Source organism: Lactuca virosa, chromosome 1 (assembly GCF_052849685.1).
Source record: "Lactuca virosa cultivar CGN04683 chromosome 1, Lactuca_virosa_CGN04683_v6, whole genome shotgun sequence".
Classification (NCBI taxonomy): Eukaryota; Viridiplantae; Streptophyta; class Magnoliopsida; order Asterales; family Asteraceae; genus Lactuca; species Lactuca virosa.
Window position 1 is genome coordinate 74551537 of NC_136426.1, and position 72089 is coordinate 74623625.

The 72089-nt window shown below is 35.3% G+C and overlaps 6 protein-coding genes across 8 annotated transcripts; 4 read left to right on the forward strand and 2 right to left on the reverse strand.

Moving 5' to 3' along the window:
* The first annotated feature begins 645 nt into the window (after positions 1–645).
* LOC145146447 (DUF1666 family protein (DUF1666)) lies at positions 646–3005 on the forward strand. 2 transcript variants are annotated; one of them, XM_079075000.1, is made up of 5 exons: positions 646–1232; positions 1312–1798; positions 1876–2274; positions 2364–2569; positions 2649–3005. In XM_079075000.1, the coding sequence occupies exons 2-5, from the start codon at positions 1351–1353 to the stop codon at positions 2898–2900; spliced, it is 1305 nt and encodes a 434-aa protein (XP_078931126.1). In that variant the 5' UTR covers positions 646–1232; positions 1312–1350; the 3' UTR covers positions 2901–3005. The 2 variants fall into 2 exon arrangements, with proteins under 2 accessions (XP_078931126.1, XP_078931127.1); XM_079075001.1 differs by having other exon boundaries at positions 647–994.
* A 4150-nt stretch (positions 3006–7155) lies between these two features.
* On the forward strand, positions 7156–9047 carry LOC145146473 (AAA-type ATPase family protein). The gene has a single exon (XM_079075002.1). It carries the CDS (start codon positions 7243–7245, stop codon positions 8866–8868), a length of 1626 nt encoding a protein of 541 aa, XP_078931128.1. The 5' UTR covers positions 7156–7242; the 3' UTR covers positions 8869–9047.
* A 2154-nt stretch (positions 9048–11201) lies between these two features.
* PDE320 (pigment defective 320) lies at positions 11202–13269 on the forward strand. Its single transcript, XM_079075003.1, has 5 exons — positions 11202–11690; positions 11786–12041; positions 12122–12479; positions 12546–12865; positions 12951–13269. The coding sequence occupies exons 1-5, from the start codon at positions 11404–11406 to the stop codon at positions 13146–13148; spliced, it is 1419 nt and encodes a 472-aa protein (XP_078931129.1). The 5' UTR covers positions 11202–11403; the 3' UTR covers positions 13149–13269.
* A 37-nt stretch (positions 13270–13306) lies between these two features.
* On the reverse strand, positions 13307–14879 carry LOC145146505 (Pseudouridine synthase family protein). The gene is made up of 5 exons (XM_079075004.1): positions 14622–14879; positions 14269–14408; positions 13834–14196; positions 13703–13765; positions 13307–13610 (listed from the first exon to the last, which is right to left on the reverse strand). Exons 1-5 carry the CDS (start codon positions 14755–14757, stop codon positions 13374–13376), a joined length of 939 nt encoding a protein of 312 aa, XP_078931130.1. The 5' UTR covers positions 14758–14879; the 3' UTR covers positions 13307–13373.
* A 46460-nt stretch (positions 14880–61339) lies between these two features.
* Positions 61340–64640, forward strand: LOC145146522 (CBL-interacting serine/threonine-protein kinase 1-like). The gene is made up of 12 exons (XM_079075005.1): positions 61340–61638; positions 61971–62033; positions 62715–62786; positions 62854–62961; positions 63046–63126; positions 63214–63393; positions 63461–63649; positions 63733–63828; positions 63922–64038; positions 64125–64187; positions 64268–64342; positions 64420–64640. Exons 1-12 carry the CDS (start codon positions 61423–61425, stop codon positions 64498–64500), a joined length of 1341 nt encoding a protein of 446 aa, XP_078931131.1. The 5' UTR covers positions 61340–61422; the 3' UTR covers positions 64501–64640.
* A 2776-nt stretch (positions 64641–67416) lies between these two features.
* On the reverse strand, positions 67417–69168 carry LOC145146538 (rRNA-processing protein fcf2-like). 2 transcript variants are annotated; one of them, XM_079075006.1, is made up of 6 exons: positions 69037–69168; positions 68340–68579; positions 68187–68247; positions 68021–68098; positions 67826–67941; positions 67417–67722 (listed from the first exon to the last, which is right to left on the reverse strand). In XM_079075006.1, exons 2-6 carry the CDS (start codon positions 68567–68569, stop codon positions 67614–67616), a joined length of 594 nt encoding a protein of 197 aa, XP_078931132.1. In that variant the 5' UTR covers positions 68570–68579; positions 69037–69168; the 3' UTR covers positions 67417–67613. The 2 variants fall into 2 exon arrangements, with proteins under 2 accessions (XP_078931132.1, XP_078931133.1); XM_079075007.1 differs by having other exon boundaries at positions 68340–68570; positions 69037–69146.
* Between the last annotated feature and the right edge of the window lie 2921 nt (positions 69169–72089).

Below are 72089 nucleotides of genomic sequence, written 5' to 3' on the forward strand. Positions count from 1 at the left end.
CATCAAGTCATCAATACTTAGGCGCCCTGAGATTTCTGCCAAGAAAGAGCCCCCTGTGAACTTTCTGACTGACCAATTGGAAGGAAGATCAACACTTAGACCAACTGATGTTTTAGTATTTGGATGGGCCGGAGGAAAACATGCATGTGTGGATCTAACAGGGTTTCCCCTCTTGTGGGTGAGGAGTGGAGTTTTCACTGTGAGACAAACTGTTATAAAGCTACATCAAACAAAGTGACAAAACGTGAGAAAACATGCATGGAAAATCAACACACGTTTATACCCTTTGCATTTGATATTTTCGGTTTCCTTGCGCCAGAAGCTGTGGAGCTACTCAATAGAGTCCAACGGGTTGCGACACAGCTTGTTGATCGTTTACGCGCAACGTCTATATAAATATTTCTTTGATAATGATTATAATCGATTATTTTCGGTCATCAATAGAGGAATTTTTTGAATACCGTTGTTTTCAAGTTAAAATTTTATTTGTGTACTTTAATAATAACAAAAAGAAAACGTTGACGAAATCAAATATGCTTTTTCTCTACAAAATATAAAGAAAACCTTTCAAAAACAGTCCATGTATTTTCCCGGCTTTGTGTTTCGAGCAGTGTCCTGTCTTCGATAGTAAAGAGGGGTCGTGCCTCTTTCTGACAATATTCTCTGAACGTCTTCTCTCTCTCTCTTTCTCTCTCCTATTTCTTTTGTATTTCTCTGCTTCTCGTTTGTCTGGGTGCTTGTGCCCCTCTCACTAAATCTTATCAAACCTCGGTTGGCTCTAATTAGTAGCAAACACAACAGTTAATTCACCAACAAATCCGAAAAACACATCAAGTGGAAGCAAGCAAGCATCAATGTCAACACTGTTTGCACTTCTCCTACTCCCTTCCCAAACTCACTTCTTTTAGGGTTTCTTTTTCTACCTTCTGGCTACTCGATCGCTACTACACTTTCCTCGCATCGCTTTCGCTGGATTTACCGTTGCTGATTTCTGGTATGTATCGCAGCGAATCTACTTTACCAAACCTTTCTCATTGTTTCATCTCTTGTAAATCGATCTCTATGTTTATTATCACATCTTTCGAGATTCTATATCGTTGCCAATTCCGTTCAAGAAGAAAAAATCCCTCTTTATAACGTGAAGAATCTTGGTGGCCAAAATGGAGTTAGATCTATGGATTCTCAGTCCATTTGATGATTTTTAACCTGATCAGTCTTTTGACAAGTTGTGGGTTCGTCATTGTTTGATATCACCGTTTCCTGTATGCTCTGTATTTCTTTTTTTCTTTATTGAGCTTGCTTTTCTACCAGGATCGTAATACCAGTACATTTGCATCTTTATATCCGAAAATGGAGTTCCTTAAAATGAGAAAGTTCAGAAAAGCCCACAAACCAAACCCAGAAAAGGAATCCGACAACAATCCTGTTCCTGTTCCGGGTCCCGAAGAGCCCAAGAAAGATAACGACGATGACTTGGGGAAATCGGCGACGGCGGATGTCGATAATGCTACAGAAGCCGATGAGGACGACGATGACTTTATCATGAACGAGGTAAAGAGAAGACTGAAAGAACTGAGAAGGAACAGTTTCATGGTGCTGATACCTGAAGAAACATGTCCCGAGGAAGAGGAACCAGAGGAGGAGGAGGAAGACGAAGGTCAAGCCAGCTCCAATGAGTGGCGGGATGTAGAAGCAGAAGGCCGACAATTATGGTCTTGTTTTGGTGCTTTCTACGATAAGTACTGTGAGCGCATGTTGTTCTTCGATCGTCTCACTACACAGCTCTTAAAAGAAATCGGTAATTTTTACCTTCATAACTTCTCTTATCGATTGATTTCTAACGTCTAACTTCTAAGAATCTAAAATGTCACACAGGTTCACTCAATCCTTCGACTCCATCACCAAGGTCTGTGTCCAAGAAGCTTACATCCCCTCTTCGATGTCTTTCTTTGAAAAAATTCGAACCCCCTGAAGATGAAACAGAGCACCTGCAACAACAACCAGAGAATGATCCATATCTGGATCTTGAAACAGCATACGTATCTCAACTTTGCTTGACATGGGAGGCACTTCATTGCCAGTATACTCAACTAAGCCAGATTCAATCTGAAAATTCCAAATGTTACAACCATAGCGCACAACAGTTTCAGCAGTTTCAGGTTTTGCTGCAACGGTTTATTGAAAACGAACCTTTTGAACGTGGTCTTAGGCCTGAAGTTTATGGTCAAACAAGAAATTCGCTTTCTAAACTTCTGCAAGTTCCGAATATATTAGGTGAATATCATTAGGCATCGGGTATTGCTTCTTTTTGAAGAATAAAATGATGGTTTATAAAAATTGTTGTTGGTTATATCTAATTACAGGTCAAGATAGAAAGGAGATGACAGAAGAGGAATCGGAAATGGTGGTGGAAGCTTCAGATCTTCTTAGAATAATTGAGACCTCAATTCTTACTTTTCAACTGTTCATAAAGATGGACAAGAAGAAGTCAAATGGTGTCCGGAATCTATTTGGAGGTCAGAATCAGATGGTTACCCCTGTTCAGCAGTTTCAGGCGTCACTGGAGAAGGTGAGGAAAGGGTTAATTAGTAATTTCACATGCCACCATAAATCTATTTGATTGATGATATATTTGTTGATTAATTCAGAAAAAGGTGAAGTTGAAGGAGCTGTGGAAAAAGAGGAAAGGTGGGAAGAAAAATCAGTGGCCTGGAACACAAGAGGAGGTGGAGTTGTTACTTGGGGTTATAGATGTGAAGGTGATAAACAGGGTGTTGAGGATGGTGAAGATTAGTAAAGATCAATTGTTTTGGAGTGAAGAAAAGATGAAGAAACTGGATTTATCAGCAGCAAGTGGAAAACTTCAAAGGGATCCATCTCCTATTCTTTTCCCTTGTTGATATAATGTTTTTAGTATCTATGAAAAGATGTAGTCCAAGCTTTTTGTTTAAAGACTCATTGTAAAGTCAACCTCAAGGGATTTGTTATTTCATGATCTTGGATAAGGTAGGGTATATACAATGCAAATCTTTCTTTATTATTTTAAATCCATAGTTGCATGCTCATTAGGGATTGAGTAAAGATTATGACTACAAAGCTTGCTTGGGATCAAACCTGTGCAAGCCTCAGCTTTCACAATCCACCTAATAACAAAACAAATCTTTTCTAATGAAAATGTGTTTTGCAACTCGAGAAAGTTGCAAACTACCCTTAGATCCTCCAAGTACACTATGCAAAATAGTTCTTGACAATACATTTTGTCAGTTTTGGAATACAATGAAGTTTGATATTTTGTTAGATTCAAAATTGTGATGCTCATAATCTCTTTTTGGAGTTCCTTTTTTTTTTGGTAAGCATTGTGTCTATCTCTAGTCACTATCTTCAATATCTTGAATACATTCCTATAAATCTTCAAACACCTTTAAAAAAAATTGAAATCATCATGGTAATATTAGAGTACTTCATATCAGAGGGGTGTGTAAGAGAACCAATAATGACGTTATACAATACATAACATTAGAATGGAAGGAGTATGATATTTGCATTTGTATATGTTATTTTGGTTTGGTTCATTTGGTGGCTAGTAAGATGCATTTAACAAAATAATCAGTTCATTTTATATTTCCAACTTCTCGTAATGCATAAGGTTATAGAGCTAGTTGGTGACCGATGTGAGAGATCTCATGAGATTTTTTTCCTCCAAAGATGGCATTTTTGTATGTTGTTGATGGTGTTATCCTGTAGATTTGGTGTTGGAAATTCAATTTTGTTGGGAATCGTTGGGTGGAAATCGGGTGGTTGGAAATGAGTTTGTTGTTGGAAGCAAGCAAGTGGATGATATAGTCATTCTAAAGGTCATGTACAACATACAACCCCTTATGGTGAATCTGATTTTTCTGTACGAAACAAAAGGGATGGTCGGTATGTATCTTTAATATACTAAACACAAACTCTTATAGTGGATCTCAATGTAGGTTACTATGTTGTATATGAGGATCATCCTATATAATTTAATAATAGTAAGCATGTAAGTTAAAATTATCAAAATTATAACAACATTTTAGTTCCTGGTCAAATAATTACATTACATTAATACTAAGGGATTTTGATCTTTTAATTGGAAAGTTAATTTACCTCATTGTTACCAGACCTGATATCTCTTATACCGTCCAGACTTCGAGTCAATTCATACACAACCCTAGAAAGTCTCATATGGATATTGCTTTAAGGTTGTTGAAGTATTTTAAATTTAGTCCTGGTAAAGGTGTTTCAATTCTTAAAAGTAGTTTTGTTGATGTTTCTTTGTTGATGCTGACTAGGCTAAATGCCTGTCAACCAGAAGATTTGTTACTGATTATTGTGTATTTTTTGGAAAGTCACTTTTTTCTTGGAGAAGCAAACTACAAAATACTATTTCAATGAGTTCAACAGAATCTGAGTACAGGGCCTTAGGTTCTATCACATGTGAAATAATTTGGATAATAAAAGTGTTGTTGGATCTTGGTATTAATGTCTCAAAGTTTTGTAATGTATACTGTGATAATGATTCTGCCATTAAATTGACTCTTAATCCTGTCTTTCATGAGAGGACTAAACACTTTGAGATAGATGTGTATTTTATCATAGAAAAGATTTCAAAAAAATATAGGTAACTTTGTTAACATTCAGTCTGGGAAGAACATTGCTGATGTTTTAACCAAGGGGTTAAGTTTAAGTAAGCATGAATTTCTGATTAATTTACTTGGTCTTTATGATCCCATCAAAGTTAATTAGCTTTGTCAACTATTAGTTTAAGGGGGAATGTTGAAATATTCTCATTTATTTGGTCAAACTAATTATTGACTTGTTTTGTTATTATTTGTTTGTTTAGGGTAGATAGTGTTCTTGTTGGTTTCTTTTGTTTGCAGGGTTTGGAGCTCCAGTCGCGTTGAGTATATATTCTCTCCAGGTGAAGGAACCTCATTAGTGTGTGTGAAAATATCTGTGTTTCTCTCTCGTTGTGTATTCTTCTCGGTTCATATTAGGGTTTCATATATTTTTTACTGATTTATATCCCTTTTGTTCTTGTTCAAGTTCTGTATGAGTGTTAATCTTCGAGAGTAGTATAGGAATTTGTAAAGAGGTTTTCCTTTGTAAGTAAATGTCAAACGATTAGGTTTATTAATGAAATAGACTGATCATGTTGGGAAATATTTGGATTGTTATTTTGTATAGAAAATTAGATTATCAATCATGTTACACATAGCCACACACCAACACACATGGTGTGTGTAGTCGTGTGTGTGAGTGAATGGAACATTTTTAACATTATAAACATTATTGTTGTCCGATATAGACAAACTTGTGGATGTTTATTGATGGCTAGATGATTCTTAGGCTTTAAAAATTACTTTTGGAGACAATTTTGTACGTGGGCTATGGGTTCTATGACATTTTCGAAATGAAGTTATTTTTTGTGATAAACCTCCTTTACGTTGAAGTTTTGTTTGATAAGATTGTAGATTGTTCCTTCTTGTGGTTTGTCAATATGAACAATAAGGCTGGAGTTTTTTTTTGGAGTAATTGGCTCCAAAATCCCCCGTTCGCTATTTCTATGTAATCGTCTTTTGGTAGCTTGCTAATAAAATTAAGTCGTTAAAAATGTAAAGATATGAAAAATTCTCAAAGCTATAAAGCACAAAGTGGTGCAGAAGGCAGAGCATGGTGGTTAACATGAGAGGTGGTAAGTGACAATGGAGATGAAATACTAGGGGTTTGTAAGAGAGAGAGAGAGAGAGAAGACCATGACAAGAAAACGACTGAAAGCATGCATTTTTAATCCCATAGTTCTCTGGACTATTTAATGATTTGACCTTAGTAGCAATAAAACAACATTTGATAAATGCTAATGTACAAAATACTTAACCTATATGTATGATAACATTTATGGATCCTTAACCCTTTTCGGAATTTCACCACTCAACCACCCAAAAGATGGTAAAATGTTGGATTTATATTGTAAGTTTGTTTCGAATTTATGATTCTTAAAACTTAAAAGATGATAAAAAGTAGGATTTTATGCTAGAAGATTGTTTGTTTCCAATTTACTATTTACAAATACCCTTTTATGATACATGTAAGACATATTTAAAATATTCTATTTTGAACAAAAAACATCTTTTGACACATCAAACTTTTAACGTTTAGTTTAAACAAAATATTCTAAATCTAAAGACAATCTCCACGGCGTTTAACAAAATGCTACCAACAAACATGTCCATAGTAATTATAAGATAAATATTAAAAAAAAAGTTATTATGTTATAAGAAATTAAAAACCTCCACGGAAATTTTAAGATAAATATATATTTTTTTTGGTTATTTTACTTTTTGATATTTAAATTCATTCTAGAGATGCTATGAATATAACACATGATTAATTTCAACTAGAAAGGTTACCCCCGCTACGCGGGGGCCAGAAGCTTTTAATGTTGTTTCCGAATTGATAAATATGACAGACATAGAAAGTGCAAGGATGAAAAGTCCGGGCTTTGCCCCAGACAAAAAATGTAAAAGTTTTGACTGCAAGGACCAGAAGTGTGAAAATGGCTAAAGAATTAAAGGGGTAAGAATTAGCAACTTTTTAGAAAAGGGATCAAAGTTGTCAAACCGTTAAAGTTTTGTGGCCAAACTTTAAATATTAAAAGGTTCCAAAAAAGTGTAAAAATATTGATTGCAAAGACCAAAAGTGTCAAAATGGGTAAAGAATAATGAGTAAAGTTGTCAAAAAACATCCAAATTTAGTATTCATAACTTCCAACAATAATACAGGACCAATTCTGCCAAAAAAATGGGAAGTTGAATGGAACACAAAGAAAATGACATGAATAAAGTAATTAAAAAAGTACATGGACCGGATATGTAAATCAAGGGACCAAACCTGGACAAAGTATGCCAACTTTACTATTAGAAAGAAAAAAATAGGGTGTTTGGGATAACTTTTAAAGTGACTTTTAACTTTTATTTTTTTCTAAAAGTCAAAAAGATGTTTGATAATCCTGACTTTTCCAACTTTTTCAATAAAGACATCTTTTTGAAAAGTCACGGAATCCTGACTTTTCCGTTTTTAAAAAATGACTTTTTGGCTTTCAAAAGCTAACACAGGCTTTCAAAAGCTAACACACATCCCCTCCTGTTACACAAAAACCAGGAAATAGAGAGATAGAGTTGAGCAGAAGGAGCGAAATCAGGTAGAAGCGGGAAAATGGAAAAGCAGCAACTTCTAGAAATGGGTTTCTCCGACGAGTTAGTTTCTCAAGCTCTCTCCGCCACCGTCGGCAAATCCCTTTCTAGTGCCACCGAATGGATTCTCAGCCAAGAATCGATAACCGACAACAAAAGATCCCCAGTCCTTACCCCATCTCCTTCTCAGCCCAAAATCAATCCCTTCTTTCGTTTAAATTCCGCAAAGAAACCACGACACTCACCCGACAATCACCAGCAACCAGTACCAGCGGCGGAGCCGGAATCATCACCACAGCCAGAACCCAAAAAAAGGAAGCAGCCTCCGCCTCGCAACGAACAACCGTTGGCTGAGCGTATGCGGCCTCACACCATCTCCCAAATCGTAGGACAAGACCACCTCCTCGCCGATAAATCCTCTATTCTTCGGTCCGCCATCGACCGTGATCGCTTGCCCTCGTTGATCCTCTGGGGCCCGCCTGGTACCGGTAAGACCTCCATTGGTCGAGCCATTGTTAATTCCTGTTCATCATCTTCCTCTTATCGATTTGTTACTTTATCTGCTGTAACTGCTGGCGTAAAAGATGTTAGGGATGTAGTAGACGAAGCTAGAAAACGCAAAAAGAATACCATCAATGGCACCATTACGAGAACAGTATTATTCGTAGATGAAGTTCATAGGTTCAACAAGTCACAATTGGACTCTTTCTTACCTGTAATCGAGGACGGTAGTATCATCTTCATCGGCGCTACCACCGAAAACCCTTCCTTTCATCTGATAACACCATTGTTATCTCGTTGTAGAGTCCTCACCCTTAATCCCCTTCAACCCCATCATGTTTCCACTATCCTTAAGCGAGCTGCAGAGGATTCCGACATCGGTTTAGCCCAGAGTGTAGGGAGAGCAATCAATGTAAATGATGAAGTCATTGAATTTTTATCACAGCACTGCGATGGAGATGCAAGGGTCGCATTGAATGCCCTTGAAATTTCCGCCATTACTGCTGCTTCCCGCTTAGGTAGTACTACATCAGACAATTCTGATTCTGCAGCGCTTTTGGGTGTCACTATTGAAGATGCAAAAGAGGCGTTACAAAGCAAGCATCTTTCATATGACAAAAATGGTGAACAACACTACAATTTAATCAGTGCACTTCATAAATCCATGAGAGGAAGTGATGCAAATGCATCAATATATTGGTTGGCTAGAATGTTGGAAGGTGGTGAACAGCCTCTTTACATTGCACGTAGACTCATACAGTTTGCCAGCGAAGATGTTGGGTTGGCTGACACGTCAGCTCTTACTCAGGCTGTTTCTTGCTATCAGGCTTGTCATTTTATTGGTATGCCAGAGTGTCGCGTCAACCTGGCACAGTGTGTTGCTTACCTGGCACTTGCTCCTAAATCCATAGCTGTATATAGAGCACTAGAGGCTGCCACGAAGGCTGTTAAAGATTCAATTGGGCAAAATGAAGGAGTGCCTTTGCATCTGAGAAATGCACCTACTAAGTTGATGAAAGAACTTGGATATGGAAAAGATTACATTTATACCCCTGATAATCCTTCATTGCCCCAGTCCTTTCTTCCGGTTTCCCTTCAAGGTTCTAAGTTTCTTGATTGGCCAGACAGTTTTGGTGCTGATAAATAATAATATGAATCAAGCATCAAAAGGTTAGATTTTTGTGTTTTTGGAAGCTCTTAGATGGCCTTTTCCTTATTATATGCTTTTGTTTCATCTTTTACGCATATGATGTTTTGTCCCAAAAATTTGAAACTTGCATATAAAGGAGCAGTTGATGAAAGTTAAAGTAATCTGTTTTATTGTGAGCTTTGACTATTCTTGATTCTTTCTTTTGGTTAAAGATATTGAGATGTTTAAATTTGTTCTCAACTTTGTGGATTTTTTGTATTTTTCAATTGGCTAAGGATGTGAATTGTGAAATCAAATTAATGAATGTGTCTGTAAATATTAACTTCCAGATTCTGGGCATTCTGTTGTCATTGATGCATAAGACATTATCTTGGTATTTTGCGCATAAATCTTCATCTCAAAGTGATATTTATTTTGCTGTGAAACAAGGATTGTAATTGTGGTCAAATGCATTTAAATTTTAATCAACATTTAAAATTAAGATCATTTTTTTTAATGTTCTACTCTTGTAAAAGAATAACCATGTATGGAGGCCTTGAATGCAATCATGACATGTGAATCAAGTCACAAGGCAAATCTATTTTTCTGCTATGTTGGGTATTTCTTTTTGGTAATTGTACCTTTTTTGGTGAATAAACCACATTAGCATTATGAAAGTTTAGAGTTGATGGGTTTGATTCGATTTTGAAGCGTATCTCTCTTTTTGTGAAGAACATGATATTGAAATGTAAACTGAAGGCAAGTTCATTAGAAGTGTATCTCTCTTTTTGTTGATCTAATAAACTGAAGGCAAAAACACTAATATCACCAATTGACATTATTATGAGTTCAATTGTTTGAACACAGTTGTGAATATGCAAATTCAATAGTTTGGTGATCGTTTTTGAGAGGTAAATTTTTGTGATTTTCAGTTCTATCCAAATGATTTTAGTTGAATGGGTAGGATGACTCTGCAACATCGACTTCATCTCCACATCTCTCATATGGAGCAATTTAGTAGTTAAATTGAATGGTATACCCGACATGGTTCAGCAATTATATCTTACTTTTGAATCCCTAATTTTGAAATATGATTTTCAATGTCCCATAAATTACCCTCCCCTTAAGAAATTTGCAAACATAATTTTGGTCATTTCAAGTTTCAACATAGATCAACTAAGTTGCAAAATAAGAAACAATGAATATCATAAATGGCGATGAATTATTTTTATTTTCATAAAATGATAAAATACAATTGTTTAAAAGAAGAGCATTGTCAAAATGTTAACAACTAAATAGTTTTTTTTTTTTTTTTTTTTTTTTTTTTTTTTTTTTTTTTTTAATAAAAAAAACAACCGTGTTCTGTAAAATACCACCTCTAATAATATTTCTTTGAACAATTGTGTTATGTAACAAAACAAAGAGAAATTTTATAAAAGTCTCCATATTTTAAGTTTATTAATAATAAAATATTGCATTTATACTTTATGTTCTTAAAAGGACAGGCAAAAAAAAACAATAGATATTTACATATTAGGACAAGAATCCAACAATCCTTTACATATTTGAGATTTTAGCCGATAATTTTAAAAAAAGATCCTATATTATTATGACACTCATTAACGATATATTTTTTATTAACAAACAATAACAAAGAGTATTGATTTGTTATAATCTTATTGTTTTTTTTTCAATCATGGAATATTTTTTTATTGAAATGTTATTGTATTATCTTTGTCACACAAAAAGTATTTTTGGTTATTGTAATCTTATAATATTATTTCTTTTCTAACATGAGGTATTGTCTGTACTCTCGAGTTTTTTTTTTTTTTTGGCTAAAAAAACTTCATCTTTTTTTTTTTTGTAAAATTTTTTCCAATAGTATTTTTTTTCTTAAATTTTGAAAATAACATATTTGTAACGTTCTGATCTAGGTTTTAATCTTACTGTAAGATAAGACCGAATGTAAGACAAAATGATTCAAAAGATAATATACTATATTATAATGAAAGAGTACATTAAAATCGTAGTAAAATAGAATTATATGTTCTATTAAAATACATCATGATTTTATCGTTAATGAGTCTAAAATATAAAGTTTTTTGAAGTTTATCAACTAAGATCTAAGATTACTATAAATTTTTAAAAGTGTAAACAACTACAAATTTCTTGTTCGATTTATTGTTATTTTCTGTAAACAATTTTCAATTTTTTGTAAAATTCTTTAAAAAAAAAAAAGAAAGGAAAAAAAAAAAGAAAAAAAGAAAAAGAAAAGACATAAGTATGTCTTTTAACGAGTCATTTCCCAAAAACAAAAAGTTAGTTGCCTAAAATGCTATGTTTCGAGGGGGAAGGGGGTAACGTGGAAAAAGAGCAATAGTAGGACTGTAAAAGGATTTAGTTTCAGCAGAAGTTCCGGCGGAGTATCCATTCATTCGTACCTGCATACTGGAAACAAGGATTAAGAAAAAAGGATTAGGGAAAAGGAAGAGCAGAGCGTCTTACAAAATTGATTCCGATTAGGCTAAATTAGGAAAAAGTTGAAGAGTTGTAATGAGGAAGTTGAGATGGGTGAAGGACGACGATGGATTCTGGGACTTAGACGTCTCCACTCCGGCCACCCTCAACGGCATAGCCCGACCCGCACCCGGTGACCCAATCCCATCCGTCCTCGGATTGTCCAGAGGAATCCGTCTTTCAAGACCCAAACAGCTCGACTTCTTCCAGAGATTCATGTTCATGCCCTTTATCCCTTCCTACTCCAATGCTAGTCCTCATGCTCATGGAAACGGCTTCTCGCTTCAACGCGTTCTCTCCTTACCTTTCGCCCTTGATCGCTGGTACTGGTTTCTCCCCTTTTCTTAATTTTCTCCTAAATTTACTCAAATTGTTTACTAATTCATAATCATGAATAACAATTGGCATCTTTGTTTAGGTTTGGAACTGTGCTTGGTCAGTTGAATGTACAAAAATTGGCATCAAGTATCAAGAGAAATGGGTTCAGGCAACCTAATGATGAATCTCCATGGTTCAAAAACATTGCGAGACATCTCAGCGATAAGTCTTTGTACGCGATTGATTTCTGCTCAGAATTCTTCCTTACACCTGATGATTCTCTTCAATTCAGCTTAGAATCTTATGGCGATGATGACTACAAGACCCCTCGAAAGAAAGCAGTTTTTCATCACAAGGCAAGCATATAATGATCCAAACTTTGTTCCCGATTAGGGCTTTAACATAATCATCACCTATCATTGTATGCTTCTTGCAGTTCCCACATCATAATCTAACTTTAGAAGCAGCTTCTCCTGGACTTTTTGTTGACAAAAATGGTAGTTTCTGGGATATTCCTTTGAACATGGCAATCGATCTTGCATCTGTAGCTTCTGACATTGGCCCAAGTTACCATATATGTGTCAACCATAATGCTGGTTCACCGAAAAGCTTTGGAACCCATAAAAATGATGCAATTCCTCCTGCCTCTATACAGCCAGGTTTATCTGCCACAACTGCTTTTTCTTTGAAAAACAGTATCGACATATGGAGAAGTGAAGCACCAAAGCTGAAAAAAGTTCAACCATATGATGCATTCCTCTCAAACCCTCATATCTCAGCTTCAGGAATCATTGGTAAGAATTTCTCATTCTACCATATCTTGTTTTCAATCTTGTTTCTGATAATAAACAAACGTATAGGAGGTGTGATGAGTGCATGCTTTGGAGATAACTCAGTAAGAGCAACAACAGGAGATGGTTTTGGTGTTGGTGTGAGGAGGGGCAATTGTGCCATTTTAGCTGATTCATTTGCAACAGTCTCACTCTCTGCACAGCTTGGAACTTTCCAGAAGATGTTCTTTGATCTAACTCGTTTTCAGGCCCTTCTTGATTTCCCATCTGGTTCAACTTTTCTTACAGGCGCCACTCATTTGGCAAAAGATTTATACAATTCCCAAACACCAAATCTTGAAACATTTCAACAAATTTCTCCAATTACCACCCTTTCATTCCAGCAGCAGGTAATCAATCTTTCTCACATTTCTTGTTTTATGATTATAGGATGGTAGTAATTGAATGATGATGATGATTTTGAACTTGGTGTAGCTTGTAGGCCCTTTTAGCTTCAGGGTGGATTCAGGGGTAAAATGGGGAATGGAAAATGGTGAGAGCTTTGTGGAAGTGAAGGATCCTGTATTTGCAGTTGAATATGCATTACAAGTTCTTGCTTCTGCAAAAGCTGTAGCATGGTATTCACCAAGGCAGCAAGAGTTCATGATTGAGCTTCGTTTTTTTGAGTCATGAATTATCATATTCATTAATTCATATATGTTAATTATTGTCCTCATTTGAGTTCTTTAACTTAAGGGCTGTATGGGTATTGTTAAGAAATATTTATGAGCTGTCATTATGGAAAGTATCATATTGCTACTAGAATCTAGATGTTATTTCTAAATGCACAATTAAGCCTCAAACAAACATACATAAGCTGCAAAATCCTAAATATCCTCTTAAAAGTTAAAACCTTGTTCAATAATATTGAAGTTTACATTTGCTAATACTATGATGCCTACCAAAACTAGTTGAAGGCCCATCTTCAGGAAGCCCGAGGTGTTCTTCATTATACTTAACTTCCACTAGAAACAGACCATGAGGTGGAGCCACAAGTGCCACCTTTGCAAGTTCCTTCCGATCACATGTTTCCAAGATCTTTGGAACAATGTCTGGCGGCAGTGCTTCCCTCCCAATTTGTATCAACAAAGCAACCTATCAAAATAAAATTCGAATGAACAACAATGTGCTTAAACATAAAAACTAAAAACCCAAATCATTTTAAGGTTGTTGTATGTACTATGTACCATGTTTCTGACTTGCCTATACAGAAACCCAGACCCTTCCACTTCAACCTGCAAAATGGGTCCCTGAAAACAAGAAAAAAAATTGTATAGTCAACATGACACCCGATCAAAAAAGTCAAAACACTTTATACCTTTTCGATTATATCCACTCGAGAGATATTCTTGACTGGGTTGACTATGCGATCATTGCGTTGCTTATTGGCGAAAGAAGAAAAATCGTGTTTCCCTACAAAATACTTGGCTGCTTCTTTCATGACAGATACATTGAGTTTGGAAAGATTATGATAAGCATAGAGACGATGGAATGGGTCCAAGACAGTGTCGTTATAAATCTTGTAATGGTAGATCTTTCCGGTGACTGAAAAACGAGCATGGAAGTCGGGGAGTGCAGGGCCGATTTCTCGAATTCGAACATCAGGAGGAAGAAGACCATTCAGTGCTGCGTGCATGTCTTGCAGATCCTTGTAATTGAATGGTGTAACAAACTGTGCCACCTGAAAAAAACTAAAATCACGTTTCAAGCTTTTAATCTAACCTCATCAACGAACGTATGATGGAAGGCAGACCTGGCCGAGGGCATGAACTCCGGCGTCGGTTCTACTTGCACCGACTACACACAGATCCTTACGTTCTAGCTTTGTAACTCGAGTTAGGGCTTGTTCCAAGAGGCACTGTAGGGTTGGCGTTGATGGTTGATACTGCCAACCTGATAGAACAAACCAATTACAACCATAATCAAAGATATCGAAGATTGACAGAAAGAGATGCAGAAGATAATAGATATATAGAGTAATTGGGAAATTCAATCAGTTTAGGGCAGAAATTAGGGTATAAAGAAACGAAGAATGAAATTGGTTTCACACAGGAGATATCATAACAGAGAAAGTAATCAGGGAATTCAAGCAAGGTGGATGGAAACCGGAGAATCGAGTGCCGTCGTAAGATAAAACCAAACGCCATTTGTAAGTGTTAGCCGGAGGAGTTTGTTGATTATACAGGTCGTCGAGATGAGCAGCGGCCAACGGCAGTCCAACTCCAAGTGCGGCGTAACCCATTATTCTTCCACAGTCCACACCATTCGTATACCAGTCCAACGATGGTTTCCAGTCCACTGACCACCACTTTGAATTTTATCCAACCCATTATTGTTTTATTCGGCCTTGGGGGTACTTTTGCAGAAAAATTATTTATTTTAGCGTTTAAATTCATATGTGTCAATCATGTTTCCATGAGCTCAAAGGCTGGTGGGTTTGGGAAGAAAGAATGGCTCGGCAAGAGTGAGGTGGAGGGTGACCTGGAGTTCGGCAACTTGGGAACACCGCCCCCTCACCTCGGCATGCCGAGGTTTTCGGTGGAACTCGGCGACTCTTCACCGAGTTTCTCTCTTTGGCAACTGAAGAGATGACATGGAAAGGGGTGGTGGTCTCGACACTGCACCCACGAGCCTAAGAAGATATCTAAGAATGAGAATACCTTAAAAAAATATGCAATCAAATCTAATGTCAAGATGTCTCAAAATGGCAAGGCTCTCAAACTCAAAATATGAAACAATCGATCGTATGTGCTAGAATTTATTACTATTTATTTTGGAAACATTTAATCATTTTAAAAATGTTGCCTAATTAGGTTCCAAAACTCAAGTTAAACAATCCATTCAAATATAAGACTAATAGATACGTGCAACATACTGTAACATCAAAAAGATATCACTTTATATCACATCATCTATGGTGTTATACCACATTTATAAGAAATGGCCACCATGTCATAACACCAAGTAATTTCAATGTCATCATTTGTTTTTTATTTTTTATTATTTTTTTATTTTTTAAATAATTATAAAAACAAATATAATTTAATAAAACATGCTATTTAAACAAATCATAATTTTTAAATTAAACACATCATTAAAAAAAACATTACAAGAAAAAAAATACGATAAATTTAAAAACATAAATAATAATCCTAATTGTCAAAATAAGAGGCCTGAATCTTCTCCATCGCTCGTAGCACTTCTGCATCTCGGGGCGACAAACCTTCCTCGCTAGACCTAAGAATTGTCAACTGGTTCGTCATATCTTATCGCTCGCATCACTCCTTCTCCTCCTGTGTTTGCCTACGAAGGAAATCAAAGTGCTTGCGCTGTAAATCAGTTCTTTCTTTTGCTAGTAAATCGTGTGCGTCGAACTTCGCTTTGATTTCCGCTAAATGTTGCCTTTTTTTTCAACTTCATCCGCAAGTCTTTGAGAGCGCTTCACTTTGTCACATCCTACCAGTCGTCGTGGATGCGATATCTTTTCGATGTCATCCGGGATCTCACTGGTGTCGACGTTGAGGTCGATGTGAGTCTGTGCGTCGGAAACGTTGACCGAACTCGAATTTCGAGACCTCTTCGATTGAACCTCCGATGATGTTGGATTTTTAGTCCATTTGGATCTACTCTCAACATCTCCCATGATTTATCAGACTTGAACACATGACCCATTTTGACGCAATATTGCTCTTTTGCGTCATTAAATAAATTAAAGTCGTTGGCACCGCTTTGCTTTTCCGAATGAAGTTTGTTGTAGATCTCACTGAATTTGGTGCACCTCCTAATTTGAGTCAATTTACTACTAAGCATATCCGAATTGCTGTATGTTTTTTCTTCAAAAAAGCATGAAATTTTGCAAGCACCAATTCCCAATAAGCAACTTTCCTCATACCATTTCCGTGACATTCATTTTTTGAAGTCCCACACCACGCTACTGCTAAAGCGTACTCCTCCTCCGGTGTCCGCTACTTTGAAATTTTTTCATTTTTCGTGACATCTTTCCCTTTCCCTTTCCCTCTTACTCTCCTGCTACCTCTCGCTTGCATTTAGGCAATTTTTTATACCGATTGTTGTGTGGGTGGTCGTTGTATGCTTGTTTGTTGATGCGCCTCCAGGTTCACCTTCCATTGTCTGTGAGAGTTATTGACTTCTTCACGATTAAGTTAACTTGGAGACAACAAACAACTCGTAAGCTGATTGGCGGGGAGGGGATCCCGGACCAACGCTCCGATGATAAAGTCAGAGAAGACTCTAAGAGTATGTCGAAAATCGAGTGAAGTTTAATAGAATAGTGTATTCGTTTGTGCACCTTGTTTCATGACTTTCGTCACTTATTTATAGTCGGTTTTTAGGAGGTTGCAGCCTTTTCTTGTACTAAACAGGTTTGCCATCTTATCACATTAATGTCCATATGCCCGAAGGTTAGGGGTGGGAATCGGTTCGGTTTATGAGTTCTTCGATTTTCTCGAATCGGTTTCCTTGGTTTGAATTTTTTTTGTCCAATTTGAAAACCAAACCAAATTGAATTCAAATTCTCTAGACCAAACCAAAAACCGAATTCTAATTCGGTTTGGTTCGGTTTGAAAACTAAGGAAACCAAATATTAACTAAAAAAATAGTGTTGCAATTTTGCAAACATAAATTACAATGTTTTAACGTAGAAACCTAAAGTTGCAAACATAAAAGTTTCATACAAAAAGATCCAAATTTTCATACATAAAATGATACAATGGTACTAGTACTAGCTAGAAACATAAAGTTTAAGTTCCAAGTTTCAAGTTCCAAACAAAGGTATAAAACATTAAGTTCAAAAGTTGTTTCTAGTGGCTTGCCAGTATTTGATCTCATTTATATAACAAGGACAACTGATTTCGTCGTCGATTGGTGCAAGTCTACAATAAAACATTTTAAAATCAATACATAACATACCAAATGGGCTAAAAATGATTTTTACTTTATAATTAATACTTTTATTTAATATATACAATATATAATAAAATTTTTATTTAATTTATTTATGAAATTCGATTTTTCGGTTCGGTTTGGTTTAAACTTCATGAGACCAAAACTCGAACTAAAAACCAAATTCATAATTCAGTTTGATCTCGGACCAAACCAAAAACCGAATTTGAATATCGTTTGGTCTGAAATCGGTTTTGGTTCGATTTGGTTTTCGAGTTTTACGGTTCCGGACCAAATAATTCCCACCCTTACCGCAGGTACACTTATATGTACTTGATATCCATTTAATAGTTGTTCTCGTTGGTCAAAGGATCAATCAATCACGTATCATAATACATGATGTTTTCTTTGAGTCCGAATGTACTACAACACTCTGGTGACGTCAATTCGTATCTTAGTCGTTATTCTCTATGGTTCGGTACTCGTACATAGTTCAATATGCATATAGTTCGGTATGTACCTGGTTCAGTATATACCTGGTTCGGTATAGTGAGGGTATATTCGTAGCTTCGAGCTAGGCTATACCCTATTAAGTCCCCCCCAGTTTGGATCGTTACTCTTCTGTCAGAAGTAACGATTCAAATTTAAAAAGTATTTTAAAGTAACTGTTATGACCGGATAGGGACAGACACCTGAATTAAATTTTGACGTGACGGTTCGACGGTTTCTAGTGTTCATCATTGCCTATAACCGTCTCCTCATTACTTTTCAATTTAAAGCGACTATAATGTGTAACCGCTACATTGCCTGTCTCATAAATATAACTCAGCTTGGTCCCCTATAAATACTTCCCCTGGTTTATTACTTTTCTTCAATGCTTGTGTAACACCTTTAAATTCACAATCTGAAAATTTCATTTTTAAGTTTAACAATCATACAACAACCATTCCATTTTTCCCAAAAACCATAAAAACATAAAATAGTTTGGTTGTGCAATTCATGATACATATCAAATAATCATCAGAGTCATAATCCCAAAATCACTAGTGCGGAAAATCCATGGTGTGATGCGATACGATAAAGTCGGCCCTTTCCCCTTCGAGCTAGAAGTACCCTGAAACAAAATCTGAAAACTGTAGCACGAAGCTTAGTGAGTTCCCCCATCTTACCACACAACATACAATAACATACTGTCAGGCATATATGGGTGCCCGACCTACCCTACTGAGCATACCTGGGTGCTCAACCTACCCATTTCAGACATACCGGGGTGTCCGACCTACCCCTGTCAGGCATAACTGGGTGCACGATCTACCCATGTCAGGCATATCTGGGTGTCCGACCTACCCTCCGGTTTATTTCACCCAGTTACGGGGACTATTTCACCCCTACCACTACCACATAATAACATAACATAATCATACTGCCAGGCATATCTATGTGCCCGACCTACCCTCCGGTTTAGCTCGACCGGTTACAGGGTCTAATCCACCCCTCCTACCATAGCATACTAGTACATAAAGCATAACAGATAGTGACATACCAGACAATTATCACAAAGACAATCATCTCTACTATAATCAGCTACTAGTGGGCCGGTATTGGTGCCTTCGACCCACTTTTACAGGAAGGTAACTCACCTCGTAAGGCTGAATACAATATCTCACGGCAAGAATCTCTAGCAGCTGCTCCGACGACTCCCTGATCTATCATTACCACAATAACACTTAGTCAAAAACTAGCAATCCTTCTTAGGGTAAAATGACCATTTTACCCCTGATCTAAATTGGCCAATACCTAAGGCCCAACACCATAACATGAAAGGCCCAAATCTAAATGGTCTTCCTAAGCCCATTAGTGGCCCACCAATAGCCCAATTTTCCAAATTGGGACCAACTCTTCAAATGGGCCTTAACCTAAACCCAACATACTCTTAGCTCAAAATAGATAATTTCCAATGGCCCATTATGGCCCAAAAGGCCCAATACCATAAATCTCAATTCTAGGCCGAAAGGCCTTATTCCACAGTGGGCCACATCAATCCAGGCCCAAACTTCTAGGGCCCAAAAGCCCACATTCGCCAATCTGTATGCGTACGCGTGACGTACCTGGCACGTACGCCCAGCATGCGCTGGCCTTGACCAGAAGCAGGAAGTTGACCCAATACGCGCAACGTACCAGGGTGTACGTATATAATCCCTTATCTAAAGGACACACGTATCTGATAAGATCAGAGTTGACAGCGGCTTTTGAAAGCTACGATTGCTGATCAGGTTCTGAAGTTATGCAAAATAGTTATTAGACTTATCCAAGTGGGATACTGTTGGATTAGTGTCTAAGTCCATAACTATTTTGGTATGTATTTGACCCGATTGTGAGCATGGTCCTTTTGGGTTGCCTTCACACGGGTGACTAGACAGGATGACAGTTGAGGAGAGAGGTTGATTAGAGCATAAATATGATTTATTTATTATATTATATGATTAATATAATAATTTGGAACTATATTATTAATTATTATTTAATCAGAAATTAATTTAGAATTAATTTTTGGATTAAAGGAACTGATTAGAAGTATAGGGGTTGTTTTGTAATTATTCAATAGTTGAGGCTTTGGGCCATTGGATCACCTTTATTAAGGCTTGGCCGAAAATCCTAGAAGGATCTAGGAGTTTTCGTCCAAGGGCTTAAGGAAAGGAGTCCATGGATTTGCTTGGGCCCTAAGCTAAGGGATTAGGGTTTCCACCTTGAAACCCTAGCTAGCCTCCAGTATAAATAGCACCCTAAGGCACTAGAATTCGTCCAAGCCTTGGGAAACCCTAAAAGGGACGAATTATAGAGCAAGATACCCTTCTCTCCTCTCTCCCATATTCATCCTTTCACCTAGTGTGTTTGTGAGCCATTAGAGGTACTACACTTGTGGTACTTGCTTTCAAGAGCTAAGGAAATTCAAGGAACTAGTTGTTATTGCTATATAACATTAAAAGGTATGTATTCTATTCTCTTTTGTGTATTTCGAAAAATTATAGGAGCATTCCAGGTTTCTTTTTGTGTTCATAAAGTTGTATGTCTAATAGTGAAAAACATAGATCCAATTAGGGTTGCATGCACACATAGGATTGTTTGTATAAAACCTATCAGTGGTATCAGAGCCTTAGGTTTTTGTTTTCAATTAGATTTGATACAAATGTATGAATATGACAATTAGGGTTTATGGCTAATAAACCCTGGAGGCTTGATTTTCGAAATTAGGGTTTCTAAACCCTAGATTTCGAAATTTTGGTAGGGTTTCCTAAACCCTTTTTCCTTTGGCCCCAAGATTTCGATTTTAGGGTTGTCTAACCCTAGAATTTCGAAATTTGCCTTGTCCCCTTGATAAGATTCCCAAATTTTAGGGATTTGGATAATGTCATATCTTGTAATTATCCTTGATTCCTTAAATAGATAATTAAGGATCTTATGAATTATCCCATTCCATAAATTTTCAAATCTTAGGGGATATGAGATTAGATTAAATAAATTGTTTAATTTAATAGATAATCCTACACGATTTAATAATTTTAAATTAATTGTTTAATTTTGGATAATTATTAAATCAATATTTTAATATTTAAGAGTTTAATATTAAAAAGTTTTAATTTTTCGAAAAAAGTTAAATATGATTAAAACCTTAGTACTTTGAAAAGTTCAAATTACACCCTTATGGGTTTATTAATTAATTAAAGTGTATAATTAAAAGAGAGTTAATAATTCCATAAAGTTTTGGTTTAAATTTAATTAAATTAAAAGTATAATTTATTAAATTAGACCACCTAGTATTTTAAAAGTATAAAATACACCCTATACTATATATAACACTAAAAGTCTAATATTATATATATGTATGAGTAAACAGTCAGTCTTACCGTTAGTAGGCCTCATTCACGAAGCTGGTCTATAAGGGGTGTTTAAGGAAATTGCTTATAAAATGGCGATTGAATGGGTATCCACTCTTACCTACCGCACTCTTGACTAGTGGAGGGTCGTTAGCCGAACGGGTAGGATAGGACGAAACCTTCCATTATAAGTATAATGAAGTACAAAGTAACTACATGCTTTTACAAATTCCCAAATTCTAGTTATTTTAGGAAAAATATGAAATTGTATGCTAATCCATGGAATTACACTTCGTACCCTTGTCAACCGTTAGTGGAGCGTGTGTGGTTAACCGGCACACTAATTTGGGATTGACATTGGTGGCGAAGGGTGGCTCGATATTTATCATAGATCAATGGAGCGTGTGTGGCTAACCGGCACATTGATTAGGTGATAGTAGCATTGAGTGCACCACGTAGATTCGTATGGTTATTCACACCTTATTTGTGATCCTCGGCATCCCAGTCACAAATGAAGGGCATAATCGAGATTAAACATGCCATTGAAAGGTTCAATGAATCTCAAAAAGATCTAGGAGTTTTAATTCATTTAAAACTTAAACTTCATTGTTCGTTTTTCATGGTGGAAATTGGTAAATCGTCATTTACCTACCTTCAAATATTCTGCAACTAGATTACGACATCCCTCTTCTAGGTTGTAGAGTATTGTGTTGGATCCTAGCCTTAATATCTCATTTGGGTGTTTTATTAAGGACTCAATCAACTTAACTTGAATTTTCTCCCGTTTTGTAGATGTCAAATGACAATGGTCTTCCTAAATCCCTTGGAACAAGCCTTCCAAACGAAGATGATATTCCACGATATGATCGAGGAACAAGAGATCATGCTTCACTTCCTCCACCTCCTCCAATTATTCTCCCTAACCCACAAGTTCGAAGGCTTGAAAAATTCAAGCTCACTCAAGCCCTATTGGCAAGTAAACACGAAGATGGGAAACCTGTGTGTGCACACGTCTTGGAGATAAAGTCACACATTGACATGTTAAGGATGTTGGGTGTCGAGATTTCAGGTGAGTTGGCTGTTGACTGGGTTCTTCAGTCGCTTCCTGAATCATATAGTGAGTTCGTTAGAGAGTACTATATGATGGACCATGACGTGACCTTCATTGATTTGACCTATTTTCTTATAACTCCTGAATCAGCAATGATTTGGCGTGCTGATCAAGCAAATTTATCTGGTGAATCAAACTCTCAAACTTCAATGGACATTGAAAATGGTGACATTGGAAATCCAGAAAAGGTAAATTCTGAGATAGTTCCTTGTGTCATTCCAAAAGAGTCCAGTTGCTTCTATTGCCAAGAGAAGGGGCATTGGAGACGAAGCTGCCCTGTTTACCTGAGAGATCTAAGAGATGGGAGAGTCAAAACGTATGGCTCTACTTCAGGTAAAATCCATTAACTAACTCTATATGTTCCTATTCTTTAATTCTTAATATGTGATGTGATAAGATTACATTTTGAAGTTTTGCAGGATCGAAGAAAAGAGAGGAAGCTTAAGGAAGAAGCGTGTTGAATCTGATCATGAAGAAATGGATTTCGATCGCATGGATTCGAAGATCAAATTTTTGAGCTGCTATTCTAGAGTTAGGATAGATTGATAAGAAATAGCATAGTTTTTCAGTTGAATTGCATTGTAAGGACAAATTTTTTCCGCAATAATATAAATTTCGATTTTGTCTTATTTATTTTCCTTGCAGTGGCATGTATGAAAAATTGATGTTTGAATGTTTCTACTATTAGCAATAATGGATTTGATTCTTAATTATGTTATTTGCGGAAATGTCGAGAATTTGCCAAATAAAGGAAGATTCTCATCGCCCAAGTTTTAATTTGACAGAAACTTGGAATCATACAACTTGGTTGCGTGATGAATGAGAAACTTCATATTTGGAAATTAGACTAATTCTTTGTCAAAGTGTCAAGAGAAGGACTAGGAGATCGAGTACACTAGGTTGTGCGTTGATCAAGTCCACCATAAGAGTGATAAAGATATTCGTCATGATTTACTAAAGTTTAGTAAATATGATTATACTCATAAGATTAAGTGTAATTCTGAGTTGATTGAAAAGGTTTCAATAAATGGCAGAACGAATAAGAAGAATCAAGAAGGCAGAAAGATAAAAGTTTCTCTATTCTAAGAAGAAGGGAGAGTACCTTTTATTGTGTTTTATGATAAGTCTTAATGATTAAGAACCATATCTCAATAGATCCTCCAAGTGAGTCTTAGTGCATTTGTATGTCAAAGAAGAGGAATCGAGAATTGTAGAAATGGTTAAAATCAAGAAGTCAATCATACTTCGTTCCAATATCAAGTCTTAGAGTTATATTCCAAGATTGTGAATTGAGTGACAAGTCTTAAGTAGGTTTATAACACTCACCAAATGTGGAGTTTGGAAAAGGTTTTCTTATTCTTGCACATTTGAAATTGGTAAGTTGTGTTGTCTTGGATAAGACAAAGACCAACTAGGACCAATTATGTGAAGTGTTTTGTCTTGATAAGAACTACACTAACTCTTGAATATTTGTTTTGTCTAGGAAAGGTTCCTGACAAGAGAATCATATATGTCAACAAGTCAGTGGGAGTCTCAATTGTCTTGAAAAGTTTCAAGAACAAATCAAGAATAAACTGATAGTTAATCACTAGCACACGACTTGAGGTTGGCGACCTATCATGTTGACATAATTTTGTTTCTGCGCCATTCCAGATGAAGTCAACTATGCAATATGAGTTCTATGAATTGATTGCATAAAGGCAAGGCACCCTAATCATTGGAAAGTACATTGATAGGAAGGGGTGAACTGCTCAACGACCTGGAAGCAATGGTGAGCATTCGTGCTACCATGAGGCAGAAAATCGAGATTGAACAAGTTCAGTCCATATGAGTTGGATTTGTCACGAACATTGTCTTACGATTATTGTTATGACAAATTCAAATGGATAGGAACACATACACTTTAAAATCTAAGTGTCATAAGGTCTCCCTCCTTCATGAAAATGATTGTGAGGAAATGCTTTCACTAAGAGAGATTTTAAGAAGATAGCAATTGTGATAATTGTATTCTCAAATTCGATTATGATTACGGCATCCCTCTTCGTAGTTCGAATTGTGAGATTTGGCAATTAGTCTGAACATCTGGGACTTAGTAACATATATTCTGAATTGTTTAGACACACATGTGAGCTATCTAAGAAAAGGTGTATGAGCTTAAAAAGCTTAGATAAAGGCTTATCAAAGCATTAGGTATTAGAAATATGAACTTAAGGAATTCAATAAGCATTGTTTTCTAGAAGTTCAAGTGTTTTCTGAATACATGTCAAAGCTAGTGGGAGCATAAGTGTTATGCTTGTATGGAAATAATCATTGTGTTAGTGGGAGCATGATTATTATTTCAAGTATTGCGAGTTAGCAATATTAATTATAGAAAACAAAGATTAACTTTGCAAAGTTGTAGGGGTTGAAAAGTTGTTTTGCTATAATTAAGGGAGAGAATATTATACTTTGTTTCAAAATCTAAAAGCTTAGATCAAGAAATGTTAATAAAATTTAGTCAAGGATACATAGCACGTTCTCAAAATTCGATTATGATTACGACATCCCTCTTCATAGTTCGAATTGTGAGAACATGGCTAACAAAATATTATGGCAAAAGACTGATAAAGTATCATGTCTTTATGTGAGACATTATGCATCGTGTCCCATACGCTTCGGGTATAGGATCAATTGCATATGCTATAATATTTGACCGTTCTAAAATTTTCCAAATGCCTAGGGCATTAAGAGGGAAAAAGGGACTAGAATCGGTTTTGACTAAAATAATTAAACAACTATCAAAGGACGATCTGAGGTTCACTGAGGATTTGTCGCTTGTGAGTAGTTGGAAGTATAGTATTGGATGGACCATATCGACATTATTATGAATAGATAAGATTCTATTTAGAATGAGTTGTCACATGGCAAATATGGAAATGTTTCCGTTAATGGGAGTTGGATATTAAGAAATAAGTCTAGATTGGAAACTTTTATGCAAGAAGGATGTTCAAAGGAATGTACTTTGAATGTGAGACTTCACGTCCATGGAATTGTCTTGTGACAATTTCCGATAGAATACCTTGTAATTTCATTAGCCGGGTCTTGGTGACTTTTGTGCTATGACATTACGAAAGAATCATTGCATAAAATGTTAGAATCTGACATATTCTAAAAGTGGCAAGAATTTGGTATTCTTATACTAATAATCAGGATTGGGGATTGTGAAATGAGTTTCATTGGAAAAGTTTTTCAATTGATCTATTTCACAGAGGATGGACCATAGGAAACCAAAGTGTGCATGCTTGGAGCATGGGGCAATTGTGGTTATAATTCGAGTAATAAAGTTGATTTTCCGAAACATTAAACAATGAATAATGAGTAATCAATATGGTGACTAAATAAAAGACGTTTTATTTATACTCAAGAGTTTGGGGTCATATAGGATTGAGTATTATCATTGTGTTTCACTTTGCATGTTTTTGACTTCCAAAATAACTGGGTTATTCGAACCTCCACAGTCGGTCATACGTTGGAAGTAGGTATGAAGGAAGACTGTCATGAATCTGTCTGTAGATTGTCTAAAGTGTTTAGACATAGCACAAGTTTGCTGCAGAGTTCATGAGTGCTTTAATAAGATTAAAGTATTGGATTAAACCCACGCTCACTTGAATCACTTCATGATTTTTATCACGAGTGATTGTGAGACGATAATATTGTATATTCTCGAAACCAAGACGTGTGAGTTGTTACTTGCTTATCGGTTGTACATTGATAATAAGTAAACGCACCAGTAACTTGGTGTTGTAAAACTTATTGTTGTGTGTGATTCGATGAGTGAGTGCAAGCGAGCATTTAAGTCAAAGTTTATCCATTCCTTTTACCCAAAGTGGGATAAAAGCGATATCTGTGGGCCCCTCGATGATTTAGTGATGACACCCTAAGCGCTTGGCCAAGCCGGGACTAAGTTGATGTGTTCAATTGTAGTCTATTGTCAGTCATCATAAATGGGAAGTCGGGAAACAATATAGAGAGAATGATTAAAATTCATGTCTTGTGTCTATACGATATTTTGAGAATGGAGGAATATATAATCCCTTATCTAAAGGACACACGTATCTGATAAGATCAGAGTTGACAGCGGCTTTTGAAAGCTATGATTGCTGATCAGGTTCTGAAGTTATGCAAAATAGTTATTAGACTTATCCAAGTGGGAGACTGTTGGATTAGTGTCTAAGCCCATAACTATTTTGGTATGTACTTGACCCGATTGTGAGCATGGTCCTTTTGGGTTGCCTTCACACGGGTGACTAGACAGGATGACAGTTGAGGAGAGAGGTTGATTAGAGCATAAATATGATTTATTTATTATATTATATGATTAATATAATAATTTGGAATCATATTATTAATTATTATTTAATCAGAAATTAATTTAGAATTAATTTTGGGATTAAAGGAACTGATTAGAAGTATAGGGGTTGTTTTGTAATTATTCAATAGTTGAGGCTTTGGGCCATTGGATCACTTTTATTAAGGCTTGGCCGAAAATCCTAGAAGGATCTAGGAGTTTTCGTCCAAGGGCTTAAGGAAAGGAGTCCATGGATTTGCTTGGGCCCTAAGCTAAGGGATTAGGGTTTCCACCTTGAAACCCTAGCTAGCCTCCAGTATAAATAGCACCCTAAGGCACTAGAATTCGTCCAAGCCTTGGGAAACCCTAAAAGGGACGAATTATAGAGCAAGATACCCTTTTCTCCTCTCTCCCATATTCATCTTTTCACCTAGTGTGTTTGTGAGCCATTAGAGGTACTACACTTGTGGTACTTGCTTTCAAGAGCTAAGGAAATTCAAGGAACTAGTTGTTATTGCTATATAACATTAAAAGGTATGTATTCTATTCTCTTTTGTGGATTTCGAAAATTATAGGAGCATTCTAGGTTTCTTTTTGTGTTCATAAAGTTGTATGTCTAATAGTGAAAAACATAGATCCAATTAGGGTTGCATGCACACATAGGATTGTTTGTATAAAACCTATCAGTACGCCCATCGTACTGGCTAGCTTTCTTAAGTCTCCTTTTGTGGCTTAATCCATTAAGTCCTAACGTCCAAAACATAGATCTAGGTCCTTTAAGACATCTTAACCCATAAAGTCACAAACTTTATGTCTTTGCATGCATAGATGGGGGTTAAAACATGAATTAAGTCCTTAAACCAACTTTGTGACCATTAAACACTTGCATGGTTGTAGCTTAACCATCAAGGTATGATTTTTATGACTCTAAATGCTTCCAAGAGCTCAAAAGAACAACTCTTATGGTCTGGAACTACCAAGACACAAGAAACCTCAACAATGGAGTCCGAAAATGACATAAAACACCCCAAAATCAAATCTAAGCATGCATTAGCCAAGTAGAAAGCTTTATACCTCCAATGGGACAGAAATCATGCAAAACTTCTGGATATACAAGCCCTTTCCAAGCTCTTGCTCTTTCTTCAAACTCCTTCTTCTTCAAAATCACCAAACTTACACCAAAAACTCAAAGTAAGCTCCAAAATACAAACAAGAGGGTTAGGGTTCGAATTGGGCACTGAGACGGCAAGGGAGGCTGATAGGATTAGGGTTTTGAAGATGATAAGTTGTTTAAATAGGGTACAAACCCTAAAAATTAGGGTTTGCATCTGGCCACCCTACGCCCAGCGTACGCATGGGAGCCCCCCGATCCGCGCCTCATATGCGTACGTTGCGCGTACACCTTGTACGCCCAGCGTACGCTTTGCCCCAAAAATTCCAACACTTCACTAATTAAACTTGAATAAAAGCAGTACAATACCTGATAAATCCTGGACGTTACAGCTTGTAATTTGAAAATTACTCTTCTTTCTCCCTTATTCTCTTTCGTTTTCTTCGTTTTATTCCCTATGGCCAACAAGAAAATTTCTAGCATTCATACCATGAGATCCAAACTTACCCCAAGATCCTTTCTAGTATCATGAAAAAATGGAAAGAATCCACCTGCTGAACAAAGTTTCTTGTCATACTAGTAAGTGGGCTAGCGTCATAGCTAGGAAGCAACTGAAGTTTGAGGAGGCTTTACAGACATTGAAAGGGATGTGCATTCTTCAAGAGCAACTGGAGGTAGAGGCAAAGGATCTTCGTGAAGAGGTACTAATGAAAATTTGGTGGATCATGGTGACCGAACCATAAGATATAAGGACTTATGGTTCAAACTCAATGAAAATAGGGTCGAGCCATGATTTGGTGGATAATGGTGACCGAACCATAAGCTATAAAGACCTATGGTTCATACTTCATGAAAATTGGGTTAAAATTTATCAATCAAAAGCTAAAGATTGCATTCACGGTGAAAATCAAACGACATATAAAAGGTGATTGTTGTGTAATGCTATTAATGCATTTCTTGATCGACTACAGGTTGATTCGTGACCACTGCCGCCCTAGAAATGGAATTTGCGAAGGTTTCGCATTGTAACGTCCCAAAAATACTAAGTAAATTTGTTTGTTTTCAAATCAACCAAAACCATCAACCATTCATTTCAAAAGCATCAAGGTATGTCAATGTAGAAAATAGTTATTATACTACAATCCAATTTCATAAAATGTAGAACACTGGTGGATGTTGTGCGATCATGTCGGGCCCTTCCCCTTTGAACCATAAGTATCGAAAAAACATTTTAAACATAAATCGTAAGCATAAAGCTTAGTGAATTCCCAAAAATACCACACAACATACATACATTGTCATGGGCTACCCCCATGGTCTTGCATAAAAGTGTCATGGGCTACCCCATGGTCTTTTCCCTAGAATGTCATGGGCTACCCCCAGGGTCCTACAACTAAGTGTCATGGGCTACCCCATGGTCTTTCTTTGAAATTCTATGGGCTACCCCCATGGTTTAACATCCAAGTGTCATGGGCTACCCCCATGGTCTTTCATGTAACTGTCATGGGCTACCCCCATGGTCTTTCATACAAATGCCACAGGCTACCCCCAGGGTCTTCCATGCAAGTATCATAAATACAACTAGCATCGTACATAGTATAGTGAGAAGACTCTGTTGGGTTATGAGCATTCTAACACTCCTAAGTGTACATGCAACCCTAAATACCTTGGATCTATGTTTTCTCTATTATACATACAATTATGAACATCCAAGGTATTATCCTAATCTAGCATACAAAATAATAAATATAACAAGATAGAATACATACCTCTTTGATGTAGAATGTCTTCATGAAGCTTGAGTGCCTAGTGCCCCAAGTGTGACACCTCAAATGGTTCACACAACACCAAATACACTTGGAATAACTTGAGAGAAACTTGAACACTCCTTAAAATCGTCTAGCCCTCACACTCACACATTAGTGCACGATTTCTTGAGCCATGGGATTCTTTTATATGGTGGCTATTAGGGTTACACCATGTAACTCATAACTTTACCCATTCCTTATGCTCCATGGATTTTAACCTCCATGGAGTATCCATGGGTCACCCCATGGACTTAGTCCAACATAAGGAATCTTGGATCACAAGCCCACATATATAAGAATGAATGATTTACACAATCAACCCATATATTTAATTAGTCTCCTTTTGATCACTTAATTAATTCCAAATTAATTCTTGATCAATACTAATTAAATAACCTTATTAATATATTAGAACTTATAATATATTAACCAACCTTAAGTGTTATTTCTCTCATTATAGTCTATCCAAATGCATGATGCCATGCAACCCAAATGGACCATGCCGGGTCGGGTCAAGTCTTACCAATTATAGTTATGGACTTAGACATTAATCCAACAGTCTCCCACTTGGATAAGTCTAAAACTATTATTGCGTATGACTTCAGGAACCGATCAACAATCGTAGCTCTCAAAAGCTTCTGTCGAACTCTGACCTTGTCGATGAACTCTGACCTTTGTCAATGACTTGTCCATTAGATAAGGGATCATATATTCCTCCATTCTAGATATCATATGGACTGAGACATGGATTATCAATCATTCTCTCTGTCCATTTGTTGTTTCCTGATTTCCGATTCATGATGACTGACTGATTGAATAAATCAAATCAGTCCTGGCTTGGCCAAGAACTCACATGTATCATCTTTAAATCATCGAGGGGCCCACAGATATCGCTTTTATCCCGAAGGTAAAAGGAATGGATAAACTTCGACTCATATGGCTTGTTCTACTACTTGTTGAATCATACACAAAGGCACGTTTTATAACATCGAGTTACCAATGCGTTTTCGTGCAATCAATGTATAACCAACTCATAGTAACAACTCATATCTCTAGGTTTGAAGAATATAAGATATTATCGTCTCATGATCACTCGTGATAAAATCCATGAAGTGATTCAAATGAGCGCGGGTTGAATCCAATACTCAGAGCTTATGAGCACTCATGAGTGTTGTAGCACCACTTTGTCCACCAACTTGGACCTCTACAAACCAACACATGACAGTCTTGATTCATATCTACTTCCAACATATGACCGACTGTGGATGGTTTGAATAACTTAATCATTCAGGAAGAGCGACTTAGTTATTCTGGAAGTCAAAACATGCAAAGTGAAACACAAGAATAAATGAATCAAATATGGTATCAAACCCTATGAATATAAATAAACACTTTTATTTATCACCATACTGATTACTCATTATTCATTGTTACGGTTTTATCAACTTTATACTTGAATTTAAAACAATAGTTGTCCCATGCTCCAAGCATGTACACTATGTTTTCTAAACACTAGTCATGCCATACACCAAGTATGCATACTATGTTTGTCTATGATCTTTACTTTGTAAAATAGATCAATTGAACATCACTCCAATGATCCTCTTTTCACAGTCCCAAATCCTTACTGCAAATGCAAGAATTCCAAATTTATGTCATTTACTGAAATCTGTTAGATTCTAAACTTATATGCATTGATCCTCTTAATGATTATGCACGAAGTCAGAAAGACTTGGCAACAATCATTACAGAGCATTCCAAAGGAGATCAGCTCCTTGGAAACATCCTTCTTTCATTAAGTTTCCTAATCTTACACAGATTGAATAATTTCTAACTTTGAAACATTTCCATATTCCATTTTGACTATCACTTCTGAACAAGAGTTGCCTCCTTACAGATTATGTCAATATGGTCCTTCCAGAATTAACATTATACTTCCAACTGTCCTTGAGCAACCAATCTTTGGTAAACCTTAGATTGTCCTCGACAATTGCTTAATCATTTTAGTCATATCCAATTCTAGAGCTTTTCCCTTCATAATGCCCCAGGCATTTGGAAAATTTTAGAAAGGATGAATATAGCACATGTAATCGATCCTATATCCGAAGCATATGGGACACGATTCATGATGTCTCACATAAAGACTAAACCAGTCTTTTGCTATAATATTTCCATTTCAATTTGCCAAGTTCTCAAAATTCAGATTATGAAAAGGGATGCCGTAATCATAATCGAATTTTAGAACGCAAATAATGGACCCATATATAGAATTTCCTTATGTTGAGCCATTCCAACATGAAATTCATATATATATCCTTGATTAAATACGATTAAAATCTCAATCTAAGCTTTTAGAATTGAAATGAAGTATAATTTCCTCTCCCTTAATTATAGCAAAACAACTTTTTCAACCCCTGCAACCTCACGAATTGAAACTTTTGTTTTCTATAATTAACATTGCTAACTTGCAACCTTTGTCATAATTATCATGCTCCCACTAACATGATGATTATTAGCATAACACTTATGCTCCCACTAGCTTTGACATGTACTCAGAAATCAGCTGACTTTCTTACCAAAGTTCAGATTTCTGATACTAGATTGTTTTGATAAAACTTTATCAAAATCATACACCTCTCTTAGATAGCTCACATGTGTGTCTAAACAATTTTAGAACTATGAAAAGGGATGTCGTAATCATAGTCTCAATTGTTTAGACCTTTGCCACTTCTCACAAGTCCATGTTAGTGTGCCGGTAAACCACACACGCTCCACTAACGACTTTGAGAATGCAAATATCACAATTGCTATCTAGCTAAAATCTACTTAGTGAAAGTGTTTCCTCACCATCATTTTCATGAATCGGAGAGAAACCTTATGACACTTAGATTTAATAGTGTATGTGTTCTTATCCATGTGAATTTGTCAAAACCATAATCACAAGACAAGGTTAGTGACAAATCCAAACTCATATTGATTAAACTTGTGCAATCTTAAATTCTTGCCATTTGGCAGCTCAGGTGCCTGCCATTGCTTCCAAGTAGTTGTGCAACCAATTGAGAAATCTCAGAACTCCTATGCAAAGCCAACTTGAATAGGCACAAAAATTTCAACACGATAGGTTATAAACCTCAAGTCGTGTGCTAGTGAAGGACTTTAGGTTTTATTCTTGATTAAGTCTTGAAACTTTCAAGAGCTTTAAGACTCCCACTGTCCTCTTGACATATAAGACTCCCTTGTCAAATATTCAAGAGATAGTGCGGATTCTTTATCAAGACTAACACTTTACACAATTGGCCTAAGTTGGTCTCTGTTTTATCCAAAACATCACAACTTACCAATTTCAAATGTACAAGAGTAGATAACCTTTTACTCTTACATTTGACTAGTGTTAACAAACCCTCTTTAAGATATGTCACTCAAGTTACAATCTTGGAGTATGACTCTAAGAATTGTTTTGGAACGAAGTATGACTCATCTTTTTGATTTAACCATTTCAACAATTCATGACTCCTCTTCTTAGTCATAAGAATGCACTAAGATGACTTTAGAGGACCAATTGTGATATGGTATCTTAATCATTAAGATGATCATAAACATGATACTAAAGTACTCTCCCATTTTTTCAGATTTGAGAAACTTTTATCTTTCTGCCATACTTTGATTCTTCTTATTCGTTCTGTCTCACATTGAAACTTCTCCAATGCTACAGACTTATACTTAAACTTATAAGTATAACCATATTTACTGAACTTAAGTAAATCATGACGAATAGTCTTCTTGATCTTTTGTGGTGGACTTGACCAGTGCACAAGAATGTGTACTCGATCCCTTAGTCCTTTCCTTATTCACATAAGGAATCAGTCTTAATTTTCCAAGCTGAAAGTTTTCATTCATCATACTATACGACTTGCATGATTCCAAGTTTCGGTCCAATTGAACCTTGGGTGATGAGAATCTTTCCTTATTTGGTAATATTAGACACTACCACAACCGAAAGAATCAAATCCATTTTTCCAATATTGCTATCAATGGAATCTTATAAGCAACAACTTTTCACAAATGCCATTGTAAGGATACTTAAAATAAATAAAATCAAAACCTTTTTCTTTTATTTTAAAACTTTGCGGAAAAACTTATCCTTACAATCCATATGAAAACCTTGTTGTTATCTATTCCTAAGCAATATAAATATCATAACTCTTAAGTAATAGCCCAAAATTCTGATCACCGAACCATGCGATTGAAATCCATCTTCGCGATCAGAATCAGCATGTACTTAATAGAGTTAGACAATGGACTTTACCTGAAGTAGAGCCAAACTTATTGACTTTAACATCCTTAGGTAAATTTGGCAGCTTCGTAACCAATTCCCCTTCCTTTGGCAATAGTTACCTATGGACCCTTGATAATGGGACTATCTCAGACTTCGCCTCTCTCTTTACCATTGGGTCAACCGAGTTGACTATGGCCGATCCCTTTCCATTGGGAAGAGAGAGCTTTACTGGATATCCAATGTCATCATTGTCAATGTCCATAGCGTTTTAGGAAGTTGATCTTAGCAAATAGATAAGATCATTAAGGGTCTTGTCTTAGTCTGTTTCATAGGATTCCCAAAAGAACTCACTATGTGACTTAGAAAGTAGTTGAGCCACCAACTTTCTCAAGACTTTGACACCCAACTCTCCCGGCTTGTCAATATGTGACTACATCTCCAAGATGTGATCACACCTAGACCTTGCCTTGCCAATAGGGCTTGAGTGACCTTAAACTTTTTAGGAACTTGTGGGTTAGGGAGAATAATTGGAGGAGGTGAAAGAAGTATGATATCCATGGGACATCATCTTCATTTAGGAAAGCTTGTTTCAAGAGATTTGGGAAGATCATAAATGTCTAGACTAGACATCTTTTTGGGAGATATTCAAGATAGTTGATTTAAAGTCCTTAATATGACACCCAATATGAAATATTAAGGCTAGGACCCAACAAACTATTTTATAACTTAGAAGAGGGATGCCGTAATCCAAGCTATAAAATATTTGAAGGTAGGTGAATGACGATTCACCAATTTCCACCATGAAAAACGAAATAATTTATTAGGTTTTAATTGGATTTGAAAGTCCTAGATCTTTGAGATTCATTGAACTGTTCAAAGGCATGTTTCAATCTCGAGTGTGCCTTCAGGTTTTGTGACTGGGATGCCGAGGATCACAAAACAAGGTGTGAATAACCATGCAAATATACTTGGTACCCTTAATATTTACCCCTTAATCAGTGTGCCGGTTAACCACACACGCTCCACCGATACTATGATAAATATTAAGTTACCCTTTGCCTACCTTGTTAAGTCCAGGTTAGTGTGCCGGTTAACCACACACGCTCCACTAACGACTTAAGCAAAGTGCAAAGTGTAATTTCATGGGTTAGCACCAAATTCACATTTTCCTAAGTAACTAAGATTGGGTATTAATAAGAGTTTAGTTACTTAGTATTTATCATTAATACTTTTAATGAAAGGAGAATTATAGTCCTTGTCCTACCCGTTCGGCTAACGACCCTCCACCAGTCAAGGAAGCGGTGGGTGAGAGTGGACACCCATTAAACTGCCATTTTATAGGCAGTAACCTTATACCCCCCTTATAGACCGGCTTCGTGAATGAGGCCTACTAACGGTAAGACTGACTTTACTCTTATACATATATATAAATATTATTAACTTATAATATTATAAAGTATAAGGGTTGAATTTTAACTTTTAAAATTCTAAGGGCTAACTTGGAATTAAAGTATTCATAAGTGAAAACTTTTCAAATTCCAAAACTTGAGGGCAAGTTTTGAAACTATTCAAGACTAATTAATTCCATAACTTATGAGTTTAAAGTAGTTTTAATTAAAAAAAAAAACTCTTCAAGTTCCATAACTTGAGGACAAGTTATGGAAGACTTTAAACTAATTAATAAAAAAAATAACTTTTTTTTATTGTAACTTATGGAACTAATTAAGGTTACACTTTTTTTTTTAATTTAATGAAGAGACTCTTGAAGCTCCATAACTTGAGGACAAGTTATGGAGTCATAAAACCATTTAATTAGAACTAGACTCTTCATTTTGTAACCTTTGCCAACTTTTATGAGTTTTATGATTCTTAAATGTGACTTTTCATATAACTTGAGGACAAGTTACAAAAACACACTTTGGAATCAACTCTTAGATTAAAATGGATTGAAAACAACTATTTCACACAACTTTTCTATTAATCTAAGAACCTCATAAGAACAAGATAATTCAAATCATCAATCTTCAAGAAATTAGCATGAACATACAAACTAATACAAATCTTGAAATTATGACAATTATCTTAGAAATTGGATTAGCATGAACATTACCACATCAAAAACAAGTTTATAAGTCCAAAAACATCTTAGGGTAATGTTCCTAGTCCAATTCCAGCCAAAACAATCGAATATATGCATCCAACTCGATTTTTCAGCTACTTTTGCAAGTATAACAAGAAAACAAGCCTAGGCTCTGATACCACTGTTGGGTTATGAGCATTCTAACACTCCTAAGTGTACATGCAACCCTAAATACCCTGGATCTATGTTTTCTCTATTATACATACAATTATGAACATCCAAGGTATTATCCTAATCTAGCATACAAAATAATAAATATAACAAGATAGAATACATACCTCTTTGATGTAGAATGTCTTCATGAAGCTTGAGTGCCTAGTGCCCCAAGTGTGACACCTCAAATGGTTCACACAACACCAAATACACTTGGAATAACTTGAGAGAAACTTGAACACTCCTTAAAATCGTCTAGCCCTCACACTCACACATTAGTGCACGATTTCTTGAGCCATGGGATTCTTTTATATGGTGGCTATTAGGGTTACACCATGTAACTCATAACTTTACCCATTCCTTATGCTCCATGGATTTTAACCTCCATGGAGTATCCATGGGTCACCCCATGGACTTAGTCCAACATAAGGAATCTTGGATCACAAGCCCACATATATAAGAATGAATGATTTACACAATCAACCCATATATTTAATTAGTCTCCTTTTGATCACTTAATTAATTCCAAATTAATTCTTGATCAATACTAATTAAATAACCTTATTAATATATTAGAACTTATAATATATTAACCAACCTTAAGTGTTATTTCTCTCATTATAGTCTATCCAAATGCATGATGTCATGCAACCCAAATGGACCATGCCGGGTCGGGTCAAGTCTTACCAATTATAGTTATGGACTTAGACATTAATCCAACAGACTCACCTTAATCTGATGATAAAGAAATCATACACTCGAGTTGCTGCTACAAAGGTTCCTCACACCGGACATGTCCAAAACCAACCCTACGTCATCAACTTTAAGCTTTTTCATGGCTTAATATAGCCCACGACCAAACCTAGGTCCATAACACTCTTTAATAACCTCAAACTCTTGCATGGGTTAGAAATGGCAACAAACACAAGATCCTAAAAAACAACATAAAGTGACAAACTTGAGCTTTGGAGTAGCTTTTACGCACAAGAACCACATCATGAGACCAAAAGCATGCAAATCTCAAAGTTATTCTAGATCTAAGCAATAGAACCATAAAGTTAAGAGCTTTATATCTCCAAAATCTTGCAAATGTGATGAGAGTTTTGGATCTTCAAGCTCCAAGCCCACCAATCCTCAATGATGAACTTCTTATTCTTTCACAAGGCACCAAGAACACTCTAAAGGTCCAAAATAAGCTCTCAAGGATTAGGGTTTCGAAATGGCCATTTGGGGATAGTGGAGGCTAGATATGAAGAGACCTCAAGGGACTTAAGGTGTTTAAATAGGGGCTCAATCCTAAAAAAAAATTGGGTTTGGGTTCAGCTTGAGTACACCCCGTGTACTCAACGAAGTCCGCGTCCATATTTAATGATGTACGCCCTGCGTACACATCAAGTACATCATGTGTAGGGACTGATTTTGCAAAGAAATTAATATATCAATCAAAAAATAAAAATACCTAGGAACACGGGTGTTACACGTATATTCTATGTTCTTGGCAATCGAATTCCTTCCATATTCTCCAGGATATATGAACAATTTCCTCTGGCTTCTATCACCCGGTATGGTTCTTCCCAATTTGGACTTAACTTTCCGATATGTTCTTTCTTAATTACTTCGTTTCTGTGAAGAACCAAATCTCCCACCTTGCATGTTGTACCTTTTACTCTTGTATTGTAATATATTTATGTCATTGCCTTGTAGGCTGCTTATCGTATAGCTGCATCATTTCGTCTTTCTTCCATAAGATCCAGGTTTGCTTGCAGGTCGATGTTGTTCGTGGTTTCCTGAGGATTCCTATTTTGAGTGCTTCACATTGTTACTTCTATAAGTATAACTGCTTCTATCCCATATACAAAGCTAAATGGTGTTTCTTTAGTCGACGTGCGTGCCTTTGTTCGGTAAGACAATAGTATGCTTTGTAATTCATCGACCAAATTTCCATTAGCTTGTCCCAATCTTTTCTTGACCCCCTTCAGCAGAGTTCTGTTGGTAACCTCTACCTGCCCATTCGCTTAAGGGTGTGCCACCAAAGTGAAGTTATGTTTGATTCCTTTCTCCTAGCACCATGTTTTGAAAAGATTCTCTACGAATTGCTTTCCATTATTTTCGATGATCGTGTGTGGGAGGCCGAAGCGACAAACCATCTGTTTCCAAATGAACTTTGCCATATTTCTTCCTGAGATTACTGTTAATGCTTCATCCTCAACCCATTTTGTGAAATAATCTACATCTACTATCAGAAACTTCAACCTTCCTGGTGCTTCAGGAAAAGGTCCCATGATGTCAATCCCCCATTGAAAGAAAGGTCATGGGCTGGTGATGCTTGTTAACTCTATAGTCGGGAGGGTAGGAACGTTTGAGTGTATCTGGAAATCGTGGCATTTTTTGATGTAAGTGTCCGTGTCGTTAGTCATCGATGGCCAGAAATACCCTGTTCGGAGTATTTTCTGAGAGATTGCTCTCGAACCTGCGTGTGCACCACATACTCCTAAATGTATTTCGTTGATGACAAGCTCTATCTCCCTTTTTGTGATACACTTTAACCAAGGAGTGGAATACCCCTTCTGACACAACCGGTCTTCATACATAGTATAGCGTGATGCATTAACCCAGATCTTCTGGGCTTCTTTCACGTACGTAGGTAATATTCCTTTTTTAAGGAAGAGGATGTACAGTGTCATCCATGATTCCTCTTCTTCTATTATCTCCAAAGTTTCTATGATGGGCTCTTCGATGCTCCTCCTTGGTAGTTTTTCTACTAACACTTTCTTTGAGAGATGATTTAACACAATCGATGCCAACTTACTTAAGGTATCTACCTCTTTGTTCTTCAACCGAGGTATTTGGGTGATTTCACACTCTTGAAACTTTTTTACCCATTCTTTCGCTTGGGTTAAGTATTTTAGTATGTGTGCCTCCCTCGCCTCATAATATCCTTTAATTTGGTTGACAACTAACATGGAGTCCAGAATACCTTTATCTTTGAGATATTCACGCTTCGTGCTAGGCGTAGACCGGCGAGCAACGCTTCATATTCTGCTTCATTGTTTGAACATGAGAATTTAAATCTCAACACATAAGTCGACTTGTGTCCCTGTAGATTTACAAGAATGATCCCAACTCCTGAACTATCTTTGCTAGAGGATCCATCAGTATGTAGGCCCCACTCATCAATATTATGGTTCGGTGTTGGTAGTTTATTAGGAGTGTCCTCAGTACGTACCGTCAACTGTACTTGGTCATTAGGCATTTCTCTCAGGAAATCTATCAAGGCTTGGCCTTTGATGTTGACCCTTGGTTTGTAATTGATATCGTGCTCCCCCAATTCAATTGCCCATTTGGTCATTCGCCCCAACCTCTCCGATTGTGTCAGAATTTGCTTGATTGGTTGGTTCATCCATACCAATATGGGGTGAAACTATAAATACCAACGTAATCGTCTTACTGCGTACACCAAAGACAAAACTAATTTCTCGACGATCGAATAATCTTGTTCAGCTCCTTGCAGTACTCTGCTAACAACATACACCGTCATCTGATTCTTGTCTCTTTCTGCTACTAGTACTACACTAATCGCTTCTTGACTTGCTGACATATACATCTTTAATGGTTCACTTGTGATTTGGCTTGCTATTGTTGGTAGATATTAGAGATGTTGATTTAAATTTCGGAAAGCCTACTTGGCCTTACTCGACCATGTGATGTTGTTTTTCCATGTGTGTGTCTTCAATGCCTGGAAGAAAGGCAAGGTTTGTTCGATTGAATTTGCCAAGAATCTTCCTAGCGCTGATAGCTTTCGTTCAATATTTGGATGTCTTTTATTGTCTTGGGTGTTTTTACTCTTAACAATGCCTCCACTTTCTCTAGATTCGCTTCTATTCCCATCATGGTTATGACATGACCGAAGAACTTTCCTTTTTGTGCCCCAAATACATACTTCTTGGGATTGAGTTTCATAGTAGTTCGTCTCATATGCTTCAAGGTTTCTTCTATGTCTTCCAAGAAAGTAACGTCGTACTTAATTTTGATCACCATGTCATCAACATAGACTTCTATATTTCTTCCTATTTGTTGCTTGAACACTTTGTCTACCAATCTCTAGTATGTGGCTCCTACCTTCCTCAAGCAAAATGACATCTTTGTGTAACAAAACGTTCCTTTTTCTGTATGGAAAGATGTTTTATCTTCATCCAATATTGCCATTTTCACCTAATGGTACCCCTTGTAAGTGTCTAGAAAGGACTTCCATTTGGATCCTCCAAACGATTCAATCTTTTGTTCTATTTCCGGAAGAGGGTAGCTGTATTTAGGGCATGCCTTGTTAAGGTTAGTGAAGTCAATGCACATTCGTATAGCATCGTCTCCTTTCTTTACCAAAACTAGGTTTACTATCCATTTTGGAAATTGAGTAACTCTCATAACCCCTGCCGCTACTAGGTCTTTCACTTCCTGTAACACCCAGAATCTAGAGGAACAATTGTTGGGAATAAATCCCCTTTTGAGGATTGGACACGGCGTGTTGGAGGAACCAACACGGCGTGTCTAGATAAGAAAAAGCGCGGCTTTCATTAAGGTCAACACGACGTGTTGCCTCTTGGAACACGACGTGTTGACGGCTAGAATGAAAACCCTAATCTTTCGGGGTTTTGCTCCCTATTTAAAGGAATAAGGAGGCTAGGGTTTGTTCATCCTCAACCCCTCAAGCCTTGAAAGAAACCCTAATCATCTTTCTCCATTTTTAGAGCTAGTTTGGTGCCTTTTTGAAGTTAAGAAGGAAGAAGGAGGAGGAAGGAAGCAAAGATCAAGCAAGCAAGTCCCCATTCTCCACCTTGGCACTCTTCTGGACGTTTGTAAGTGTACAAGACTCGATTTTTTTATCATTCCAAGTTGTTAGATCTTGAGTTTTGTTCCTGTAGCTTCTTATTCTTGAATGATGGAATGGTTAGACCTCATAAAGTTGGCAACTTTATAAATATCCAGGTCAATAGGAGTTAGTAGTGTTTTGGATCTGGATTATAATCGAGTTTTAATGTCATGTATTGAGATTAGGTCATAAATCCCCATTTTAACCTAATACGGATTCAAGACATGCATTGGGCATGTATTTCGATAAAGCACCAACCTTTGGGATTGTTTTTGTGTTTGAATCACTTTTAGAAAAGGATGGACTTCGGACTTTGAGGATTAAGTGTTTGTTGGTTAAGCCATTGTATTATTAAGCTTTATGGATTGAGTTTTAAACCTTTTGGGTAGTCCCAATGGATAAAGTTGGAAACTTTATCCTTCTAGACCACATTATGGACTAGATCTGAGCTTTGGAGCTCTTGGAATCGAAGGAAACAACTTAACGTATTAAGCTGTTGGAACTTCAGCAAACACGACATGTTTGTAAGTCAACACGACGTGTTGGCTGGGGTTTTCTCGACTGTTTGGATGCTGTGGGAACACGGCGTGGCCAAGGAGCAACACAGCGTGTTTGGTCAACATGGACTGTTGACTTAGACTTTGACCATAATTTTGATCAGGGTTGACCATGGGATATTTTGGGCCATGTTTTGGCCTTTTCGATTATATGTTTGGGCTTTAGTATTGGACCGAACTAGGTAAGGGATAAAATGGTCTTTTTACCCTAATTATGGACTCATGAATATGGGTTGGAATCCAATTTTAATTGGATGTTATTTGATATTGATAGTTCGGGGGATTGTCGGACCAGCAGCCAGGGAATATCAGTGCGATTCTGCAGTGCGGGGTGAGTCTCCTCACTATACTATGGGTCGAAGGCACCAATGTCGGCCCTATTGGTTTATGTATTATAGGAAGACCAGGGGGCGGCCATTGGCATTTGTATGAAAGACCAGGAGGTGGCTCTTGGAAAATCTCTATGCAAGACCAGAGTTTGGACTCTGGCTATTAAGTAGATAAGTAGTGGTAGATTGTATGCTAGTTGTCTTTGTGATGCTTGCATGGAAGACCGGGAGGTGGCTCCTAGCACTTGTTTGTAAGACCCAGGGTTTTGGTCCCCGGCCTGGCAAGGAAGACCATGATACGACTCGTGACATAAAGGCAAGACTATGGGTGGCACATAGCACCTTCTATTGAATGTTGGATATGTATGATATGTTTGGCTCGTGTGTTATGTATGGTATGTGGTATTTGGGGAACTCACTAAGCTTTGTTCTTACAGTTGTTTATGGTTTCAGGTACTTCCGGTTCGAAAGAGAAGGGCCCGACTTGATCGCAACGCATACACCCATATTTTCCGCAACCTTGAGATTTTGGGATTGTACTCTGATAACTATTTTTATTATAATATACCTTCAAGTGTCTTAGTAAATGATAAATAGGTGTTTTGGTTGTTTTAAAATGAAATTTTACCTTCACATTTTGGAGTGTTACAAGTTGGTATCAGAGCCTTGGTTGGAGGGATTCAGGCATACTCTCGGGTATGCCTGAACTCAAACTGAGGGTTTGGTTAAAATTTTAATAAAATAAATGTTTTATTAAAGAGGTTTCAAATCAAAGAAAGGGGTGTGATGCGTGTAATCGGCCGAGCTCAAGTAAGTGGTTCCCAGAATACCTATACATGTTTATTATGACATATGATATGATTATGAGAATTGCATGCTAGATTAGGGCTAAGGATCTACTCAGGATTTTATGATAGGAGATATGCCTTTATTGGCCTGATTGTATGAGCTATATAATTGCATGCTGGTATGGTTTTCAGATAAGTGGATAGAATGGCTTGATTAGTGTATGGTGGTTAGATTTTTCGTTACCTGAATGCTGCTTGCTTTGTGTTTTGTGGGACTCTTTGTTGGATTAGGTGTCTAAGCCCATAACTATAATTGGTATGTACTTGAATTGATAGCAGCACAGTCCTTTTGGGTTGCCCTCAACCTAGCAACTGGACAAGGAAATTATGAAAGGAGAGATATTAATTTATAAGATTAATAAATTAATATATATATAAATGATTTATTAATATGTTATTGGATTAATATATTAATTAGAAATCATTATGTTTAATTAATTGTTAGCCAGAAATTAATCAGAATTGATTTTGGGGTTAAAAGAATTAATTATAAGGTGCAGGGACTAGTTTGCAATTATCTAATAGTTGAGTGGAAGGCTCTAGAACCCCCTTGGAAGAGGGTGGACGAAATCTTTAGGGGAAACCCTAATAATTTCGTCCATAGGGGCTTGGATAAGGCCCTTGGGTTTGCTTAGGCCCTAAGCAAAGGATAACTAGGGTTTCCCTTAAACCCTAGATCCCTCAGCTATATAAGGAGCCTCCTGGTTCATGTTTTTGGACACTCTTTCTTTTGAAGAAACCCTAAGGCCGAGATTTTGCATACTCCCTCTCCTCTCTCTCTCTTCTACTTTCCTTCTTGCTAGTTTGGGTGTGATTCCATTAGAGGCATTACACTTGTGGTGCTAAAGCTTCCAAGAAGATCAAGATCAAGATCAAGGGATTATCAATTGTTTGCTATAACAATTGAAAGGTATGTAAACCCTAAACCCTAGTTTGTTAATTTCGAAATTAGCCTCTCTCCTCTAGGGTTCTTGTTTTGCAATTCAAAGTTGTATGTTCAATAGTTAAAACATAGATCCAAAGTAGGTTGCATGTGAACTTAGGAATTGTTTTCTAGTTTATTTGTTGTACCTAAAACCCATCAGTGGTATCAGAGCCATTGTTGTTTTAAATTGAATTGCTACAATTGTTGAATTGCAAATTAGGGTTTATAGCTATTAAACCCTAAAGGCCAAATTTTCGATTTCTAGGGTTTTGGATCAAAGGGTTTTTTCGAAAACCCTAGCCTCCAAAGAACCCTAATCGAAATTAGGGTTAGGGTTTTGAAAACCCTAGCCTCCTCCCTTGTAAATTTCGAAATATGCTAGAGGATAACTAGGGTTTCTTGTTTTTGGATAATTGTTACTTAATTAGATTAATTGGATAATTATCCTTACCCTATTTTTCGAAATTAGAGGGATAAGGATTAGGATTAAATTAATTGATTAATTTAATTAGATAATCCTTATAAGATTTAATAATTTGATTAATAGTTAATTAATAGATAAATATTAAATCTAGTTAATTGGTTTATTTAAATTTGAATTTAACAGCTTAAATTTTGAAATTTATATAAACCCTTGAAGTTTTAAAAAGTTTTAAAACACACCTTATATATATATATTATAATTAAAGGTTTAATATTATATGTATAAGAATATGGTCAGTCAAATCGCTAGTATGCCTCATTCACGAAGCTAATCTATAAGGGGGGTATAAGGAAACTGCCTATAAAATGGTAGTTGAATGGGTGTCCACTCTCACCCACCGCTTCCTTGATTAGTGGAGGGTCGTTAGCAGAACGGATTTGATAGGACAACTACTTCTCATTAAAAGTATAATGATATTAAAGAAAGTACTAGAACATTATTTTCAAAATCCCAACTCTAGTTACTTTAGGAAAAATGTGAAAAGTATGCTAATCCATGAAATTGCACATTATGCTTTATTGGTCGTTAGTGGAGCGTGTGTGGTTAACCAACACACTAAAAGGCACTAATAAAGAGTAGCAATGGGTATCTCATAATTGTCATTTTGATGGAGCGTGTGTGGTTTACCAGCACATCAATAGTTAATGATAAAGACAATGAGGTTACCAAGCACATTTGCATGGTTATTCACATCTTGTTTGTGATCCTCGGCATCCCAGTCACAAATAGAAGAGCATAATCTGAGAATAAAACATGCCATTGAATAGTTTCAATGAATCTCAAAAGAATTAGGAATTTCACTTCGTTTGTTTCGTCTAATGGTGGAATTGGTGAATCGTCATTCACCTACCTTTATGAAATTTGCACTTGGATCTCGGCATCCCATTTCTAAGTTGTGAATCTTCATAGTTGGATCCTAACCTTGATATTATATCTTTGGGTTATTCTATTAAGGTATCTTGAAATCTAACTAAAACTTTCTTTCTTTTCAGATGTCTACTCCTGGAAACACTTCTGCTTCGTCCTCCTCCAACCAAAACTTCTCTTTGCTCAATATATGCTCCAAAGTCGTTATGGATGGCTCAAACTATAACGATTGGATGCGCAACATCAAGATGGCTCTTCGTTTCGAGAACAAAGAATATGTTCTTGAAAAGGAGCTCAAAGAGCTTGATGAGAATGAAGCTACTCCTGAAGATCTTGCTGCCTACAAGAAACATTACGATGATGCTACCAAAGTGGCATGCATCATGGTGGCAACTATGTCCCCAGAACTGCAGAGGTACTATGAGGACTACTGGCCTTTCGAGATGAACAAGGACCTTATGGAAAAGTACCATAAGCGAGCTCGTCAAGAAAAGTTCGAAGTAGTCAAGTCACTCATGGCTTGCAAGATGAAAGATGGGGAGTCAGTTGTGTCACATGTGCAAAGAATGCAACGCTACATAGAGCGTTTGGTCAAGCTCAATATTCACTTTGATGAGGAATTGGCCATTGACATGGTCTTGAACTCACTTCCTGAATGTTATGGTCAGTTTATTCTAACTTACCATTTGAACAATACTGAGCAGACCTTGGCCCAATTGCACAACTTGTTGCAGACAGCTGAGGCAGGGATGAAGGGTAAAAGTATACCCCCCACACCTGCTAGTGCCCCTGTTTTGGCTATTGGACAGGGAAAGGGGAAAAAGAGGAAAGGTCCTCCCAAGCAAAACTGGAAGAGCAAGGCTCAAGCTGGGTCATCTAGTAATGGCCCAAAGGCTAAGCCCAATGGTTCCACTCCCCATGTTTCTGATCCAAAAGAGGCAGTTTGCTTTTACTGCAACCAAAAGGGGCATTGGAAGAGATCTTGCCCACAATATCTGCAAGATATCAAGGATGGCAAAGTGAAGCCATCTTCGGCAGGTATTTACACTATTTCTGCTAATAACTCATTATCTTCTCGTTCATGGGTCCTTGATACAGGATGTGGTTTTCATATCTGTTCTGATTTGCAGGGTCTAAAGGAAAGTGAGGAGATAGAGCGAGGAAGGATAAACCTGATCATGGGAAACAGAAAGTCTTCACCAGTAACCAAGATCGGAGTTTATCAGCTTCTGCTTAGTAATGATGTTAGATTAGATTTAATAAATTGTTGCTATTCGTCTGAGATGACGAGAAACATTATTTCATTTCATGCATTGTTCAGACAAGGTTTTACATATTCTTTTAATGATTTGAATGGTTCAATTTCTGTTTATAAGAATGGTGTTTTTATGTTTGAAGCTTTGCCTTGTAATGGTGTGTATGAAACAGTGACTTGTGTTGATAGCCTAGGAAATAGTGTACTTAATATTGACTTGTCTAATAGTGTAGACAAGGCATGCTTGTGGCATTGTCGTCTTGGACACATTAACAAGAAACGCATAGCCCAACTCCAAAAGGATGGAGTGTTGGAATCATTTGACCTAAAGTCAGATGATATGTGTGAATCTTGTCTTTTGGGAAAGATGACAAAATCACCATTCACAGGGTCTTGTGAAAGAGGTGAAGGTCTGTTGGATCTCATACACACGGATGTGTGTGGGCCCTTCAGATCAACTACAAGAGATGCTAATCGATTCTATGTGACTTTCACTGACGATTATAGCAGATATGGATATATCTACTTGATCAAGCATAAGTCAGAAACTTTTGAAAAGTTCAAAGAGTTTAAGCATGAAGTCGAAAATCAATTGGGTAGAAAGATAAAGATACTTAGATCCGATAGAGGCGGGGAGTATCTTAGTATCGAGTTTAACGACTATCTGAAAGAATGTGGGATAGTCTCACAATTGACTCCTCCTAGGACACCACAGTTAAATGGTGTAGCTGAGAGGCGCAATCGAACCTTGTTAGACATGGTTCGTTCTATGATGAGTCGGGCTTCGCTTCCTATTCACTTCTGGGGGTATGCCTTAGAGACAGCCGCCCACATCCTCAATCTTGTCCCTACAAAGAAGGTTGCCAAAACACCTCACGAAATGTGGACAGGGAAAGTTCCCTCGTTAACACATATTAAAGTCTGGGGTTGTGAAGCTTTCGTAAGACGAGAGACTCACGACAAGCTAGCAGCTAGAAGTGAGAAATGTGCTTTCATTGGTTACCCAAAGCAGTCTTTTGGATATTTGTTCTACAGGCCTAGTGAGAACGTGGTCTTTGTAGCACGAAGAGGAGTCTTTCTTGAAAGAGAGCTCATATTCAAAGAGGACAGTGGGAGCACTATTGACCTTGAAGAAATTCAAGAGTCAGCCAATGAAGGAACCTTAGATGACACTAGCACTCAACCAGAGGAAACAGTTCCTGTTGAACCAATTGATAACTCATTACCTCTTAGAAGATCCACTAGGGTGAGTGTGCCACCTGAGTTGTATGGTTTTCATATTACTTCAGATGGTGACACATTCATAAGTGACAGAACACTGGTAAACTTAGATGAACCAGTCACTTATAAGGAAGCAATGGCAGGCCCAGAGGCTTCCAAGTGGAAAGAGGCAATGGACAGCGAGATTAAGTCCATGTATGACAACCAAGTTTGGAATTTGGTTGATAGTGCACCAGGTCGCAAGACAGTTGGGTGCAAATGGATCTTCAAGAAGAAGACAGACATGGATGGGAATGTACATACATTCAAGGCTCGACTGGTTGCAAAAGGTTTTACTCAAACCCCAGGGGTTGACTATGATGAGACTTTTTCGCCAGTGGCTAAGATTAAATCTATTAGGATATTGCTCGCCATAACTGCCTTTCATGATTATGAAATCTGGCAGATGGATGTCAAAACTGCTTTCCTTAATGGGAAGTTGGCTGAAGATGTTTACATGAGTCAGCCAGAGGGTTTTGTTGATGCAAAGTTTCCCAATAGAGTGTGCAAGCTTGAGAAATCCATTTATGGATTGAAACAAGCATCTCGCAGTTGGAATCTTTGCTTCCATGAGAAAGTCAAAGAGTTTGGTTTCTCTAGAAGTGAAGATGAGTTTTGTGTGTATATCAAGGCTAGTGGGAGTATAGTAACTTTTCTGGTGTTATATGTCGATGACATATTACTCATTGGTAACGACGTTCCAACCTTGAAAGAGGTTAAGTCTTGGCTTGGAAAGTGTTTTGCAATGAAAGACCTTGGAGAAGCTGCCTATATTCTTGGGATTAGAATATTGAGAGATAGAAAGAAGAGACTAATTGGACTTAGTCAGAGCACATACTTGGATAAGGTACTAAAGAGGTTTAGTATGGAAAATTCCAAGAAGGGAGAGCTACCTATCCAGAGCAATACCAAATTGAGTAAGACTCAATGCCCGAGTACAGATGTTGAAATAGATGACATGAGTCGTGTACCTTATGCTTCCGCTGTCGGATCGATCATGTACGCTATGACATGTACTCGACCTGATGTGGCATTTGCTTTGAGCATGGTCAGTCGCTATCAGGGAAACCCAGGTAGAGCTCATTGGATAGCAGTTAAGAATATACTCAAGTATTTGCGAAAGACAAAGGACTGGGTTCTTGTGCTTGGTGGCAGTGATACTTTGAGAGTAGATGGTTACAGTGATGCCAGCTTTCAGACGGATAGAGATAACTTCCGTTCTCAGTCGGGCTGGGTATTTTTACTGAATGGAGGAGCAGTTACTTGGAAGAGTTCCAAGCAAAATACGGTGGCTGATTCTACTTGTGAATCAGAGTACATTGCAGCAAGTGAAGCGTCGAAAGAAGCAGCTTGGTTGAGGAACTTCATCGGGGATCTCGGAGTTGTTCCAACCATCCAGGAGCCTATGGAACTCTTCTGCAATAATGAAGGAGCGGTTGCCTTGACAAAGGAACCGAGAGATCATGGTAAGACCAGACATATCGACAGAAAGTACCATTTCATTAGACATAGAGTTGAAGAAGGCCATCTTATAGTAAAGAGGGTGTCATCTGAAGATAACCCAGCAGATCCCCTCACAAAGGGTCTGAGTAGGGCTAAGCATATTCAGCATGCTCGGAGCATAGGACTGAAAGATGATATTAGTTTTAGTAGTTAGATTAGTTTTTGAAACTTGTAACAAAGTAAATGTAATTGACTTTTGGTGATTAAATAATAAAGTATTATTTATAAGTTTGGCTACTACCTTTTGTCAATTGTTTATTATTGTGTTTCATTTTTGCATGTTTTACTTCCTGAATAATGAGATTATTCAAACTCCACAGTCGCTCGTACTCTTGGAAGTAAGTAGTGAATTAAGACTGTCATGAATTGGATTGCAGATTGTCTAAGGATAGACATGGCAATAGAATTGCTGCAATGTTCATGAGTACTCAGAAATTGAGATTTGAGTATTGGATAAACCCACGCTCAGAGTATTACTTCATGGAATTCATCACGAGTAATACTGAGACGATAATATCTTATAATCTTGAAACGAAGATATATGAGTTGTAATTTACAAGTCGGTTGTGCATTGGTGATACGAAAACGCATCAGTAACTTGGTGTTATAAAACGTATTGTCATGCATAATTTGATGAGTAAAAGATACAAGCATATGAGTCAACGTTTATTCGTTCCTTTTGCCCTAACAGGAAAAGCGATATCTGTGGGCCCCTCGATGATTTGGTGTTGACTTATGTGCTGGGCCCAGCCAGGACTAAATTGATGTGTTCGATTAGAAGTCCTACATCATCACAAATCAGGAATCGGGAAACATAGATTCTGGACAAACAGATTGATTACATTCCATGTCTTTTGTCTGGGGATATCAAGCAGAACGAAGGGTTATATGATCACTTATCTTAGGACACGTAACTGACTGGGTCAGAGTTCGGCAGCAGCTTTTGGAAGCTACAATTTGCTGGTCAAATTTAGAAGGCATACTAGCAATTATAGTTACAGACTTATCCAAGTGGGAGACTGTTGGATTAGGTGTCTAAGCCCATAACTATAATTGGTATGTACTTGAATTGATAGCAGCACAGTCCTTTTGGGTTGCCCTCAACCTAGCAACTGGACAAGGAAATTATGAAAGGAGAGATATTAATTTATAAGATTAATAAATTAATATATATATAAATGATTTATTAATATGTTATTGGATTAATATATTAATTAGAAATCATTATGTTTAATTAATTGTTAGCCAGAAATTAATCAGAATTGATTTTGGGGTTAAAAGAATTAATTATAAGGTGCAGGGACTAGTTTGCAATTATCTAATAGTTGAGTGGAAGGCTCTAGAACCCCCTTGGAAGAGGGTGGACGAAATCTTTAGGGGAAACCCTAATAATTTCGTCCATAGGGGCTTGGATAAGGCCCTTGGGTTTGCTTAGGCCCTAAGCAAAGGATAACTAGGGTTTCCCTTAAACCCTAGATCCCTCAGCTATATAAGGAGCCTCCTGGTTCATGTTTTTGGACACTCTTTCTTTTGAAGAAACCCTAAGGCCGAGATTTTGCATACTCCCTCTCCTCTCTCTCTCTTCTACTTTCCTTCTTGCTAGTTTGGGTGTGATTCCATTAGAGGCATTACACTTGTGGTGCTAAAGCTTCCAAGAAGATCAAGATCAAGATCAAGGGATTATCAATTGTTTGCTATAACAATTGAAAGGTATGTAAACCCTAAACCCTAGTTTGTTAATTTCGAAATTAGCCTCTCTCCTCTAGGGTTCTTGTTTTGCAATTCAAAGTTGTATGTTCAATAGTTAAAACATAGATCCAAAGTAGGTTGCATGTGAACTTAGGAATTGTTTTCTAGTTTATTTGTTGTACCTAAAACCCTTCACTCTTAGCGATGTGAATCAACTAATAAATGAATATACTGAGTCACATGTGGCACAGGTTAAATAATCTCAGAGTGATGGATCTGACCCTATTGCACAGATCTTGTATGAGTCCAACCGCTCTAGGGTTGAATCTTACTTGAAGGATTATCTGATCTCTATTGCGTGTGACTGTATTCATGAGATAGTTAGTTGACATTGGTGGGAGCCTTTCAACAGCTGAGGGCAGGGTGAGGTCGAGAACCTAAGAGAGCCTAGGAAATGCTTCGGTGGGTTTAGTTACGTTGTTTAACGATCAAATGGTGCATCAGTTTGAGAAGGCGACTTAGAGGATTCAGGATGATTCCTGAGGAAAGTATGGATAGGTGTAATAGGTAGTATTGGGCCCGTACTACTAAAAGCACATGATCCATACTCGAATCGGGGAGAGTCTTGGAGAATCTAGGAAACTGGTGGGATGAGGATTCTTGGGTATGTTCTAATCTTTTGCTAGTTGTATTTCAGTTTGGTGATGAGCACTCAGGGAGGAGGTTCAGGTTCTGGTTTCGGCTCAGGTGCGGGTATTGAGCCGATTAGCAAGCAGATGCGGGAGTTCATCTCGTCGGAGATTACCCGTTGTATTTTGGAGCAGAATCTTGTGATATTTGGTACGGTCAAGGAGGGGATTCTGGAGATTTTGGATGAGCGCTTGGGCGCATTCCGTGCTGAAGTTATGGCTATCGTTGGAGCTCACACTCTTTCTTTCCGTGAGTTTTGTGCGTGTGGAGCTCCCGCGTTCCACGGGGAGAAGGACCCCATTGCCAGTAGGAGGAGGTTATGAATCCAGATATCAAATGCCTAATCTTGGGAATACAGATCCATTTATGAATCCAAGTTATCATCTGCATGTCATTGTGTACTAACTGTTAACAAATCGTTCTATATATATATATATATATATATATATATATATATATATATATATATATATATATATCATATATGATATTATGATAATGTAGACATATACTTAATGTTAAGATTTTTGTGTGGATTAATTTGTTTTATTAATTTCAAGATGTGTGTTTTCATCAAAGTGACACAAGTAGATTTTATGTTCCCTCTGTTTCTATTACAACAATATGCTTTTAAAAAAACTATCCATTTATAGCATTGTACTTACATTATGAATCAAAGTACGAAGCTATAAATGGACATGTTTTTGAAATCTCAACAAATTAACTGATGTAAGTATCAACTACTCATTTTGTTACGTTTTTTAACGATTCGTTGATCGTTTTTCTGAAACTTGTGGTTCAATATTTCAAACAGAAGTACAATATTCATCTCTGATTTCCATTTCTTCTAGCAATCCAAGCTAAAAACTACATATTTACCAATGATGGTATGCTTATTTATTTATTATATTTATTTGGAATGAATGGTCAAATGAACTAATGCATTAGCAACCCTTTAGGTATTCTCACAATTACAGATCCCGGGTTCTCAAATTTCTTCAAAATGAATGAACTTTTTATTTATCGGTAACTATTGTTTATTGTTGCAGATCATATGTATAAAGCCATCGATGCATTCCCTATATCAACTCATGCAGTGACTAAATTTACAACTGGTGTCACGGCTTTATAGCAAGGTACTTATATTTAGCTAGCAATAACGACAATGTACATTATTTAAAGAAATACAAGTACACTACTATTATGAGAAAAGTATTGCAAGGATGTTGCAATTATGTGTATAGAAATGTAAGTACATTGTTGCTATGGGTAAAAAAATGAAATTTTTTTTGACCCATATAACGCATGGACCATTTTACTAGTTTATTATTGATCTCATTAGAAGAAATTGCTTAATAAAACATGTGGTCCCATCACCCCACACCCTTTATTATCACTGCCATCAACCATCACCACCACCACCATTGTCATCGACCACCTCCATCATCACTTCCACTGATCACCACCATCGCCATCGGCCCGCCACGACTACCATCGAACAAAACCTAAAACTAAAATCCAAACCTGAAACTAAAATTGAATCCTAACCTCAAATTTGCCTTTAGGCTAAGGATAGATTGTCTGATAGATAAATTTGTCGATCGCCAATGCTCTAATAAGATGTCACTTTCCCAAGGTTTCTCCGCTAACAACCAGTCCAACAACCTAATCGGTAACCTAATTATATATATATATATATATATATATATATATATATATATATATATATATATATATATATATATATATATAAACGATAGATGCTCAAACCAAATCCAAAAATCAAAACCTTAAACTGACCAAAAACTGAAATATGAAACCTAAAATTTAAATCATATCCTAACATCAAATTAAAATCAAATCATAAAAGTGAAAACCTAACTTGAGATCAAACCTAACGGCGTCATCTGTTGTCATTCTGTTTCACCAGACAAAAATCGTTCCTTTTGTTGTAGGCCAGGAAAGCCAAAGAAATCAAACACAAAGATTTGTTTCTCTTTCCTCTTTTCGAGATGCACAAGCGAGGTCATCGATGAGGTACATGTCGTCAAGGTCGCCGACTCTTGTTGCAGCTCCAACGAAGGAGAGGAAGAGGAAAGAAAAATGTTTGAGGGATTGTTTTGTTTAAACAGGGATGGGGGATGGAGTGGGACCAAAATTGTAAATACAAAAAATGTGGTGGCTAAATTTTGAAATCTAAAAATTTTAGGGACCAAAACTGCAAATAAAAAAAACTATTAGGCCCAAAATTTAAAACTCACAGATTATATTGTCCATTTGTTATTTAAAATTAAATATATATAATAATGATATTTTTTTAAATGTTCATTATTTGAAATTAAATATACATAGTAATGATACTTTTTAAAATGTTTTCATATGATTTTTCTGGAAACTTTTTGATATGACTTTTCTCAAAAGAAAAAAGCACCTTTTCAGATAAGATGGTTGGATATGTAGTAGCTTTTTTCACATTTTTTGTATGATAAACGAAACTTTCTGAGATGAAGTCCAAACTTTTATATTTTTACCTTCATTGATAATTTGCTTCTATTTCAATAGTTTGTCTGTCATATTTTCAATTACCTTTTAACATCATTTATCTCTGTAATCTTTTATGAAAACACTTTATTCAAACCTTTAATTTACTTGCTAAAATCAGTTGAATGCAAATTGCTTTATGTTATACAAAATAAGCATCATATGATTTGTCAACGAAATACTAAACGTTACTCAACCCCTTTGGGCTTTGGGTAAAGACACGCTACATAATTGGACTAAGTAAGAGCTAAGGAATAAATAATTACAAATATCATTAATTTTAATTTTCACGACAAAAAGCCACAAAAAGATGAGTAATGAGTTACACGTTTGAGTAAGAAATACATATACTCAATGTTTTAAAACCGGTTTTTTGGTTGAACGAACATGGTAACTGGTTTTCGGTTCAACATATTTAACCGGTTCGACTGTCGGTTAAACCGGTTTTTTTTTTTTAGTTTTCATATATTTTCCTATTTTCCTACACATATAGACATCCGTAAGTTTAAACACTAAAAATACACATAAATACAAGTTGTAGATCAATCCAAATAAATTTAAAAACACATAATCATAAGTTTTACATTAATTTACGTACATTAAAATGAAAATAAAGTATAATACGAAAACAAATATACTTTTAAATGAATACAAACGCATTAAAAAACTTTATAAAATTTACCATATATTTTTTATTCAAAGAAATCTAAATAGATGTAAAAAAAAATCAAAGTTTGTTATGTAAAATGATTCATTTCTATGTGTTTTTATTTAATTTAACCGGTTTAATTAACTGGTTCAACCGGGTTTTTGTAAAAACCGACCAATTCATCCCGGTTAAAAAATTGACATAAAACCGGTGCTAGTTGAACCACTCACTTCTCTGGTTCCCGGTCCAACCGTTTCGACTAGTCGATTCAAACCAGTTTTTAAAACAATATTTATTTATTAGTATTTTAAATGTATAATTATATTTTAACGGGTTGAAAGATGTCATATAATAACTCTAACTATGTGACACGCAACTTTGAGGTTATATTTTGACCGGTTTTGGTATGTATGGTTTTCAAAATCATTTTATTTCAAAAAGTAAATAGATTATTATTTCTATAACAAAGTGTGATTGACTATATTTTTCATACTAATTAAAAATTAAAAAAAAATCAAATATAGATGTTTTAAGAAAACCTGATTCAACTTTTTTTTGATCTAACTCCCTCATTTTGTCACCTTAATCCTATCAATGTTCCCTCCCATCGACTATCTCGATGTTCCTTTCTCGTTGCCATATTCGCCCTTTCTCAATTATATATATATATATATATATATATATATATATATATATATATATATATATATATATATATATATATATATATATATATATATATATAGGAGGGTTCAATTGAGAAAAAAAAAGGTTAAGAATGAGGAATCATTCTCAGCCAATCATTTAATTAGCATCTTAACATAAAATACACGGTGACAAACTTGTAAATATGATATGATATCCTTCAATCACAGATACGTAACTGTGGATAATTTGATAACAATTCAAATTCATTATTACTCGATCGTTCATCATCCAAATTTCTTCTCCAACGTTCAATGATCATCCAGATTTCTTCAATTAAATCATCGATCAACATCAACCAGTGTTAATCAATCATCCATCTTCGTCAAAAACACGTTCATCAACATCATTCAACAGTAGACAAAAAAAATTCGTGTTTGGTTCTTTCAATCCAACCTTCAATTATGCTTGAATACGAGAATATCTTCAACATCTACGATTAATTATACTCCCAGTGTCATTAGATCAACATCATCGATAATCAACAACAGTTTCACTTCATATCATTCATTCAACATCGATCATCAAACAAAACTTCGAAATTAAGGTTAGAAAAACATCAAATCATTTTTTTTTAAAAATTTCATATAATTCTCTATCAATATACTATTTTGTAAGTTTTAAATAGTCAAAGTATCATGTTTTTAGCATTTTAAAAAAAAGCTTACTTGTATGCACTCCAACTGTTTGATGAAATGCATAAACTAAATTACCACGTTATATTCACATATGAATATGTTTTCGCACCTTAATCAATATATGATTATTAAAACACAAAACAAATATACAATTTTATATGTTATTCATATGTGAATAACATATAAAAATTATATATATTTGTGAATATACCTTGTAATATTCATATGTTAATATCCTGTGTAATATTCATATGTGAATAAACTGTGTAATATTCACATATAAATATACCATCTAATATTCATAAGTGAATATATCATCTAATACTTACAAGTGAAAATACTATGTAATATTCACAAGTGAATGCATCGTTTAATATTTAAATATGAATATCATGTATCATATTCACAAGTGTATATACTATATATTATTCATATGTGAATATACTGTGTAATATTCATGAATGAATATACCATGTAATATTTAAATATGACTAGAATGTGTAATATTCACAAGTAAATATACCATATAATATTCACATGTGAATCTACCATATTATATTCATATGTGAATATACTATGTAATATTCATTTGTGAATATACCATGTAATATCACATGTAAATATACAATATAAACAACATATATCATATAATATTCACATATGATTATACATTCATGTGTGAATATACCATGTGATAATTAGAATGTGATAAATCGCTATTATTATGAACTAAAAGTATATTTTTAACATTTTTATGTGTATTCACATGTTTTTCAGGTATCGTTATAACTCAATAAAAGAATAACATTTCAATCAATGGTTGGTTCATATTCCGGTGGTTGACGATTGGTTGACGTAATTGAGAAAATATCATTGACGAAGACAATATGTTTTTATATTCACGTGTAAATGTTATACAATTAAATATATTCTTCATTTTGATCGTATTAAATTCAAATGCAAATGATATTCCTTAACCAATACAATGTTGTTTGTCTTAGTATAATGTTGATTTTTACATGTAAAATAATATTGTTACAATATACAAAAAAATTATGCACAAACCAATTCTTATAGTGTATTATTTATTTTTATATATAAAGGTTGTATTCACAAAATAAATAAATTAACATGTATAGTTTATTCACATAAATAAAAATAACAGATTAAAATGATGTTTTTACTAGTGGGATTGAAGTTAGTAACATCATCAGTAAATATGTCGTAATGATTTCTAAACTTTATTCATATATGAATAAATAGCATGTCATGATGATGTCATCACTAGTAGGAATGAAAATTTAGTGACATCATCAAAACAATTTGCCGTAATGAAGTTTAGTCTCGGAATTGGACGAAATTCGCATATTTGATGTAAAATGGTGCGATTTACAAAACTCACCGCTTCGCCGTGACGTACGGTGTTTTTCGGCCATTCGGGACTGTTTAGGGCCTCAAAATGACATTTTTCTATTTTTATAATTTTCCGAAAAAAAAGTTATCATTTATTCACAAATGAATATAACATTAATAAAAATATATATGCTTATATAATTATTTTATTAACCTAAAAAGATTAGTTGTATATGAATAAATATATATTCTTATCAAATACTTTTTTTATCTTTAATTTTATATATTTTGTAGTCCTCGGTTTTATTGACAGTTTTATTAATTTGTGAATAATACATATATATTCACATTTGATTATTACATATATATTCATTTGTGAATATTACATATGTTCACATGCGGAATATAATTCTTATATGTTATTCACATATGAATTACAAACTTGCTTAGGACCTTAAAATGACGTATTACCTGTATTCATTTGTGAATATTACATGTATTCGCATGTGAATATATTTTTTTATATATTATTCACATATAAATTACATACTTGCTCTGTGTTTTTAAAAGATATATACATTGATTCTCGTATAAAGGCATATTCACTTGTAAATATTACGTGATATATTTAGTTTATGCATTTCATCGAACAGTTGGCGTGCAAATAAATTAACTTATATAACTATGGTAAAAAATTCACAATTCAAGCCAATAATTACAAAACAAATCAAATCCTATCAAAATTGATTAATAATCAATAGGTTTATATAAAAAATTGTGAAAAAAATGTATGAAAAACGAAGTTTTTCAAACTTGAAAAACGATTTTTTTAAAAATCTTCAAATATATGGTTATGTTGATGAACTTTCGATTGCTATCTGTTGTTTGATATTGGCGAAAGTTCCTTTGATGAAGTTTCGATGATTGGTGATCACTAAATGATGTGACATCGATAAATGTGGATTATTTTAACGATTTTGCTTGATGTCAACGAAACTGAACAAGATTGAATCACGATTTACACTTAATAGTACGAATAAATGTTTTTTAATGATGAATCACAACATTTTGATGAATAAACGAAGATTTTTGATGAAGAAATGATGTTTTTATGAAGTGTCGATGTCTTTTTTTATGAAGAACATGTGATTTTGATAGCGAACAAGTAGTAGAACGTATGATGTTGATGAAGAACACAGAGGAACAATTGAGATGAATGAATAACAGATGATGTTGATGAAGAACAGATAAACGATCCAGAAGAAATGATATCTGTGATTGAAGGTTAATATATCATATTTACAAATTTGCCACCGTGTATTTTATGCTAATATGCTAATTAAATGATTGGCTGAGAATGATTCCCCATTCTCAACATTTTTTATTTTCTCAATTGAACTTACCTCTATATATATATATATATATATATATATATATATATATATATATATATATATATATATATATATATGTCTTTGGAAAAATATCACTGTAGCACAATCAACTATTAATATACCCAATTTTGTCACTAAACGATTTTTTTTTGCACAATAGATCATTAAACTTAGAAGTTACATATAAATTAAGTCACTTCCGTTAATTTTTAACGGATACCCGGTTACTAAGCCTACTTGGAAGTGTGACGTGTCGAGGAAGTTTAATGACCTATTGCATAAAATAATAGTAGTTTTGTGACCAAATTAGATAAATAACAATAATTAACTGTGCTATACTGACATTTTCTTTTTCCCCCTTTTTTATGTTTTATTTTTTTAATAATATTGATTACACTAGGCCCGCCCACATAATCCTAACATTCTTCTCTTTCTCATGAACGAGATCTTTAACAGGATTCGGGCCAACAACACTTCCGTAGTTCATTTTGTCTATTATTCCCTTCTAACTGGTGGTATAAAAACAGAGACATCTTTCTCGTCACTGGCAGGAAAGAAGTACGATGTCGCCTTTACCAACATGACCGAAGACGTCTTTCTCTCTTCTTCCTTCTCTAAAAATACATTGTTTCCCTTTATAGAAACCCTTGTACGTGTCAATTTCAGCTCTGATTTAATAGCCATAGGGACGATTCAGCTCTGACATCGTCTACGTCAAAGGTGTAAGCCAAAACCCGATTCCACTCAACATTGATATTATTGCCGTGATCTAATTGTCAGACTTAGGTTCCGGTTTGCAGAACTCGTTTTTCCAAAAATTGATTTTGAACATTTCTGGAATATGGTAATGTCTAGAGTGATGGGTTGGATATGTGACATATATTTTTGTTTAATGATATAAATTAAATAGAAAAAAATATAAAAAAGGGTGGATGACTAATGGTGTGGTCCACTGCCACATAAGCTCCATCGGCACGTCACATTTCTATGCATGCTCGGTAACCGGTGATCCATTAAAAATTAACAAGAGTGAGTTAATTGATAAGTAACTAATAAGTTTAATGACTTATTGCGCAAAAAAATAAAAATAGTGACCAAATCGGGTAAATGACAATAACTGATTGTGCTACAGTGATATTTTTCCAAAGAAAAAAAATATGATATGGCCATAGTGGTACAAGTCAACCAGCCACATAGGCTTGATAACCGGAATCCGTTAAAATTTAATGAAAGTGTCTTAATTAATATGTAACTTGTAACTATAATGACATGTTGGGCAAAAAAAAAATAGTTTAATGACTAAATCGGATAAATAACAATAATTGATTGTGATATAGCGACATTTTTCCTAGGTCTTTACTCATGATTTTCCAATTGAAGCACCTATGTTTACTGATTCGTCATAATGGTCCTCTATCTTGTCTGTGATCCCTCTTCTATCCCTCTTCGAGGTTCTTGATTCACCAACCTTCTTATATTGGGATTTTGAACTCTTAAAGTATACATTAGTTTTTTGTTTGGATTTCTTTTGGATTATATGTTGCATATGCGTGTGTGTTTGTGTTTATGATAATATTCTAATGATTTGGCCGAAAGATATTTCAAATAAATGGAAGATTGGAGTTTAAAAAAGCATACATTACTGTAAATTATTGGAGAAAATTGAGTTTTTTTTATTATTAATAAATGATATATATGAGGGAATTAAAAAAAATTAATAACCTTGTTTAAATGTCAGTTTAAGTAGCTTTTTAAAAAACTAGCTTATCAACTATTTTTTTAATGACAAATCTATTATACTCTTATTAACTATTCATAAATCCACCAACATCCATGACGGGACTTGAACCCCCGACCTCAAGAAGAAATGACAACACCTGATACCGTTGCGCTAAAAGCTCTTTGGTTTAGTTTTTTAAACATAACAACGTAAAACAGTTCAAAAAATAAGTTAGTTGTAACATGCTAACCAAATGAAGTATTCACAACTACTAATGCAAGTCTTGATGTTGGTCGATTAGTTTTATTATTTTTTATTTATTTATAATACTTTAAATGGTTTTTTGATTTAAAATGTTATGTAACTTGATCTCTTTGTTTGTTTGGTTGCTAAATTGATAAACATTATAAAAAATTTATTAACCAAAAGGGTAAAATAATAATTTAGTTTTATTTATGATAGTTTATTCTATCTACAAAGAAAAAAACTTTGTGTATATGACATTGTACATACATTATCACAATTTAGTTATTTTATACATACAAAACTTATAAAAAAGAAACAAATCCTCAGTTAATGTCAAACAGATAGAAAATATTATTGCCTTTTTAAAAATTATTTTATACATAGTCAGTACGAAAAACTTGAACAAAATATATTATAACAATGGTAATCTCTTATTTATTAAATAAAATTATTTTTTAAAAGATTATACTTACTAAAAAGGATCAAAGTATAATCATCTTACAAATCTTTTAAAAAAAGAGTCAAAGGTATTGCAATCATCTTTTAAAAAAGAAAAGAAAAAAGAAGGATATATTTAAGAAAGGGGAAGGGAAGGCTGAAGGGGTGGTTCTCTTCCGTGTTTCACTATAACTATATAAGTAAACATATCCCAACCCTCTTCTTCATACTTCATATTTTAGAAGAATGGTATTTGCTGTGAATCAGAAGAAGAAGAAGAAGAATACAGGAGAAGAAGAAGATGGAATGCAATTGAGATTGGGGAAATACGAGATTGGAGCAACTCTTGGTGAAGGGAATTTTGGCAAGGTTAAATATGCTAAAGACATTCAAACCCAACACTCTTTTGCTATCAAGATCATTGATAAAACCCGCATACTAAACCTCAAAATATCCGATCAGGTCATCATTCTTTTCCTTCTTATTTCTTCACATTCACAGATGCCACCGAATTCATCAAGGTTTTCACACTCTTTAATCGGTTCTACCGGAACGATCTTCATATGGGTTTCAATCAATTAACTTATCCTTGTTGATTGCGGGTTGGAACTTTACACACCATAATGCTACTTTTTGTTTTGTGGAAAATAACTCTCTCATTCTCATTCTCATTCTCCCTGAAGATCAATAGCTCTGCAACAGTCGATATAAAAAATCTATGTTTTGATTATATTAAAAAAAAAATTAAATAGTCAAACGATACTTTCGATGCTCATTGATTTGTCTTAATGCAGATAAAGAGGGAGATCGCTGCATTGAAGCTTCTTAAACATCGTAACGTGGTTAGATTACACGAGGTTTGCTTTTCCAGGACTCTAATTTTTCAAACTCAGCAGTACATTAAAATAATGCTAAAACTTTTTGTTTTTTTTTATTATAATTAATCAAGTCGTAAAACTTCATGTAGCTGGGGTCAAGTGGGCCACATATTTAGAACAATTACGCAACCCAAAAAAGATTAGGTCTTTTGATAGCTAAACATAAGTCTAAATGATTACATATGTCAATTATTATAACTTACAATCATACTATAGGATCCCAACATGTTTTTCAGGTAAGTTATCACATTGTCAAAATAAAGTTCATTTTTTAGTTTAAAATTACAAATCCAAGTACTTCCCATTGATTTATTCTACTTCAGTTTTAGGAATGTTTATGTCATAATACATTATGTATAGTTAAATGTCAACTTTAAGGTTATCCAAAATTTTCTTTACGTATAGTTAATTTTCAAGTTCAAAGTATACAAAGTGATAAGAGGGTCCAAGTGCATCTATGAGGAGACATCTATTATAATTCAAGAAAAGTGGGGCCTCACATATACAATTATAATGCAAACAAGTTGTCACATTGTCAAGAATGATTATGCAAAATTGTTTGGTGTGTTGTTATTACACATGGAAATAAAGAATTATGTTTTTTTTTCTGAGAAAATCTTGACCTCCATTAATTACATTGTTTTACTTTTTTACATGCAGGTTTTAGCCAGTAAAACCAAGATTTATATGGTCTTGGAATACGTCAATGGAGGCGAATTATTTGACACAATTGTAAGTTTTAATCACCATTCTTTTCTTTTGTGTCACAATTTCAATCTTTTTTTTATTTTTCTGATAGGTATCAAATGGAAAGTTACCCGAGTCAACTGCCAGAAAGTTATTCCAACAGCTTATTGATGGTGTTAGTTACTGTCATGACAAAGGTGTTTTCCACCGTGACCTCAAGGTCAAACTCCAATCTACATTGGTCAAACCCTAAAAATGTTATGTTGCATTAGTCAAACCCTTAAATATGTTTTGAAAAATGCAGCTGGAAAATGTGCTTGTGGAAGCTAAAGAAAACATCAAGATAACTGACTTTGGCCTTAGTGCATTGCCCCAACATTTTAGGGTATGTTCCTCTATGACTTCAGCATTGAAAGAAATATAAAAACAGATGATAATTATGTTTTTTTTATGGTTTTTATACTATGATTAGGAGGATGGGTTATTGCATACAACATGTGGAAGTCCTAACTATGTTGCTCCTGAGGTGTTATCTAACAGAGGGTATGATGGAGGGGCATCAGATACTTGGTCTTGTGGTGTCATCTTGTATGCAATGCTTACAGGGTATCTACCTTTTGATGATAGAAACCTAGCTGTGATTTATCAGAAGGTAAAAATGCATAAAGTTGTTATCTTTATTGATTCTTTAATGTTGTAATGATTCGGGTTTTTTCTAGATTTCCAAAGGGGATGTGCGAATGCATAAATGGATGAGTCCAGGAGCAAAGAGTCTTATAAAGAGAATTCTTGATCCAAACCCTAAAACAAGGATAACATTGGCAGATATTAAAGTAGATGAATGGTTTAAACAAGATTATACTCCTGCAAAATCTAATGAAGATGAAGTTTTGTCGATACAAGAGACTGTAAGAAATGAAATGCTACTTTTAATGAAAAAAGTTGATACTTTTTAATTTTTTTATGAAGTTCTTGAATTTTCTTGCTGCAGGCTGTAGAAAATCAAGAATCACCTACCCATATCAATGCTTTTGAGCTCATTGGAATGTCTTGGAGCCTTGATCTATCGGGTTTCTTTGAGAAAGAAGTAAAGATTTTGATTGGATTTTATATTTTTTCTAAGTTTTAAGAAAATATTACACTTGATACAAAGTTACAAACACCGTTTGGTTTGTTACAGGATGTATCAGAGAGGAAGGTTAGATTTACATCTACTCTTTTACCAAAGGAATTGTTAGAGAGAATTGAGCACACAGCAACACATATGGGATTTAAAGTTGAAAAACGGAATGGAAAGGTTAGTATGAATATAGTTATGTGCATTCACTGCTTACAATTAGAAGAAATTAAGAAGTTGTCTTTTTGTGAATATAATTTGTTCAGTTGAAAGTAATAGAAGAACATAAAGGCTATAGAGAGTCGGATCGTTTATCAGTTACAGCAGAAGTAAGCCCTCTTCAAGTTCTTATGATTGTTTTCTTGATCTTGTTACAATCTAAGTTCTTGTGTATATGTGATTGCAACAGGTGTTTGAAATAAGTCCATGTTTGTATGTGGTTGAACTAAGAAAAAGTTGTGGTGAGGCAAGTGTATATAGAGAGGTAAACTCTTTGTTTCTCATAAGACTACACTTACACTATCTCTTCCTTGAATACTTAATTGAAGCATATGTGTGCAGTTATGTGACAAGTTGCTAAAGGAATTTGCGGTTTCATCAAGTCAGGAACATTTGACAACAAAGTTGTTGGAAGCTTCTTAGGTTGGACATAACAAGTGTATGAATAGATAAGTCTTTGCAATAAATAGGTTTGTTAGTTTGGAAATGTAAATATCATGTTCATAATTTATGGGTGAATTGTTTATATATTTAGAGTTATGGTTTTCCACCATATTTATGCTTCTTATTTAGCCCAATTGATGCAAAAAAAGAAAAAAAAAAAATGCGTGTTAGGCCTTTCTAAAAGGTAGGTGACATAAGAGGGGAATCCATTTTGTTTTCACTTATACACTTGTTCCAATCATCACCCAATTTAATTTACATTATGAGAAGAATGTGCATATATATAAACGGAGGGAAATGAGAGGCGAAGAAAGTAGTGGTTGATGCCAAATTTTTGGCTTATGAAGAGATGTATAGGAGATTGACTATCAAAAAAGGGGAATATGAAATCTACAAGTTAGCAAAATCCAGTGTGAGTAACTAAAGAGAAGTAGGAAAAATAAGGTATATTAAAGATGTCAACAATCGAATTCTAATGAAAGATAAGGACATCATGAAGAGATAGGGTGATTAATGCGGCTATGCTTTTTTTAACGAGGTAACATTGTTAGAGAGAGATAGGAATACAAAGGGGATTGAAGAAAGAAATTAGTTACAAGGATTTCTTATGCACAAAGATCAAAATTAAGGAGAATAGGGAAGGACATATGGAGAAATATAAAGTAGAGATCTCCATATGGTGTTTGATTGATCTTGAGAATCATATGATAGTGTACACAGGGGAGAGGATATGGAGGATCATTAAAGATAGAAGGGTCCTAAGGAGATATGTCAACACTATTAGTTTTGGAGTATGTGCATATGACATAACTGGATAATATCGGTTAAAACAACTACGAGGAGTAGTAGACAATTTGATTTATCCAAGAACAATATGACGCTTGCAAGTATTGTGGAAGTACTAGTAGTGTTTAAAGACTACAAGTGTTGTGGAGTGAATGGGACTAAAATTGTATATTGGAAGAATAGGTGTGGTCTGCATGTATCTAAGGGAAAAGCTAACACGATCCAAGCATGTAGCTCACAAGCACGTCTAAAACCATAATCCCTACCTATTTGAGTGATGCTTTGCCTCATTTTCTAGTGCAAATTTTAGAGCTTTGTTAAGTTTTTTTAAAGAGTTTAAGAGGTGAAAACATTCATATTGCCTTTGTGCTCGGATCTTGCATGCATGTGTGATATGGCTAGAGGGGAGCTAATTGTGGTTCCTACACCATACGTAGAATTTAACTATACATCAACTAGAGTTCATCTCACTGTAAGGATCTTATAAAACACCTTATGGTTGTGATTGTAGCCTTTTGTCTCATGTGTGACGTTGTTGGATCGGTTTTAGGTTCCATTTATATTTTGCTTATGTTGCATCATCTAAATTGCTAAGAATGATTTAGAACACAACAATGGTATTAGAGCCTCCCATGAAGGCTATATGAGCATAATCCAAGATTTGATTTCGGTGAAAATCCAATTTTGGGCGAAATTGTAAAAAAAAAAAAAAAGATCTCGTTTTGTCGAAGTGGTCGGACTATTTACATTTTTCCTTGGGATGTGCACAAGACCGTTAACCAGTGTTGATGTTTACATGTTTTTCTTTGGTATTCATTTTTTATTACGTCACCACCAACAACTTGGATTAGTGGTGATCACTTGGGATTTAAGCACTAAAATATAGAGATGTCCTAGGTTTGAATTCCACATGCTTCAGACTTCAGGTGGTATGTCGTTCAAAAAAAAAAAAAAAAACATGCGAGTCATGTTTACTTAGGCTAAAGGGAGTAGCATGTTACTACATCATATTTTTTTATGCCACATCAGATTTTGTTGAAGCCACATAGGTTGGGAGTGTGTTAGCATCCAAAATGTAAAAAAGGTAGGGAGTGGTAGTTTGTTAGTTTAATGAGTTTTATTTTAGAAAAAAAAAATAAAAAAAAAGGTATAAACTTGGATCAGCCAATAAGAACACAGTATTCATGTTTCTCTCTCCTCTCTCCTGTTGTTAAGCCCATAGCGAGCCTTCCTTAGCGAGGCTGATAACATTTTGAAGGGGGTGGTGTTTAGCACCTTTAGCACTTCCTTGGCGAGGGTCATAGCATGCCCACTCCCTTCAGCCTTAGGGAAAATGTCAAAAGCAAACAAATGTAATATATGATGCACGATTCAGTCACATACATACATATATATTTGTGGACCATTTAGTAAACCATCTAGAGGATGATAGAGATATTTTGTCACATTTAACATTTAACATTTAATGAATGATTTCAATATATGTAGGTTATATTTATGTGTTTGAGACATAAACATGAAACCTTACAAGTGTTCAAACAAATTCACAACAAAGTAGAAAGTAAGTTAGGTATGACAATTAAAGCCTTTTTGATGTGATCGGTGTGGTGAATATTGAGTCAAGAGTTCGATGACCATCTGAAAGATTGTGGAATTTTTTGCAATTGACTACTAAAATGACTCAATACAATAACGTGTTCATGAGGGGGAATTGAACTTGGTTGGACATGGTAAGGTCAGACAAGTCACATCAATCTACGAGGATATGCACTTGAAACAATTGTCCATAGTCCCTACATTAAACAAGATATTAACCAAGACTCTTAACAACACACCATATGAGATGTAGAGCGGGAAGAGTCCCATTGCTTCTAAAAACAAAGGGTTAGTTGCTCAAAATGGAAACTTTTTGGGAAAAGAGTATTGACAACAAAGATTGCATGAGTAGTGTTGAACTTGAATAGATTCAAGAACAACAAGATGTCGAACTATCAGTTGAAATTGAATCACAAAATAATGTTGTTAAGGCATGTTTCTCAATGGAAATTGAATCACAGAAAGATTTAGGAGAAGCTTCATATATTTTAGCAATTAAGATACAAAGAGATAGGTCAAAATGATTAATTGGAGTTGATTAAAGTTCATACTCTTGATAAAGTTTTAACTATTCAAATGGAGAACTACAAAAATGGAATGATCACTATGGCACATGGCATACCACAGAGTACAAAACATATAATAATTCTACCAATTGATTAAATTCCACAATACTCTTCTCACTCACTACATAATTGATAATTCCCAATTCAATGCCTCCTTTGCTTTGCACGTTTCCATGAACTTTTACCTTTGATCTTCCATTTATCAACCCCACCAGGTTGGTTTTTCTCTTCAATCTCTCGAACCTTCCTTTTCCTGTAATTAATAAAATGCAATGCACAACAACTTTTAACAAAACCCCTTCTAAAACTCATCATAATCAAGTATTATATAGTATCATCAAACAAATTAATCTCACCTGTAAACCTTGAGTGATTGATCAGAAAGTAACTCATCAGCCAAAGTTGCCTTCCTTTCTCTCTTTGTAAGTCTAGAAGTGAAATATTCTGATACTGGCTCCACCACTGTCCCAACCTAACCACCATTTTAATTATTAAATTTATTATTATGTCACTAATGACTAATCTACCCCCACCTGGCTCACAAACATTACCTGGAAATACTTTGGGAATGTGCTTAATTTGGAGTCACCCTTCTTGTAATGCCTCTTGGGATCAATCACATTTCTCAACTATAAACATACACATAATTGTTACAAAGTCGAATCATTTATGTTTTTTTTTGCAATTTAATCTATTTATTAAGAGATGTCATGGCACCTTTAGGAGCTGAAGATCTTTTTTCAACTCGGGTGTGAGAGTAGGGGCAGGCATGTCAAACCTACATACATTTCAAACATGTTTTAAGTCAATGTCTGAATCTTAAAAAACTTGGGTATATGATTTGACTTAGAAAGTGAAAATACTACATACCAACTCTTTCCTGTTGTGTCTTTGACTTGCTTCTTTAGTAACTTGTTGACCTTTTTTGGGTCATTAGGTGGAACAAACAGCCCATCAATGAGCTCTGAGTTGGGTCTATATACCAGATTAGTTTCTGATATATTTTGAGATTTGTTATTGGACCCATTTTTTGTACCAAATGAAAGAGAAGGTAGCTTTGGTTCCCATGAAAGGCCTATCATTTTCTTATCTTCAGGCATTCTATTTTTCCTATGAGAAAAACACAACTGTTAATGTTCACCACAATGTAGCAATTAGTGTCTGGAATCCAAGTGACAAAAACATAACAGCAGTGTCGTAGTTTCAGTCGTAACGGATATAAAGGGTAGAAAAAAACTGAACAAAATAAATACGTTACGCGAAAGACTCAGGTATCTGATTCTGCAGGATGTGTTAAAAGAAATTAAATAACAAAAACAAAATCAGTTATGAATGGGTATCAAGACTGGCAAGCTGGTAGCATTCAAAAGATCACGCCAAATCTAAGATGAAACCAGGGTTACAAAGTGGCAAAAAAATCATAAATTGGTCTAAATCAGCAAATCATAGATGAAATTAGGGTTTAAGCGTTGAGCTATGTAGATTAGATTGTCAACATTTAAATAGGCTCGCAAATCGTGGGGAATTGAAGGTGAGAAACAGAGTCCCAGAGAAACGGGGATGTTACCTTATTCAAGGGAGAAAGAAAGATAGAGGCAAGCAGCAGAGCAATATCCTATGATAGAGGCGGCGGCGAGCAGCGAGTGACGATACACAGCCAGATGATGTGAATATGCGACGACAGAGGCGACTAGCTAGCGAACCATGAAAATAAAAGATGTGTTTGTGTTTTAAGTTTGGATTATTGATAAATGAAAATAAAAGATGTGTTTGTGTTTTAAGTTTGGATTATTGATAAAAGGGATAATGTAAGGGGTAATATATTTATCGATTTGTACACATTTGGTCACTGACTTTTTTTTTCGTCCACATTTACCCCTTCAACTTGTTAAACTGTATACATTCAGTCCTTATGACCGGCTACTCCAGGTTACCCGGTAAAAATGACTTAATAGGGTAATATATTTCTCACTTTGTACACATTTAGTCTTTTTTTTTTTTTTTTTTTTTTTTTTGCAAAATAAGTCATTTTTTTGTACTCATTCAGTACTTATGAATGATTTTTTAGTTTTTTCTCATGAAATCTTACGTGAGACATTCATTAATGAGGTGTATGGGGCTTTTGATGCTTATATCCATCGCGATCTCGACTACTTGGTTGCTTAGGTCATGTGTTCTGAACGTCATAACTTCTTCATATGATCTCAGATTTTAATGATCTTTATATTCATGCGTTTGTATTTTAGTCTACTACAACTTTCATTTAGATTACTCCCATTAAAAAATAATATATTTTTACTTACGATTTTTATATCCATACGCGGTGGCGGATTTAGTATGGTCCCGGTGTTGCACCGACAACACCTGTTTTTTCTGTTCGCAGTGGAAAATTTTTCGCTTTATTTTTACGTTTATACATATTTTCCATGTAACGGCAACACCCATTTCATCTCGGCAACACCTACTATGTATTACTGCGTCTTCCCTGTCCATACGTTTTTTATGAATGCATGTATGTATGTTTTTTTTATAAAATCGTTAGTAAAAATATATTACATTTTAACGGGAGTAATTTTAATGAAAGTTGTAGTAGACTCAAAAAATGAACACGTGGATAAAGATCCTTAAAATCTGATATCGTATGAAGAAGTTACGATGTTCAAAATACAAGACCTAAGCCAAACCACAAGACTTACGCAACCAAGCAGTCGAGATCGCATTGGACATAAACATCAACAACCCCAAGCACCTCATCAATGATTGTCTCACGTAAGATGTCGTGAAAAAAAAACATAAAGAAATCATTCATAAGTACTGAATGAGTACAAAAAAGGACTTATTTTGAAACAAAAAAAATGTTAAGGACTAAATATGTACAAAAATATTAAGGACTAAATGTGTACAAAATGAAAAATATATTACCATATCAAGTCATTTTTCCCGGCTAACCTGGAGTAACAGGTCATAAGGACTGAATGTGTACAGTTTAACAAGTTTAAGGGGTAAATATGGACGAAAAAAAACTCAGTGACCAAATGTGTACAAACCGAATAATATGTTACCCTTTTAAGTCATTATCCCTTGATAAAATTTGACATCAAAATTTTGGATTTATCATATTTAGTCCATTAAATTTAAATTATGTTAAACTATACCCTAAAATCTTGTAAATGTATCAATAACTTAGTTATTGGGACATGTTATCTCATCACATGAGCTAATGGAAGCACTAGAGTCAACTAAAGGATAACTCAATGTCCCAAGGTCAAGTAAAATCTCATGAAATTTTCTTAGGGTTTCACACGTTCTACTGGAAATAACAAAGGATTTATACGACCTACATGTTTCATATCATGTCATTACGGGCAAAAGTTCCAAAATTGCTTCAAAAACTTGACCAAAATGATAACACTTCTAATTCTAATTATGATGACTTAATATGAATTAACAGAGTTCAAAATTTTGATCAAACACTTAATTACAACCTAACTAACATCATAAACATGATTAATACCTCAATTACAAAGATTAACATCATCATCTTCAATAGAAATTTTAATTATAAAAACGACTAGTATATTTGATTTTCACTTATGTTTTGCAGTTAGAATGGATAAAATTAACTTCAAAGTTTAACCTTATACATACAACTCAATTGACATTTAATGGATTCAATGGTTATCAAAACAAATTTGTCTCAAAAACTCCATTAAGAGACCTATAGTCCACCATTGAATCATTTAGAGGTTTCAACACCATTAAATGGATTTTGCGTTGATAAACTTACATCTAAATTATATCATTGAATTATTTTTTTTAATCAAAAACAAATTACACTAGATCCATTCAATATATCATGAATGTAGTTCATTAAAACTTTATGAACTCAATTTCAACTTGGAAAAGAACTTATGTTTATAGATTTGTGATAAAATCATGGGATTTTGTACAAATCTTCAAGACATAAAAGTTTAAAATGAAAAGATGAAGTGGAATTTACTACCTCACAAGCTTTCCTTTGAATATTTTGATCTAGATTCACCAAGGTTCTTCGATTATGCTTCCAAGTTCTCCATTTCCTCCATACAAATCATCTATATTCTTTCTCTAGCTTTTCCACATTTGAAATGAAGATAATTAAGGGATGGGGCCTTTAATTCTAATCTCTCGCTAGGTAGCATTATTAGCCCATCAACTTGCTAATTTTAGAGCTAGTTCCAAATTGACCTAAAGGGAGACACGTGCGCCAAATGACATCTGGTCTAGTGGTATCAGAAGTTGACGGATATATGTCTTTCAACCAAATGTTAAGTTCAAGTCCCGCTGTTGACGAAAGGTGCAAATTTATGAGTAGAGTGGTTGGTGAGTGTGTAAGTCATTTAAAAAAATCCCAAATTGACACTCAACTAACATTTATAATTTAATAATTCTCATATTAACCATGAAAAGTTAGTATTATAACAATATTGGTCCAAAATATAGTTAATTAAGTTAATTCAAAGTCACTTTAATTTGTATAACCGACAAAATTGACCCTTTGACATTCTAATTTTCCATTCAACCTAAGATGACATTTTATTTAAGATTTCAAGTCCTTCAATGTCTATCTACCTTAGATGT

Excerpts from the sequence above, each read along its gene's own strand:
- LOC145146538 (XM_079075006.1), bottom strand. The coding sequence starts at position 68,569 with ATGCCTGAAGATAAGAAAATGATAGGCCTTTCATGGGAACCAAAGCTA. Across the intron at positions 68,248-68,339 it reads GACACAACAGGAAAGAGTTG|GTTTGACATGCCTGCCCCTA; the intron begins GTATGTAGTATT and ends AAATGTATGTAG. Across the intron at positions 67,723-67,825 it reads CAATCACTCAAGGTTTACAG|GAAAAGGAAGGTTCGAGAGA; the intron begins GTGAGATTAATT and ends TATTAATTACAG.
- LOC145146473 (XM_079075002.1), top strand. The coding sequence starts at position 7,243 with ATGGAAAAGCAGCAACTTCTAGAAATGGGTTTCTCCGACGAGTTAGTT.
- LOC145146505 (XM_079075004.1), bottom strand. The coding sequence starts at position 14,757 with ATGGGTTACGCCGCACTTGGAGTTGGACTGCCGTTGGCCGCTGCTCAT. Across the intron at positions 14,409-14,621 it reads CGACGGCACTCGATTCTCCG|GTTGGCAGTATCAACCATCA; the intron begins GTTTCCATCCAC and ends TTGTTCTATCAG. Across the intron at positions 13,766-13,833 it reads GAGTGGATATAATCGAAAAG|GGACCCATTTTGCAGGTTGA; the intron begins GTATAAAGTGTT and ends TCTTGTTTTCAG.
- PDE320 (XM_079075003.1), top strand. The coding sequence starts at position 11,404 with ATGAGGAAGTTGAGATGGGTGAAGGACGACGATGGATTCTGGGACTTA. Across the intron at positions 12,042-12,121 it reads AAGCAGTTTTTCATCACAAG|TTCCCACATCATAATCTAAC; the intron begins GCAAGCATATAA and ends TGCTTCTTGCAG. Across the intron at positions 12,866-12,950 it reads CCCTTTCATTCCAGCAGCAG|CTTGTAGGCCCTTTTAGCTT; the intron begins GTAATCAATCTT and ends AACTTGGTGTAG.
- LOC145146447 (XM_079075000.1), top strand. The coding sequence starts at position 1,351 with ATGGAGTTCCTTAAAATGAGAAAGTTCAGAAAAGCCCACAAACCAAAC. Across the intron at positions 2,275-2,363 it reads GCAAGTTCCGAATATATTAG|GTCAAGATAGAAAGGAGATG; the intron begins GTGAATATCATT and ends ATCTAATTACAG. Across the intron at positions 2,570-2,648 it reads TTCAGGCGTCACTGGAGAAG|AAAAAGGTGAAGTTGAAGGA; the intron begins GTGAGGAAAGGG and ends TGATTAATTCAG.
- LOC145146522 (XM_079075005.1), top strand. The coding sequence starts at position 61,423 with ATGGTATTTGCTGTGAATCAGAAGAAGAAGAAGAAGAATACAGGAGAA. Across the intron at positions 61,639-61,970 it reads ACCTCAAAATATCCGATCAG|ATAAAGAGGGAGATCGCTGC; the intron begins GTCATCATTCTT and ends GTCTTAATGCAG. Across the intron at positions 64,039-64,124 it reads TTGAAAAACGGAATGGAAAG|TTGAAAGTAATAGAAGAACA; the intron begins GTTAGTATGAAT and ends TAATTTGTTCAG.